The 72,089-nt window shown below is 51.9% G+C and overlaps 1 protein-coding gene across 1 annotated transcript; it reads left to right on the top strand.

Moving 5' to 3' along the window:
- Window positions 1–44,274: 44,274 nt before the first annotated feature.
- Window positions 44,275–70,322, top strand: LOC121274080 (multiple epidermal growth factor-like domains protein 8; the record flags this gene model as incomplete). Its single annotated transcript, XM_041181225.1, has 7 exons — window positions 44,275–44,476; window positions 44,754–44,968; window positions 48,215–48,425; window positions 50,303–50,468; window positions 61,030–61,222; window positions 65,319–65,489; window positions 70,152–70,322. Coding segments are annotated over 7 exons (1,293 nt in total), but the record flags the coding sequence as incomplete, so codon positions are not given.
- Window positions 70,323–72,089: the final 1,767 nt, after the last annotated feature.

Raw genomic sequence — 72,089 nt, 5'->3', positions numbered from 1 at the left:
CCCACTCACATTCCTACACTCACCCACTCACATTAATACTCACACCCACTCACATTCATACTCACCCCCACTCACTCTCCTACTCGCACCCACTGACTTTCCTAATCTCACCCACTCACATTCATACTCTGACCCACTCGCATTCATACTCTCACCCACTCGCATTCATACTCTCACCCACTTGCTTTCATACTCTCACCCACTCACCTTCATACTCTCACCCACTCACATTCATACTCTCACCCACTCACCTTCATACTCTCACCCACTCACATTCATACACACACCCACTCACATTCATACACACACCCAGTCACGTTCACTCTCTCACCCACTCACGTTCACACTCTCACCGAATCACATTCATATTCTCACCAACTCACATTCATATTCTCACCCACCCACATTCATACTCTCTCCCACCCACATTCATACTCTCACCCACTCACATTCATACTCTCACACACTCCCACTCACATTCATACTCACACCCACTCACATTAATACTCACCCAGCCACATTCATACTCTCACCCACCCACATTCATACTCTCACCGACTCACATTCATACTCTCACCCACTCACGTTCACACTCTCACCCACTCACGTTCACACTCTCACCCACCCACGTTCACACACACACCCACTCACGTTCACACACACTCCCACCCACATTCGTACTCTCACCCACCCACATTCGTACTCTCACCCACTCACATTCGTACTCTCACCCACTCACATTCCTACTCTCACCCACTCACATTCCTACACTCACCCACTCACATTCTTACTCTCACCCTCTCACATTCATACTCTCAGGCACTCACATTAATACTCACACCCACTCACATTCATACTCACCCCCACTCACTCTCCTACTCTCACCCACTGACTTTCCTAATCTCACCCACTCACATTCATACTCTGACCCACTCGCATTCATACTCTCACCCACTCGCATTCATACTCTCACCCACTCGCTTTCATACTCTCACCCACTCGCATTCATACTCACATATGCACCCACTCACATTCATACTGTCATACGCACCCACTCACATTCATACTCTCACCCACTCACCTTCATACTCTCACCCACTCACATTCATACACACACCCACTCACATTCATACACACACCCACTCACGTTCACTCTCTCACCCACTCACGTTCACACTCTCACCCACTCACATTAATACTCACCCACCCACATTCATACTCTCACCCACCCACATTCATACTCTCACCCACTCACATTCATACTCTCACCCACTCACGTTCACACTTTCACCCACTCACTTTCACACTCTCACCCACTCACGTTCACACTCTCACCCACTCACGTTCACACTCTCACCCACTCACGTTCACACTCTCACCCACTCATGTTCACACTCTCACCCACTCACGTTCACACTCTCACCCACTCACGTTCACCCTCTCACCCTCTCACGTTCACACTCTCACCCACTCACGTTCACACTCTCACTCACACACGTTCACACTCTCACCCACTCACGTTCACAATCTCACCCTCTCACGTTCACACTCTCACACAATCACATTCATATTCTCACCCACTCAAATTCATACTCTCAGCCACTCACATTCATACTCTCACCTAATCGCATTCATACTCTCACCCACTCACATTCATACTCTCAACCGCTCACATTCATACTCTCACCCATCCACATTCATACTCTCACCCACCCACATTCATACTCTCACCCACCCACATTCATACTCTCACCCACCCACATTCATACTCTCTCCCACCCACATTCATACTCTCAGCCACCCACATTCATACTCTCACCCACCCACATTCATACTCTCACCACTCACATTCATACTCTCAACCGCTCACATTCATACTCTCACCCACCCACATTCATACTCTCACCCACCCACATTCATACTCCCACCCACATTCATACTCTCACCCACCCACAATCATATTCTCACCAACTCACATTCATACTCTCACCCACTCACATTCATACTCTCACCCACTCACATTCATACTCTCACCCACTCACATTCATACTCTCACCCACTCACATTCATATTCACTCCCACTCACATTCATACTCTCACACACACCCACTCACATTCTTTCACTCACACCCACTCACATTCTCTCACACACACCCACTCACATTCTCTCACACACACCCATTCATTTTCTCACACACACCCACTCACATTAATGCACAAAATCACATTCATACTCTCACCCACTCACATTCATACTCTCACACACACCCACTCACATTCATACTCACACCCACTCACATTAATACTCTCACCCACTCACATTCATACACACACCCACTCACGTTCACGCTCTCACCCACTCACGTTCACACTCTCACCCAATCACATTCATATTCTCACCCTCTCACATTCATACTCTCACCCACTCACATTCATACTCTCACCCACTCACATTCATACTCTCACCCACCCACATTCATGCTCTCACCCACCCACATACATACTCTCACCCACTCACATTCATTCTCTCACGCATCACATTCATACTCTCACCCACTCACATTCATACTCTCACCCACTCACATTCAAATTCTCACCCACCCACATTCACACACACACCCACCCACATTCGTACTCTCACCCACCCACATTCGTACTCTCACCCACTCACCTTCGTACTCTCACCCACTCACATTCGTACTCTCACCCACGCACATTCGTACTCTCACCCACTCACATTCGTACACTCACCCTCTCACATTCGCACTCTCACCCACTCACGTTCCTACTTCACCCACTCACATTCCTACTCTCACCCACTCACATTCTTACTCTCACCCACTCACATTCTTACTCTCACCCACTCACGTTCTTACTCTCACCCACTCACATTCATACTCTCACGCACTCACATTCATAATCTCACCCACTCACATTCATACTCTCACCCACTCACCTTCATACTCTCACCCACTCATTCTTACTCTCACCCACTCTCATTCATACTCTCACCCACTCACATTAATACTCACACCCACTGATATTCATACTCACCCCCACTCACTCTCCTAATCTCACCCACTCACTTTCCTACTCTCACCCACTCACTTTCCTACTCTCACCTCCTCACTTTCCTAATCTCACCCACTCACATTCATACTCTGCCCCACTCACATTCATACTCTCACCCACTCACCTTCATACTCTCACCCACTCACATTCATAAACACACCCACTCACATTCATACACACACCCACTCACGTTCACTCTCTCACCCACTCACGTTCACACTCTCACCGAATCACATTCATATTCTCACCAACTCACATTCATACTCTCACCCACCCACATTCATACTCTCTCCCACCCACATTCATACTCTCTCCCACCCACATTCATACTCTCACCCACTCACATTAATACTCACCCACCCACATTCATACTCTCACCCACCCACATTCATACTCTCACCCACTCACATTCATACTCTCACACACTCACGTTCACACTCTCACCCACTCACGTTCACACTCTCACCCACTCACGTTCACACTCTCACCCACTCACGTTCACACTCTCACCCACTCACGTTCACACTCTCACCCACTCACGTTCACACTCTCACCCACTCATGTTCACACTCTCACCCACTCACGTTCACACTCTCACCCACTCACGTTCACACTCTCACCCTCTCACGTTCACACTCTCACCCACTCACGTTCACACTCTCACTCACTCACGTTCACACTCTCACCCACTCACGTTCACAATCTCACCCTCTCACGTTCACACTCTCACACAGTCACATTCATATTCTCACCCACTCAAATTCATACTCTCAGCCACTCACATTCATACTCTCACCTAATCGCATTCATACTCTCACCCGCTCACATTCATACTCTCAACCGCTCACATTCATACTCTCACCCACCCACATTCATACTCTCACCCACCCACATTCATACTCTCACCCACCCACATTCATACTCTCACCCACCCACATTCATACTCTCTCCCACCCACATTCATACTCTCAGCCACCCACATTCATACTCTCACCCACCCACATTCATACTCTCACCACTCACATTCATACTCTCAACCGCTCACATTCATACTCTCACCCACCCACATTCATACTCTCACCCACCCACATTCATACTCTCACCCACCCACATTCATACTCTCACCCACCCACAATCATATTCTCACACACACCCACTCACATTCTTTCACTCACCCCCACTCACATTCTCTCACACACACCCACTCACATTAATGCACACGCTGACATTCATACTAACACCCATTTGCATTCATACTCTCACACACACCCACTCACATTCTCTCACACACACCCATACATTCTCTCACACACACCCACTCACATTAATGCACAAAATCACATTCATACTCTCACACACACCCACTCACATTCATACTCACACCCACTCACATTAATACTCTCACCCACTCACATTCATACACACACCCACTCACGTTCACACTCTCACCCAATCACATTCATATTCTCACCCTCTCACATTCATACTCTCGCCCACTCACATTCATACTCTCACCCACTCACATTCATACTCTCACCCACTCACATTCATACTCTCACCCACCCACATTCATACTCTCGCCCACCCACATTCATACTCTTACCCACCCACATTCATACTCTCACCCATCCACATTCATACTCTCACCCCCCCACATTCATACTCTCACGCACTCACATTCATACTCTCACCCACTCACATTAATACTCTCACCCACTCACATTCATACTCTCACCCACACACGTTCACACACACACCCACTCACATTCATACTCTCACCCACCCACGTTCACACACACACCCACTCACGTTCATACACAAACCCACCCACATTCGTACTCTCACCCACCCACATTCGTACTCTCACCCACCCACATTCGTTCTCTCACCCACTCACATTCGTACTCTCACCCACTCACATTCCTACTCTCACCCACTCACATTCCTACTCTCACCCATTCACATTCCTATACTCTCCCTCTCACATTCATACTCTCAGCCACTCACATTAATACTCACACCCACTCACATTCATACTCACCCCCACTCACTCTCCTACTCTCACCCACTGACTTTCCTAATCTCACCCACTCACATTCATACTCTGACCCACTCGCATTCATACTCTCACCCACTCGCATTCATACTCTCACCCACTCGCTTTCATACTCTCACCCACTCGCATTCATACTCACATACGCACCCACTCACATTCATACTGTCACACGCACCCACTCACATTCATACTCTCACCCACTCACATTCATACTCTCACCCACTCACCTTCATACTCTCACCCACTCACATTCATACAGACACCCACTCACGTTCACACTCTCACCCACTCACGTTCACACTCTCACCGAATCACATTCATATTCTCACCAACTCACATTCATACTCTCACCCACCCACATTCATAATCTCTCCCACCCACATTCATACTCTCTCCTACCCACATTCATACTCTCACCCACCCACATTCATACTCTCACCCACCCACATTCATACTCTCACCCACTCACATTCATATTCACTCCCACTCACATTCATACTCTCACACACACCCACTCACATTCTTTCTCTCACACCCACTCACATTCTCTCACACACACCCACTCACGTTAATGCACACTCTGACATTCATTCTCACACCCTTTTGTATTCATACTCTCACACACTCCCACTCACATTCTCTCACACACACCCATTCTTTCTCTCACACACACCCACACACATTAATGCACAAAATCACATTCATACTCTCACCCACTCACATTCATACTCTCACACACACCCACTCACATTCATACTCACACCCACTCACAGTAATACTCTCACCCACTCACATTAATACTCTTACCCACTCACATTCATACACACACCCACTCACGTTCACACTCTCACCCACTCACGTTCACACTCTCACCCACTCACGTTCACACTCTCACCCAATCACATTCATATTCTCACCCACCCACATTCATACTCTCACCCACCCACATTCATACTCTCACCCACCCACATTCATACTCTCATCCACCCACATTCATACTCTCACCCACCCACATTCATACTCTCACCCACCCACATTCATACTCTCACCCACCCACATTCTTACTCTCACCCACCCACATTCATACTCTCTCACACACCCACTCACATTCTCTCTCACACACTCACTCACATTCTCTCACACACACCCACTCACATTAATGCACACGCTCACATGCATACTCACACCCACCCACATTCATACTCTCACCCACCCACATTCGTTCTCTCACCCACTCACATTCGTACTCTCACCCACTCACATTCCTACTCTCACCCACTCACATTCCTACTCTCACCCACTCACATTCGTACACTCACCCTCTCACATTCTTACTCTCAGCCACTCACATTAATACTCATACCCACTCACGTTCATACTCACCCCCACTCACTCTCCTACTCTCACCCACTGACTTTCCTAATCTCACCCACTCACATTCATACTCTGACCCACTCGCATTCATACTCTCACCCACTCGCATTCATACTCTCACCCACTCGCTTTCATACTCTCACCCACTCGCATTCATACTCACCTACGCACCCACTCACATTCATACTGTCACACGCACCCACTCACATTCATACTCTCACCCACTCACATTCATACTCTCACCCACTCACCTTCATACTCTCACCCACTCACATTCATACAGACACCCACTCACGTTCACACTCTCACCCACTCACGTTCACACTCTCACCGAATCACATTCATATTCTCACCAACTCACATTCATACTCTCACCCACCCACATTCATACTCTCTCCCACTCACATTCATATTCACTCCCACTCACATTCATACCCTCACACACACCCACTCACATTCTTTCTCTCACACCCACTCACATTCTCTCACACACACCCACTCACATTAATGCATACTCTGACATTCATACTCACACCCTTTTGCATTCATACTCTCACACACACCCACTCACATTCTCTCACACACACCCATTCTTTCTCTCACACACACCCACACACATTAATGCACAAAATCACATTCATACTCTCACCCACTCACATTCATACTCTCACACACACCCACTCACATTCATACTCACACCCACTCACATTAATACTCTCACCCACGCACATTAATACTCTTACCCACTCACATTCATACACACACCCACTCACGTTCACACTCTCACCCACTCACGTTCACACTCTCACCCACTCACGTTCACACTCTCACCCAATCACATTCATATTCTCACCCACTCACATTCATACTCTGACCCACTCTCATTCATACTCTCACCTACTCACAGTCATATTCTCACCCACCCACATTCATACTCTCACCCACCCACATTCATACTCTCACCCACCCACATTCATACTCTCACCCACCCACATTCATACTCTCACCCACCCACATTCATACTCTCACCCACCCACATTCATACTCTCACCCACCCAAATTCATACTCTCACCCACCCACATTCATACTCTCACCCACCCACATTCATACTCTCACCCACCCACATTCTTACTCTCACCCACCCACATTCATACTCTCTCACACAACCACTCACATTCTCTCACACACACCCACTCACATTCTCTCACACACACCCACTCACATTAATGCACACGCTCACATGCATACTCACACCCACCCACATTCATACTCTCACCCACCCACATTCATACTCTCACCCACTCACGTTCATACTCTCACCCACTCACGTTCACACACTCACCCACTCACGTTCACACACTCACCCACTCACGTTCACACACTCACCCACTCACGTTCACACTCTCACCCACTCACGTTCACACTCTCACCCACTCACGTTCACACTCTCACTCACTCACGTTCACACTCTCACCCACTCACATTCATACTCTCACCCACTCACGTTCACACTCTCACTCACTCACGTTCATACTCTCACCCACTCACATTCATATTCACTCCCACTCACATTCATACTCTCACACACACCCACTCACATTCTCTCACACACACCCACTCACATTCTCTCACACACACCCACTAACATTAATGCACACGCTCGCATTCATACACTCACACACACCCACTCACATTCTCTCACACACACCCATTCATTCTCTCACACACACCCACTTACATTAATGCACAAAATCACATGCTACTCTCACCCACTCACATTCATACTCTCACACACACCCACTCACATTCATACTCACACCCACTCACATTCATACTCACCCACCCACATTCATACTCTCACCCACTCACATTCATACTCTCACCCACTCACGTTCACACCCTCACCCACTCACGTTCACACTCTCACCCACTCACGTTCCCACTGTCACCCACTCACGTTCACACTCTCACCCACTCACGTTCACACTCTCACCCAATCACGTTCACACTCTCACCCACTCACCTTCACACTCTCACCCACTCACGTTCACACTCTCACCCACTCGCGTTCACACTCTCACCCACTCGCGTTCACACTCTCACTCACTCACGTTCACACTCTCACTCACTCACGTTCACACTCTCACTCACTCACGTTCACACTCTCTCTTTCTCACTTTCACACTCTCACACAATCACATTCATATTCTCACCCACTCAAATTCATACTCTCACCCACTCACATTCATACTCTCACCTACTCACATTCATACTCTCACCCACCCACATTCATACTCTCACCCACCCACATTCATACTCTCACCCATCCACATTCATACTCTCACCCACCCACATTCATACTCTCACCACTCACATTCATACTCTCAACCGCTCACATTCATACTCTCTCCCACCCACATTCATACTCTCACCCACCCACATTCATACTCTCACCCACCCACATTCATACTCTCACCCACCCACATTCATACTCTCACCCACCCACATTCGTACTCTCACCCACTCACCTTCGTACTCTCACCCACTCACATTCGTACTCTCACCCACGCACATTCGTACTCTCACCCACCCACATTCGTACTCTCACCCACTCACCTTCGTACTCTCACCCACTCACATTCGTACTCTCACCCACGCACATTCGTACTCTCACCCACTCACATTCGTACACTCACCCTCTCACATTCGCACTCTCACCCACTCACGTTCCTACTTCACCCACTCACATTCCTACTCTCACCCACTCACATTCTTACTCTCACCCACTCACATTCTTACTCTCACCCACTCACGTTCTTACTCTCACCCACTCACATTCATACTCTCACGCACTCACATTCATAATCTCACCCACTCACATTCATACTCTCACCCACTCACCTTCATACTCTCACCCACTCATTCTTACTCTCACCCACTCTCATTCATACTCTCACCCACTCACATTAATACTCACACCCACTGATATTCATACTCACCCCCACTCACTCTCCTAATCTCACCCACTCACTTTCCTACTCTCACCCACTCACTTTCCTACTCTCACCTCCTCACTTTCCTAATCTCACCCACTCACATTCATACTCTGCCCCACTCACATTCATACTCTCACCCACTCACCTTCATACTCTCACCCACTCACATTCATAAACACACCCACTCACATTCATACACACACCCACTCACGTTCACTCTCTCACCCACTCACGTTCACACTCTCACCGAATCACATTCATATTCTCACCAACTCACATTCATACTCTCACCCACCCACATTCATACTCTCTCCCACCCACATTCATACTCTCTCCCACCCACATTCATACTCTCACCCACTCACATTAATACTCACCCACCCACATTCATACTCTCACCCACCCACATTCATACTCTCACACACTCACGTTCACACTCTCACCCACTCACGTTCACACTCTCACCCACTCACGTTCACACTCTCACCCACTCACGTTCACACTCTCACCCACTCACGTTCACACTCTCACCCACTCACGTTCACACTCTCACCCACTCATGTTCACACTCTCACCCACTCACGTTCACACTCTCACCCACTCACGTTCACACTCTCACCCTCTCACGTTCACACTCTCACCCACTCACGTTCACACTCTCACTCACTCACGTTCACACTCTCACCCACTCACGTTCACAATCTCACCCTCTCACGTTCACACTCTCACACAGTCACATTCATATTCTCACCCACTCAAATTCATACTCTCAGCCACTCACATTCATACTCTCACCTAATCGCATTCATACTCTCACCCGCTCACATTCATACTCTCAACCGCTCACATTCATACTCTCACCCACCCACATTCATACTCTCACCCACCCACATTCATACTCTCACCCACCCACATTCATACTCTCACCCACCCACATTCATAAAATCTCCCACCCACATTCATACTCTCAGCCACCCACATTCATACTCTCACCCACCCACATTCATACTCTCACCACTCACATTCATACTCTCAACCGCTCACATTCATACTCTCACCCACCCACATTCATACTCTCACCCACCCACATTCATACTCTCACCCACCCACATTCATACTCTCACCCACCCACAATCATATTCTCACACACACCCACTCACATTCTTTCACTCACCCCCACTCACATTCTCTCACACACACCCACTCACATTAATGCACACGCTGACATTCATACTAACACCCATTTGCATTCATACTCTCACACACACCCACTCACATTCTCTCACACACACCCATACATTCTCTCACACACACCCACTCACATTAATGCACAAAATCACATTCATACTCTCACACACACCCACTCACATTCATACTCACACCCACTCACATTAATACTCTCACCCACTCACATTCATACACACACCCACTCACGTTCACACTCTCACCCAATCACATTCATATTCTCACCCTCTCACATTCATACTCTCGCCCACTCACATTCATACTCTCACCCACTCACATTCATACTCTCACCCACTCACATTCATACTCTCACCCACCCACATTCATACTCTCGCCCACCCACATTCATACTCTTACCCACCCACATTCATACTCTCACCCATCCACATTCATACTCTCACCCCCCCACATTCATACTCTCACGCACTCACATTCATACTCTCACCCACTCACATTAATACTCTCACCCACTCACATTCATACTCTCACCCACCCACGTTCACACACACACCCACTCACATTCATACTCTCACCCACCCACGTTCACACACACACCCACTCACGTTCATACACAAACCCACCCACATTCGTACTCTCACCCACCCACATTCGTACTCTCACCCACCCACATTCGTTCTCTCACCCACTCACATTCGTACTCTCACCCACTCACATTCCTACTCTCACCCACTCACATTCCTACTCTCACCCACTCACATTCCTATACTCTCCCTCTCACATTCATACTCTCAGCCACTCACATTAATACTCACACCCACTCACATTCATACTCACCCCCACTCACTCTCCTACTCTCACCCACTGACTTTCCTAATCTCACCCACTCACATTCATACTCTGACCCACTCGCATTCATACTCTCACCCACTCGCATTCATACTCTCACCCACTCGCTTTCATACTCTCACCCACTCGCATTCATACTCACATACGCACCCACTCACATTCATACTGTCACACGCACCCACTCACATTCATACTCTCACCCACTCACATTCATACTCTCACCCACTCACCTTCATACTCTCACCCACTCACATTCATACAGACACCCACTCACGTTCACACTCTCACCCACTCACGTTCACACTCTCACCGAATCACATTCATATTCTCACCAACTCACATTCATACTCTCACCCACCCACATTCATAATCTCTCCCACCCACATTCATACTCTCTCCTACCCACATTCATACTCTCACCCACCCACATTCATACTCTCACCCACCCACATTCATACTCTCACCCACTCACATTCATATTCACTCCCACTCACATTCATACTCTCACACACACCCACTCACATTCTTTCTCTCACACCCACTCACATTCTCTCACACACACCCACTCACGTTAATGCACACTCTGACATTCATTCTCACACCCTTTTGTATTCATACTCTCACACACTCCCACTCACATTCTCTCACACACACCCATTCTTTCTCTCACACACACCCACACACATTAATGCACAAAATCACATTCATACTCTCACCCACTCACATTCATACTCTCACACACACCCACTCACATTCATACTCACACCCACTCACAGTAATACTCTCACCCACTCACATTAATACTCTTACCCACTCACATTCATACACACACCCACTCACGTTCACACTCTCACCCACTCACGTTCACACTCTCACCCACTCACGTTCACACTCTCACCCACTCACGTTCACACTCTCACCCAATCACATTCATATTCTCACCCACCCACATTCATACTCTCACCCACCCACATTCATACTCTCACCCACCCACATTCATACTCTCATCCACCCACATTCATACTCTCACCCACCCACATTCATACTCTTACCCACCCACATTCATACTCTCACCCACCCACATTCTTACTCTCACCCACCCACATTCATACTCTCTCACACACCCACTCACATTCTCTCTCACACACTCACTCACATTCTCTCACACACACCCACTCACATTAATGCACACGCTCACATGCATACTCACACCCACCCACATTCATACTCTCACCCACCCACATTCGTTCTCTCACCCACTCACATTCGTACTCTCACCCACTCACATTCCTACTCTCACCCACTCACATTCCTACTCTCACCCACTCACATTCGTACACTCACCCTCTCACATTCTTACTCTCAGCCACTCACATTAATACTCATACCCACTCACGTTCATACTCACCCCCACTCACTCTCCTACTCTCACCCACTGACTTTCCTAATCTCACCCACTCACATTCATACTCTGACCCACTCGCATTCATACTCTCACCCACTCGCATTCATACTCTCACCCACTCGCTTTCATACTCTCACCCACTCGCATTCATACTCACCTACGCACCCACTCACATTCATACTGTCACACGCACCCACTCACATTCATACTCTCACCCACTCACATTCATACTCTCACCCACTCACCTTCATACTCTCACCCACTCACATTCATACAGACACCCACTCACGTTCACACTCTCACCCACTCACGTTCACACTCTCACCGAATCACATTCATATTCTCACCAACTCACATTCATACTCTCACCCACCCACATTCATACTCTCTCCCACTCACATTCATATTCACTCCCACTCACATTCATACCCTCACACACACCCACTCACATTCTTTCTCTCACACCCACTCACATTCTCTCACACACACCCACTCACATTAATGCACACTCTGACATTCATACTCACACCCTTTTGCATTCATACTCTCACACACACCCACTCACATTCTCTCACACACACCCATTCTTTCTCTCACACACACCCACACACATTAATGCACAAAATCACATTCATACTCTCACCCACTCACATTCATACTCTCACACACACCCACTCACATTCATACTCACACCCACTCACATTAATACTCTCACCCACGCACATTAATACTCTTACCCACTCACATTCATACACACACCCACTCACGTTCACACTCTCACCCACTCACGTTCACACTCTCACCCACTCACGTTCACACTCTCACCCAATCACATTCATATTCTCACCCACTCACATTCATACTCTGACCCACTCACATTCATACTCTCACCTACTCACAGTCATATTCTCACCCACCCACATTCATACTCTCACCCACCCACATTCATACTCTCACCCACCCACATTCATACTCTCACCCACCCACATTCATACTCTCACCCACCCACATTCATACTCTCACCCACCCACATTCATACTCTCACCCACCCAAATTCATACTCTCACCCACCCACATTCATACTCTCACCCACCCACATTCATACTCTCACCCACCCACATTCTTACTCTCACCCACCCACATTCATACTCTCTCACACAACCACTCACATTCTCTCACACACACCCACTCACATTCTCTCACACACACCCACTCACATTAATGCACACGCTCACATGCATACTCACACCCACCCACATTCATACTCTCACCCACCCACATTCATACTCTCACCCACTCACGTTCATACTCTCACCCACTCACGTTCACACACTCACCCACTCACGTTCACACACTCACCCACTCACGTTCACACACTCACCCACTCACGTTCACACTCTCACCCACTCACTTTCACACTCTCACCCACTCACGTTCACACTCTCACTCACTCACGTTCATACTCTCACCCACTCACATTCATACTCTCACCCACTCACGTTCACACTCTCACACACTCACGTTCATACTCTCACCCACTCACATTCATATTCACTCCCACTCACATTCATACTCTCACACACACCCACTCACATTCTCTCACACACACCCACTCACATTCTCTCACACACACCCACTAACATTAATGCACACGCTCGCATTCATACACTCACACACACCCACTCACATACTCTCACACACACCCATTCATTCTCTCACACACACCCACTTACATTAATGCACAAAATCACATGCTACTCTCACCCACTCACATTCATACTCTCACACACACCCACTCACATTCATACTCACACCCACTCACATTCATACTCACCCACCCACATTCATACTCTCACCCACCCACATTCATACTCTCACCCACTCACATTCATACTCTCACCCACTCACGTTCACACCCTCACCCACTCACGTTCACACTCTCACCCACTCACGTTCCCACTGTCACCCACTCACGTTCACACTCTCACCCACTCACGTTCACACTCTCACCCAATCACGTTCACACTCTCACCCACTCACCTTCACACTCTCACCCACTCACGTTCACACTCTCACCCACTCGCGTTCACACTCTCACCCACTCGCGTTCACACTCTCACTCACTCACGTTCACACTCTCACTCACTCACGTTCACACTCTCACTCACTCACGTTCACACTCTCTCTTTCTCACATTCACACTCTCACACAATCACATTCATATTCTCACCCACTCAAATTCATACTCTCACCCACTCACATTCATACTCTCACCTACTCACATTCATACTCTCACCCACCCACATTCATACTCTCACCCACCCACATTCATACTCTCACCCATCCACATTCATACTCTCACCCACCCACATTCATACTCTCACCACTCACATTCATACTCTCAACCGCTCACATTCATACTCTCTCCCACCCACATTCATACTCTCACCCACCCACATTCATACTCTCACCCACCCACATTCATACTCTCACCCACCCACATTCATACTCTCACCCACCCACATTCATACTCTCACCCACCCACATTCATACTCTCACCCACCCACATTCATACTCTCACCCACCCACATTCATACTCTCACCCACTCACATTCATGCTCTCACCCACTCACATTCATACTCTCACCCACTCACATTCATACTCTCACACACACCCACTCACATTCTTTCACTCACACCCACTCACATTCTCTCACACACACCCACTCACATTGATGCACACGCTGACATGCATACTAACACCCATTTGCATTCATACTCTCACACACACCCACTCACATTCTCTCACACACACCCATACATTCTCTCACACACACCCACTCACATTAATGCACAAAATCACATTCATACTCTCACACACACCCACTCACATTCATACTCACACCCACTCACATTAATACTCTCACCCAGTCACATTCATACACACACCCACTCACGTTCACACTCTCACCCAATCACATTCATATTCTCACCCTCTCACATTCATACTCTCACCCACTCACATTCATACTCTCACCCACTCACATTCATACTCTCACCCACTCACATTCATACTCTCACCCACCCACATTCATACTCTCGCCCACCCACATTCATACTCTCACCCACCCACATTCATACTCTCACCCACCCACATTCATACTCTCACCCCCCCACATTCATACTCTCACGCACTCACATTCATACTCTCACCCACTCACATTAATACTCTCACCCACTCACATTCATACTCTCACCCACCCACGTTCACACACACACCCACTCACGTTCACACACAAACCCACCCACATTCGTACTCTCACCCACCCACATTCGTTCTCTCACCCACTCACATTCGTACTCTCACCCATTCACATTCCTACTCTCACCCACTCACATTCCTACTCTCACCCACTCACATTCCTACACTCACCCTCTCACATTCATACTCTCAGCCACTCACATTAATACTCACACCCACTCACATTCATACTCACCCCCACTCACTCTCCTACTCTCACCCACTGACTTTCCTAATCTCACCCACTCACATTCATACTCTGACCCACTCGCATTCATACTCTCACCCACTCGCATTCATACTCTCACCCACTCGCTTTCATACTCTCTCCCACTCGCATTCATACTCTCTCCCACTCGCATTCATACTCACATATGCACCCATTCACATTCGTATTGTCACACGCACCCACTCACATTCATACTCTCACCCACTCACATTCATACTCTCACCCACTCACCTTCATGCTCTCACCCACTCACATTCATACAGACACCCACTCACGTTCACACTCTCACCCACTCACGTTCACACTCTCACCGAATCACATTCATATTCTCACCAACTCACATTCATACTCTCACCCACTCACATTCATGCTCTCACCCACTCACATTCATACTCTCACCTACTCACATTCATACTCTCACACACACCCACTCACATTCTTTCACTCACACCCACTCACATTCTCTCACACACACCCACTCACATTAATGCACACGCTGACATTCATACTAACACCCATTTGCATTCATACTCTCACACACACCCACTCACATTCTCTCACACACACCCATACATTCTCTCACACACACCCACTCACATTAATACTCTCACCCACTCACATTCATACACACACCCACTCACGTTCACACTCTCACCCAATCACATTCATATTCTCACCCTCTCACATTCATACTCTCACCCACTCACATTCATACTCTCACCCACTCACATTCATACTCTCACCCACTCACATTCATACTCTCACCCACCCACATTCATACTCTCGCCCACCCACATTCATACTCTTACCCACCCACATTCATACTCTCACCCAGCCACATTCATACTCTCACCCCCCCACATTCATACTCTCACGCACTCACATTCATACTCTCACCCACTCACATTAATACTCTCACCCACTCACATTCATACTCTCACCCACCCACGTTCACACACACACCCACTCACGTTCACACACAAACCCACCCACATTCGTACTCTCACCCACCCACATTCGTTCTCTCACCCACTCACATACGTAGTCTCACCCACTCACATTCCTACTCTCACCCACTCACATTCCTACTCTCACCCACTCACATTCCTATACTCTCCCTCTCACATTCATACTCTCAGCCACTCACATTAATACTCACACCCACTCACATTCATACTCACCCCCACTCACTCTCCTACTCTCACCCACTGACTTTCCTAATCTCACCCACTCACATTCATACTCTGACCCACTCGCATTCATACTCTCACCCACTCGCATTCATACTCTCACCCACTCGCTTTCATACTCTCACCCACTCGCATTCATACTCACATACGCACCCACTCACATTCATACTGTCACACGCCCCCACTCACATTCATACTCTCACCCACTCACATTCATACTCTCAACCACTCACATTCATACTCTCACCCACCCACATTCATACTCTCACCCACCCACATTCATACTCTCGCCCACCCACATTCATACTCTTACCCACCCACATTCATACTCTCACCCACCCACATTCATACTCTCACCCCCCCACATTCATACTCTCACGCACTCACATTCATACTCTCACCCACTCACATTAATACTCTCACCCACTCACATTCATACTCTCACCCACCCACGTTCACACACACACCCACTCACGTTCACACACAAACCCACCCACATTCGTACTCTCACCCACCCACATTTGTTCTCTCACCCACTCACATTCGTACTCTCACCCACTCACATTCCTACTCTCACCCACTCACATTCCTACTCTCACCCACTCACATTCCTATACTCTCCCTCTCACATTCATACTCTCAGCCACTCACATTAATACTCACACCCACTCACATTCATACTCACCCCCACTCACTCTCCTACTCTCACCCACTGACTTTCCTAATCTCACCCACTCACATTCATACTCTGACCCACTCGCATTCATACTCTCACCCACTCGCATTCATACTCTCACCCACTCGCTTTCATACTCTCACCCACTCGCATTCATACTCACATACGCACCCACTCACATTCATACTGTCACACGCCCCCACTCACATTCATACTCTCACCCACTCACCTGCATACTCTCACCCACTCACATTCATACAGACACCCACTCACGTTCACACTCTCACCCACTCACGTTCACACTCTCACCGAATCACATTCATATTCTCACCAACTCACATTCATACTCTCACCCACCCACATTCATACTCTCTCCCACCCACATTCATACTCTCTCCCACCCACATTCATACTCTCTCCTACCCACATTCATACTCTCACCCACCCACATTCATACTCTCACCCACCCACATTCATACTCTCACCCACTCACATTCATATTCACTCCCACTCACATTCATACTCTCACACACACCCACTCACATTCTTTCTCTCACACCCACTCACATTCTCTCACACACACCCACTCACATTAATGCACACTCTGACATTCATACTCACACCCTTTTGCATTCATACTCTCACACACACCCACTCACATTCTCTCACACACACCCATTCTTTCTCTCACACACACCCACACACATTAATGCACACTCTGACATTCATACTCTCACCCACTCACATTCATACTCTCACACACACCCACTCACATTCATACTCACACCCACTCACATTAATACTCTCACCCACTCACATTAATATTCTTACCCACTCACATTCATACACACACCCACTCACGTTCACACTCTCACCCACTCACGTTCACACTCTCACCCACTCACGTTCACACTCTCACCCAATCACATTCATATTCTCACCCACTCACATTTATACTCTCACCCACTCTCATTCATACTCTCACCTACTCACAGTCATATTCTCACCCACCCACATTCATACTCTCACCCACCCACATTCATACTCTCACCCACCCACATTCATACTCTCATCCACCCACATTCATACTCTCACCCACCCACATTCATACTCTCACCCACCCACATTCATACTCTCACCCACCCACATTCATACTCTCACCCACCCACATTCTTACTCTCACCCACCCACATTCATACTCTCTCACACACCCACTCACATTCTCTCTCACACACCCACTCACATTCTCTCACACACACCCACTCACATTAATGCACACGCTCACATGCATACTCACACCCACCCACATTCATACTCTCACCCACCCACATTCATACTCTCACCCACTCACGTTCATACTCTCACCCACTCACGTTCACACACTCACCCACTCACCCACTCACGTTCACACACTCACCCACTCACGTTCACACACTCACCCACTCACGTTCACACTCTCACCCACTCACGTTCACACTCTCACCCACTCACGTTCACACTCTCACCCACTCACGTTCACACTCTCACTCACTCACGTTCACACTCTCACCCACACACGTTCACACTCTCACCCTCTCACGTTCACCCTCTCACCCACTCACGTTCACACTCTCACCCACTCACGTTCACACTCTCACTCACTCACGTTCACACTCTCACTCACTCACGTTCACACTCTCTCTTTCTCACGTTCACACTCTCACACAATCACATTCATATTCTCACCCACTCAAATTCATACTCTCACCCACTCACATTCATACTCTCACCTACTCACATTCATACTCTCACCCACCCACATTCATACTCTCACCCACCCACATTCATACTCTCACCCATCCACATTCATACTCTCACCCACCCACATTCATACTCTCACCACTCACATTCATACTCTCAACCGCTCACATTCATACTCTCTCCCACCCACATTCATACTCTCACCCACCCACATTCATACTCTCACCCACCCACATTCATACTCTCACCCACCCACATTCATACTCTCACCCACCCACATTCATACTCTCACCCACCCACATTCATACTCTCACCCACCCACATTCATACTCTCACCCACCCACATTCATACTCTCACCCACTCACATTCATACTCTCACCCTCTCACATTCATGCTCTCACCCACTCACATTCATACTCTCACCCACTCACATTCATACTCTCACACACACCCACTCACATTCTTTCACTCACACCCACTCACAATCTCTCACACACACCCACTCACATTAATGCACACGCTGACATTCATACTAACACCCATTTGCATTCATACTCTCACACACACCCACTCACATTCTCTCACACACACCCATACATTCTCTCACACACACCCACTCACATTAATGCACAAAATCACATTCATACTCTCACACACACCCACTCACATTCATACTCACACCCACTCACATTAATACTCTCACCCACTCACATTCATACACACACCCACTCACGTTCACACTCTCACCCAATCACATTCATATTCTCACCCTCTCACATTCATACTCTCACCCACTCACATTCATACTCTCACCCACTCACATTCATACTCTCACCCACTCACATTCATACTCTCACCCACCCACATTCATACTCTCGCCCACCCACATTCATACTCTCGCCCACCCACATTCATACTCTTACCCACCCACATTCATACTCTCACCCAGCCACATTCATACTCTCACCCCCCCACATTCATACTCTCACGCACTCACATTCATACTCTCACCCACTCACATTAATACTCTCACCCACTCACATTCATACTCTCACCCACCCACCTTCACACACACACCCACTCACCTTCACACACAAACCCACCCACATTCGTACTCTCACCCACCCACATTCGTTCTCTCACCCACTCACATACGTAGTCTCACCCACTCACATTCCTACTCTCACCCACTCACATTCCTACTCTCACCCACTCACATTCCTATACTCTCCCTCTCACATTCATACTCTCAGCCACTCACATTAATACTCACACCCACTCACATTCATACTCACCCCCACTCACTCTCCTACTCTCACCCACTGACTTTCCTAATCTCACCCACTCACATTCATACTCTGACCCACTCGCATTCATACTCTCACCCACTCGCATTCATACTCTCACCCACTCGCTTTCATACTCTCACCCACTCGCTTTCATACTCTCACCCACTCGCATTCATACTCACATACGCACCCACTCACATTCATACTGTCACACGCCCCCACTCACATTCATACTCTCACCCACTCACATTCATACTCTCAACCACTCACATTCATACTCTCACCCACCCACATTCATACTCTCACCCACCCACATTCATACTCTCGCCCACCCACATTCATACTCTTACCCACCCACATTCATACTCTCACCCACCCACATTCATACTCTCACCCCCCCACATTCATACTCTCACGCACTCACATTCATACTCTCACCCACTCACATTAATACTCTCACCCACTCACATTCATACTCTCACCCACCCACGTTCACACACACACCCACTCACGTTCACACACAAACCCACCCACATTCGTACTCTCACCCACCCACATTTGTTCTCTCACCCACTCACATTCGTACTCTCACCCACTCACATTCATACTCTCACCCACTCACATTCCTACTCTCACCCACTCACATTCCTATACTCTCCCTCTCACATTCATACTCTCAGCCACTCACATTAATACTCACACCCACTCACATTCATACTCACCCCCACTCACTCTCCTACTCTCACCCACTGACTTTCCTAATCTCACCCACTCACATTCATACTCTGACCCACTCGCATTCATACTCTCACCCACTCGCATTCATACTCTCACCCACTCTCATTCATACTCTCACCTACTCACAGTCATATTCTCACCCACCCACATTCATACTCTCACCCACCCACATTCATACTCTCACCCACCCACATTCATACTCTCATCCACCCACATTCATACTCTCACCCACCCACATTCATACTCTCACCCACCCACATTCATACTCTCACCCACCCACATTCATACTCTCACCCACCCACATTCTTACTCTCACCCACCCACATTCATACTCTCTCACACACCCACTCACATTCTCTCTCACACACCCACTCACATTCTCTCACACACACCCACTCACATTAATGCACACGCTCACATGCATACTCACACCCACCCACATTCATACTCTCACCCACCCACATTCATACTCTCACCCACTCACGTTCATACTCTCACCCACTCACGTTCACACACTCACCCACTCACCCACTCACGTTCACACACTCACCCACTCACGTTCACACACTCACCCACTCACGTTCACACTCTCACCCACTCACGTTCACACTCTCACCCACTCACGTTCACACTCTCACCCACTCACGTTCACACTCTCACCCACTCACGTTCACACTCTCACTCACTCACGTTCACACTCTCACCCACTCACGTTCACACTCTCACTCACTCACGTTCACACTCTCACTCACTCACGTTCACACTCTCTCTTTCTCACGTTCACACTCTCACACAATCACATTCATATTCTCACCCACTCAAATTCATACTCTCACCCACTCACTTTCATACTCTCACCTACTCACATTCATACTCTCACCCACCCACATTCATACTCTCACCCACCCACATTCATACTCTCACCCATCCACATTCATACTCTCACCCACCCACATTCATACTCTCACCACTCACATTCATACTCTCAACCGCTCACATTCATACTCTCTCCCACCCACATTCATACTCTCACCCACCCACATTCATACTCTCACCCACCCACATTCATACTCTCACCCACCCACATTCATACTCTCACCCACCCACATTCATACTCTCACCCACCCACATTCATACTCTCACCCACCCACATTCATACTCTCACCCACCCACATTCATACTCTCACCCACTCACATTCATACTCTCACCCTCTCACATTCATGCTCTCACCCACTCACATTCATACTCTCACCCACTCACATTCATACTCTCACACACACCCACTCACATTCTTTCACTCACACCCACTCACATTCTCTCACACACACCCACTCACATTAATGCACACGCTGACATTCATACTAACACCCATTTGCATTCATACTCTCACACACACCCACTCACATTCTCTCACACACACCCATACATTCTCTCACACACACCCACTCACATTAATGCACAAAATCACATTCATACTCTCACACACACCCACTCACATTAATACTCACACCCACTCACATTAATACTCTCACCCACTCACATTCATACACACACCCACTCACGTTCACACTCTCACCCAATCACATTCATATTCTCACCCTCTCACATTCATACTCTCACCCACTCACATTCATACTCTCACCCACTCACATTCATACTCTCACCCACTCACATTCATACTCTCACCCACCCACATTCATACTCTCGCCCACCCACATTCATACTCTTACCCACCCACATTCATACTCTCACCCAGCCACATTCATACTCTCACCCCCCCACATTCATACTCTCACGCACTCACATTCATACTCTCACCCACTCACATTAATACTCTCACCCACTCACATTCATACTCTCACCCACCCACGTTCACACACACACCCACTCACGTTCACACACAAACCCACCCACATTCGTACTCTCACCCACCCACATTCGTTCTCTCACCCACTCACATTCGTACTCTCACCCACTCACATTCCTACTCTCACCCACTCACATTCCTACTCTCACCCACTCACATTCCTACACTCTCCCTCTCACATTCATACTCTCAGGCACTCACATTAATACTCACACCCACTCACATTCATACTCACCCCCACTCACTCTCCTACTCTCACCCACTGACTTTCCTAATCTCACGCACTCACATTCATACTCTGACCCACTCGCATTCATACTCTCACCCACTCGCATTCATACTCTCACCCACTCGCTTTCCTACTCTCTCCCACTCACATTCATACTCACATACGCACCCACTCACATTCGTATTGTCACACGCACCCACTCACATTCATACTCTCACCCACTCACATTCATACTCTCACCCACTCACCTTCATGCTCTCACCCACTCACATTCATACAGACACCCACTCACGTTCACACTCCCACCCACTCACGTTCACACTCTCACCGAATCACATTCATATTCCCACCAACTCACATTCATACTCTCACCCACCCACATTCATACTCTCTCCCACCCACATTCATACTCTCTCCTACCCACATTCATACTCTCACCCACCCACATTCATACTCTCACCCACCCACATTCATACTCTCACCCACTCACATTCATATTCACTCCCACTCACATTCATACTCTCACACACACCCACTCACATTCTTTCTCTCACACCCACTCACATTCTCTCACACACACCCACTCACATTAATGCACACTCTGACATTCATACTCACACCCTTTTGCATTCATACTCTCACACACACCCACTCACATTCTCTCACTCACACCCATTCTTTCTCTCACACACACCCACACACATTAATGCACAAAATCACATTCATACTCTCACCCACTCACATTCATACTCTCACATACACCCACTCACATTCATACTCACACCCACTCACATTAATACTCTCACCCACTCACATTAATACTCTTACCCACTCACATTCATACACACACCCACTCACGTTCACACTCTCACCCACTCACGTTCACACTCTCACCCACTCACGTTCACACTCTCACCCAATCACATTCATATTCTCACCCACTCACATTCATACTCTCACCCACTCTCATTCATACTCTCACCTACTCACAGTCATATTCTCACCCACCCACATTCATACTCTCACCCACCCACATTCATACTCTCACCCACCCACATTCATACTCTCACCCACCCACATTCATACTCTCACCCACCCACATTCATACTCTCACCCACCCACATTCATACTCTCACCCACCCACATTCATACTCTCACCCACCCACATTCTTACTCTCACCCACCCACATTCATACTCTCTCACACACCCACTCACATTCTCTCTCACACACCCACTCACATTCTCTCACACACACCCATTCACATTAATGCAGACGCTCACATGCATACTCACACCCACCCACATTCATACTCTCACCCATCCACATTCATACTCTCACCCACTCACGTTCATACTCGCACCCACTCACGTTCACACACTCACCCACTCACGTTCACACACTCACCCACTCACGTTCACACTCTCACCCACTCACGTTCACACTCTCACCCACTCACGTTCACACTCTCACCCACTCACGTTCACACTCTCACCCACTCACGTTCACCCTCTCACCCTCTCACGTTCACCCTCTCACCCTCTCACGTTCACCCTCTCACCCACTCACGTTCACACTCTCACCCACTCACGTTCACACTCTCACCCACTCACGTTCACACTCTCACCCACTCACGTTCACACTCTCACACAATCACATTCATATTCTCACCCACTCATTCATACTGTCACCCACTCACATTCATACTCTCACCCACTCACATTCATACTCTCAACCGCTCACATTCATACTCTCACCCACTCACATTCATACTCACACCCACTCACATTGATACTCACACCCACTCACATTCATACTCTCAGCCACTCACATTCATACTCTCACCCACTCACATTCATACTCTCACCCACTCACATTCATACTCTCACCCACTCACATTCATACTCTCACCCACTCACATTAATACTCTCACCCACTCACATTCATACTCTCACCCACCCACATTCACACACACTCCCACTCACGTTCACACACACACCCACCCACATTCGTACTCTCACCCACCCACATTCATACCCTTACCCACCCGCATTCATACCCTCACCCACCCACATTCATACCCTCACCCACCCACATTCATACTCTCACCCACCCACATTCATACTCTCACCTACCCACATTCATACTCTCACCCACCCACATTCATACTCCCACCCACCCACATTTTACTCTCACCCACTCACATTCATACTCCCTCCCACCCATATTCATACTCTCACCCACTCACATTCATACTCTCACCCTCTCACATTCATACTCTCACCCACCCACATTCATGCTCTCACCCAACCGCATTCATTCTCTCACCCACTCACATTCATGCTCTCACCCACCAACATTCATACTCTCACCCTTTCACATTCATACTCACTCCCACTCACATTCATACTCACACCCACTCACATTCATACTCACTCCCACTCACATTAATACTCTCACCCACTCAACGTTGACACACACCCACTCACATTCATACTCACACCCACTCACATTCACACACACACCCTCTCATATTCATACTCTCACCCACTCAACGTTGACACACTCACACACTCACTCATACTCACGCACACTCACATTCATACTCACACCCTCTCACTCATACTCTCACCCACTCACATTCATACTCTCACACACACCCACTCACATTCATACTCACACCCATTCACATTCATACTCACACCCACTCACATTCATACTCTCACCCACTCAACGTTGACACACACACCCACTCACTCATACTCACACACACTCAGATTCATACACCGACTCACTCATACTCTCACCCACTCACTCATACTCTCACCCACTCACTCATACTCACACACACTCACATTCATACTCACACCCACTCACATTCATGCTCTCACCCACTCACATTCATACTCTCACCCACTCACATTCATACTCTCACACACACCCACTCACATTCTTTCACTCACACCCACTCACATTCTCTCACACACACCCACTCACATTAATGCACACGCTGACATTCATACTAACACCCATTTGCATTCATACTCTCACACACACCCACTCACATTCTCTCACACACACCCATACATTCTCTCACACACACCCACTCACATTAATGCACAAAATCACATTCATACTCTCACACACGCCCACTCACATTCATACTCACACCCACTCACATTCATACTCTCACACACACCCACTCACGTTCATACTCACACCCACTCACATTAATACTCTCACCCACTCACATTAGTACTCTTACCCACTCACATTCATACACACACCCACTCACGTTCACACTCTCACCCACTCACGTTCACACTCTCACCCACTCACGTTCACACTCTCACCCAATCACATTCATATTCTCACCCACTCACATTCATACTCTCACCCACTCTCATTCATACTCTCACCTACTCACAGTCATATTCTCACCCACCCACATTCATACTCTCACCCACCCACATTCATACTCTCACCCACCCACATTCATACTCTCACCCACCCACATTCATACTCTCACCCACCCACATTCATACTCTCACCCACCCACATTCATACTCTCACCCACCCAAATTCATACTCTCACCCACCCACATTCATACTCTCACCCACCCACATTCATACTCTCACCCACCCACATTCTTACTCTCACCCACCCACATTCATACTCTCTCGCACACCCACTCTCATTCTCTCACACACACCCACTCACATTCTCTCACACACACCCACTCACATTAATGCACACGCTCACATGCATACTCACACCCACCCACATTCATACTCTCACCCACCCACATTCATACTCTCACCCACTCACGTTCATACTCTCACCCACTCATGTTCACACACTCACCCACTCACGGTCACACACTCACCCACTCACGTTCACACTCTCACCCACTCACATTCATACTCTCACCCACTCACATTCATACTCTCACCCACCCACATTCATACTCTCACCCACTCACATTCATATTCACTCCCACTCACATTCATACTCTCACACACACCCACTCACATTCTCTCACGCACACCCACTCACATTCTCTCACACACACCCACTAACATTAATGCACACGCTCGCATTCATACACTCACACACACCCACTCACATTCTCTCACACACACCCATTCATTCTCTCACACACACCCACTTACATTAATGCACAAAATCACATGCTACTCTCACCCACTCACATTCATACTCTCACACACACCCACTCACATTCATACTCACACCCACTCACATTCATACTCACCCACCCACATTCATACTCTCACCCACCCACATTCATACTCTCACCCACTCACATTCATACTCTCACCCACTCACGTTCACACCCTCACCCACTCACGTTCACACTCTCACCCACTCACGTTCCCACTGTCACCCACTCACGTTCACACTCTCACCCACTCACGTTCACACTCTCACCCACTCACGTTCACACTCTCACCCACTCACGTTCACACTCTCACCCACTCACGTTCACACTCTCACCCACTCACGTTCACACTCTCACCCACTCGCGTTCACACTCTCACCCACTCGCGTTCACACTCTCACTCACTCACGTTCACACTCTCACCCACTCACGTTCACACTCTCACCGAATCACATTCATATTCTCACCAACTCACATTCATACTCTCACCCACTCACATTCATGCTCTCACCCACTCACATTCATACTCTCACCCACTCACATTCATACTCTCACATACACCCACTCACATTCTTTCACTCACACCCACTCACATTCTCTCACACACACCCACTCACATTAATGCACACGCTGACATTCATACTAACACCCATTTGCATTCATACTCTCACACACACCCACTCACATTCTCTCACACACACCCATACATTCTCTCACACACACCCACTCACATTAATGCACAAAATCACATTCATACTCTCACACACACCCACTCACATTCATACTCACACCCACTCACATTAATACTCTCACCCACTCACATTCATACACACACCCACTCACGTTCACACTCTCACCCAATCACATTCATATTCTCACCCTCTCACATTCATACTCTCACCCACTCACATTCATACTCTCACCCACTCACATTCATACTCTCACCCACTCACATTCATACTCTCACCCACCCACATTCATACTCTCGCCCACCCACATTCATACTCTTACCCACCCACATTCATACTCTCACCCACCCACATTCATACTCTCACCCCCCCACATTCATACTCTCACGCACTCACATTCATACTCTCACCCACTCACATTAATACTCTCACCCACTCACATTCATACTCTCACCCACCCATGTTCACACACACACCCACTCACGTTCACACACAAACCCACCCACATTCGTACTCTCACCCACCCACATTCGTTCTCTCACCCACTCACATTCCTACACTCACCCACTCACATTAATACTCACACCCACTCACATTCATACTCACCCCCACTCACTCTCCTACTCTCACCCACTGACTTTCTTAATCTCACCCACTCATATTCATACTCTGACCCACTCGCATTCATACTCTCACCCACTCGCATTCATACTCTCACCCACTCGCTTTCATACTCTCACCCACTCGCATTCATACTCACATACGCACCCACTCACATTCATACTGTCACACGCCCCCACTCACATTCATACTCTCACCCACTCACATTCATACTCTCACCCACTCACATTCATACTCTCACCCACTCACCTTCATACTCTCACCCACTCACATTCATACAGACACCCACTCACGTTCACACTCTCACCCACTCACGTTCACACTCTCACCGAATCACATTCATATTCTCACCAACTCACATTCATACTCTCACCCACCCACATTCATACTCTCTCCCACCCACATTCATACTCTCTCCCACTTACATTCATACTCTCTCCTACCCACATTCATACTCTCACCCACCCACATTCATACTCTCACCCACCCACATTCATACTCTCACCCACTCACATTCATATTCACTCCCACTCACATTCATACTCTCACACACACCCACTCACATTCTTTCTCTCACACCCACTCACATTCTCTCACACACACCCACTCACATTAATGCACACTCTGACATTCATACTCACACCCTTTTGCATTCATACTCTCACACACACCCACTCACATTCTCTCACACACACCCATTCTTTCTCTCACACACACCCACACACATTAATGCACAAAATCACATTCATACTCTCACCCACTCACATTCATACTCTCACACACACCCACTCACATTCATACTCACACCCACTCACATTAATACTCTCACCCACTCACATTAATATTCTTACCCACTCACATTCATACACACACCCACTCACGTTCACACTCTCACCCACTCACGTTCACACTCTCACCCACTCACGTTCACACTCTCACCCAATCACATTCATATTCTCACCCACTCACATTCATACTCTCACCCACTCTCATTCATACTCTCACCTACTCACAGTCATATTCTCACCCACCCACATTCATACTCTCACCCACCCACATTCATACTCTCACCCACCCACATTCATACTCTCATCCACCCACATTCATACTCTCACCCACCCACATTCATACTCTCACCCACCCACATTCATACTCTCACCCACCCACATTCATACTCTCACCCACCCACATTCTTACTCTCACCCACCCACATTCATACTCTCTCACACACCCACTCACATTCTCTCTCACACACCCACTCACCTTCTCTCACACACACCCACTCACATTAATGCACACGCTCACATGCATACTCACACCCACCCACATTCATACTCTCACCCACCCACATTCATACTCTCACCCACTCACGTTCATACTCTCACCCACTCACGTTCACACACTCACCCACTCACCCACTCACGTTCACACACTCACCCACTCACGTTCACACACTCACCCACTCACGTTCACACTCTCACCCACTCACGTTCACACTCTCACCCACTCACGTTCACACTCTCACCCACTCACGTTCACACTCTCACCCACTCACGTTCACACTCTCACTCACTCACGTTCACACTCTCACCCACTCACGTTCACACTCTCACCCTCTCACGTTCACCCTCTCACCCACTCACGTTCACACTCTCACCCACTCACGTTCACACTCTCACTCACTCACGTTCACACTCTCACTCACACACGTTCACACTCTCTCTTTCTCACGTTCACACTCTCACACAATCACATTCATATTCTCACCCATTCAAATTCATACTCTCACCCACTCACATTCATACTCTCACCTACTCACATTCATACTCTCACCCACCCACATTCATACTCTCACCCACCCACATTCATACTCTCACCCATCCACATTCATACTCTCACCCACCCACATTCATACTCTCACCACTCACATTCATACTCTCAACCGCTCACATTCATACTCTCTCCCACCCACATTCATACTCTCACCCACCCACATTCATACTCTCACCCACCCACATTCATACTCTCACCCACCCACATTCATACTCTCACCCACCCACATTCATACTCTCACCCACCCACATTCATACTCTCACCCACCCACATTCATACTCTCACCCACCCACATTTCTACTCTCACCCACTCACATTCATACTCTCACCCACTCACATTCATGCTCTCACCCACTCACATTCATACTCTCACCCACTCACATTCATACTCTCACACACACCCACTCACATTCTTTCACTCACACCCACTCACATTCTCTCACACACACCCACTCACATTAATGCACACGCTGACATTCATACTAACACCCATTTGCATTCATACTCTCACACACACCCACTCACATTCTCTCACACACACCCATACATTCTCTCACACACACCCACTCACATTAATGCACAAAATCACATTCATACTCTCACACACACCCACTCACATTCATACTCACACCCACTCACATTAATACTCTCACCCACTCACATGCATACACACACCCACTCACGTTCACACTCTCACCCAATCACATTCATATTCTCACCCTCTCACATTCATACTCTCACCCACTCACATTCATACTCTCACCCACTCACATTCATACTCTCACCCACTCACATTCATACTCTCACCCACCCACATTCATACTCTCGCCCACCCACATTCATACTCTTACCCACCCACATTCATACTCTCACCCACCCACATTCATACTCTCACCCCCCCACATTCATACTCTCACGCACTCACATTCATACTCTCACCCACTCACATTAATACTCTCACCCACTCACATTCATACTCTCACCCACCCACGTTCACACACACACCCACTCACGTTCACACACAAACCCACCCACATTCGTACTCTCACCCACCCACATTCGTTCTCTCACCCACTCACATTCGTACTCTCACCCACTCACATTCCTACTCTCACCCACTCACATTCCTACTCTCACCCACTCACATTCCTACACTCACCCTCTCACATTCATACTCTCAGCCACTCACATTAATACTCACACCCACTCACATTCATACTCACCCCCACTCACTCTCCTACTCTCACCCACTGACTTTCCTAATCTCACCCACTCACATTCATACTCTGACCCACTCGCATTCATACTCTCACCCACTCGCATTCATACTCTCACCCACTCGCTTTCATACTCTCTCCCACTCGCATTCATACTCACATACGCACCCACTCACATTCGTACTGTCACACGCACCCACTCACATTCATACTCTCACCCACTCACATTCATACTCTCACCCACTCACCTTCATGCTCTCACCCACTCACATTCATACAGACACCCACTCACGTTCACACTCTCACCCACTCACGTTCACACTCTCACCGAATCACATTCATATTCTCACCAACTCACATTCATACTCTCACCCACCCACATTCATACTCTCTCCCACCCACATTCATACTCTCTCCTACCCACATTCATACTCTCACCCACCCACATTCATACTCTCACCCACCCACATTCATACTCTCACCCACTCACATTCATATTCACTCCCACTCACATTCATACTCTCACACACACCCACTCACATTCTTTCTCTCACACCCACTCACATTCTCTCACACACACCCACTCACATTAATGCACACTCTGACATTCATACTCACACCCTTTTGCATTCATACTCTCACACACACCCACTCACATTCTCTCACACACACCCATTCTTTCTCTCACACACACCCACACACATTAATGCACAAAATCACATTCATACTCTCACCCACCCACATTCATACTCACACCCACTCACATTAATACTCTCACCCACTCACATTAGTACTCTTACCCACTCACATTCATACACACACCCACTCACGTTCACACTCTCACCCACTCACGTTCACACTCTCACCCACTCACGTTCACACTCTCACCCAATCACATTCATATTCTCACCCACTCACATTCATACTCTCACCCACTCTCATTCATACTCTCACCTACTCACATTCATACTCTCACCCATCCACATTCATACTCTCACCCACCCACATTCATACTCACACCCACTCACATTAATACTCTCACCCACTCACATTAGTACTCTTACCCACTCACATTCATACACACACCCACTCACGTTCACACTCTCACCCACTCACGTTCACACTCTCACCCACTCACGTTCACACTCTCACCCAATCACATTCATATTCTCACCCACTCACATTCATACTCTCACCCACTCTCATTCATACTCTCACCTACTCACAGTCATATTCTCACCCACCCACATTCATACTCTCACCCACCCACATTCATACTCTCACCCACCCACATTCATACTCTCACCCACCCACATTCATACTCTCACCCACCCACATTCATACTCTCACCCACCCACATTCATACTCTCACCCACCCACATTCTTACTCTCACCCACCCACATTCATACTCTCTCACACACCCACTCACATTCTCTCTCACACACCCACTCACATTCTCTCACACACACCCACTCACATTAATGCAGACGCTCACATGCATACTCACACCCACCCACATTCATACTCTCACCCATCCACATTCATACTCTCACCCACTCACGTTCATACTCTCACCCACTCACGTTCACACACTCACCCACTCACGTTCACACACTCACCCACTCACGTTCACACTCTCACCCACTCACGTTCACACTCTCACCCACTCACGTTCACACTCTCACCCACTCACGTTCACACTCTCACTCACTCAAGTTCACACTCTCACCCACTCACGTTCACACACTCACCCTCTCACGTTCACCCTCTCACCCACTCACGTTCACACTCTCACCCACTCACGTTCACACTCTCACCCACTCACGTTCACACTCTCACCCACTCACGTTCACACTCTCACACAATCACATTCATATTCTCACCCACTCATTCATACTGTCACCCACTCACATTCATACTCTCACCCACTCACATTCATACTCTCAACCGCTCACATTCATACTCTCACCCACTCACATTCATACTCACACCCACTCACATTGATACTCACACCCACTCACATTCATACTCTCAGCCACTCACATTCATACTCTCACCCACTCACATTCATACTCTCACCCACTCACATTCATACTCTCACCCACTCACATTCATACTCTCACCCACTCACATTAATACTCTCACCCACTCACATTCATACTCTCACCCACCCACGTTCACACACACTCCCACTCACGTTCACACACACACCCACCCACATTCGTACTCTCACCCACCCACATTCATACCCTTAACCACCCGCATTCATACCCTCACCCACCCACATTCATACCCTCACCCACCCACATTCATACTCTCACCCACCCACATTCATACTCTCACCCACCCACATTCATACTCTCACCCACCCACATTCATACTCCCACCCACCCACATTTTACTCTCACCCACCCACATTCATACTCCCTCCCACCCATATTCATACTCTCACCCACTCACATTCATACTCTCACCCTCTCACATTCATACTCTCACCCACCCACATTCATGCTCTCACCCAACCGCATTCATTCTCTCACCCACTCACATTCATGCTCTCACCCACCAACATTCATACTCTCACCCTTTCACATTCATACTCACACCCACTCACATTCATACTCACACCCACTCACATTCATACTCACTCCCACTCACATTAATACTCTCACCCACTCAACGTTGACACACACCCACTCACATTCATACTCACACCCACTCACATTCACACACACACCCTCTCACATTCATACTCTCACCCACTCAACGTTGACACACTCACACACTCACTCATACTCACGCACACTCACATTCATACTCACACCCTCTCACTCATACTCTCACCCACTCACATTCATACTCTCACACACACCCACTCACATTCATACTCACACCCACTCACATTCATACTCACACCCATTCACATTCATACTCACACCCACTCACATTCATACTCTCACCCACTCAACGTTGACACACACACCCACTCACTCATACTCACACACACTCAGATTCATACACCGACTCACTCATACTCTCACCCACTCACTCATACTCTCACCCACTCACTCATACTCACACACACTCACATTCATACTCACACCCACTCACATTCATGCTCTCACCCACTCACATTCATACTCTCACCCACTCACATTCATACTCTCACACACACCCACTCACATTCTTTCACTCACACCCACTCACATTCTCTCACACACACCCACTCACATTAATGCACACGCTGACATTCATACTAACACCCATTTGCATTCATACTCTCACACACACCCACTCACATTCTCTCACACACACCCATACATTCTCTCACACACACCCACTCACATTAATGCACAAAATCACATTCATACTCTCACACACGCCCACTCACATTCATACTCACACCCACTCACATTAATACTCTCACCCACTCACATTCATACACACACCCACTCACGTTCACACTCACACCCAATCACATTCATATTCTCACCCTCTCACATTCATACTCTCACCCACTCACATTCATACTCTCACCCACTCACATTCATACTCTCACCCACTCACATTCATACTCTCACCCACTCACATTCATAATCTCACCCACCCACATTCATACTCTCGCCCACCCACATTCATACTCTTACCCACCCACATTCATACTCTCACCCACCCACATTCATACTCTCACCCCCCCACATTCATACTCTCACGCACTCACATTCATACTCTCACCCACTCACATTAATACTCTCACCCACTCACATTCATACTCTCACCCACCCACGTTCACACACACACCCACTCATGTTCACACACAAACCCACCCACATTCGTACTCTCACCCTCCCACATTCGTTCTCTCACCCACTCACATTCGTACTCTCACCCACTCACATTCCTACTCTCACCCACTCACATTCCTACTCTCACCCACTCACATTCCTACACTCACCCTCTCACATTCATACTCTCAGCCACTCACATTAATACTCACACCCACTCACATTCATACTCACCCCCACTCACTCTCCTACTCTCACCCACTGACTTTCCTAATCTCACCCACTCACATTCATACTCTCACCCACTCGCATTCATACTCTCACCCACTCGCATTCATACTCTCACCCACTCGCTTTCATACTCTCACCCACTCGCATTCATACTCACATACGCACCCACTCACATTCATACTGTCACACGCACCCACTCACATTCATACTCTCACCCACTCACATTCATACTCTCACCCACTCACCTTCATACTCTCACCCACTCACATTCATACAGACACCCACTCACGTTCACACTCTCACCCACTCACGTTCACACTCTCACCGAATCACATTCATATTCTCACCAACTCACATTCATACTCTCACCCACCCACATTCATACTCTCTCCCACCCACATTCATACTCTCTCCTACCCACATTCATACTCTCACCCACCCACATTCATACTCTCACCCACCCACATTCATACTCTCACCCACTCACATTCATATTCACTCCCACTCACATTCATACTCTCACACACACCCACTCACATTCTTTCTCTCACACCCACTCACATTCTCTCACACACACCCACTCACATTAATGCACACTCTGACATTCATACTCACACCCTTTTGCATTCATACTCTCACACACACCCACTCACATTCTCTCACACACACCCATTCTTTCTCTCACACACACCCACACACATTAATGCACAAAATCACATTCATACTCTCACCCACTCACATTCATACTCTCACACACACCCACTCACATTCATACTCACACCCACTCACATTAATACTCTCACCCACTCACATTAATACTCTTACCCACTCACATTCATACACACACCCACTCACGTTCACACTCTCACCCACTCACGTTCACACTCTCACCCACTCACGTTCACACTCTCACCCAATCACATTCATATTCTCACCCACTCACATTCATACTCTCACCCACTCTCATTCATACTCTCACCTACTCACAGTCATATTCTCACCCACCCACATTCATACTCTCACCCACCCACATTCATACTCTCACCAACCCACATTCATACTCTCACCCACCCACATTCATACTCTCACCCACCCACATTCATACTCTCACCCACCCACATTCATACTCTCACCCACCCACATTCATACTCTCACCCACCCACATTCATACTCTCACCCACCCACATTCATACTCTCACCCACCCACATTCTTACTCTCACCCACCCACATTCATACTCTCTCACACACCCACTCACATTCTCTCTCACACACCCACTCACATTCTCTCACACACACCCACTCACATTAATGCAGACGCTCACATGCATACTCACACCCACCCACATTCATACTCTCACCCACCCACATTCATACTCTCACCCACTCACGTTCATACTCTCACCCACTCACGTTCACACACTCACCCACTCACGTTCACACACTCACCCACTCACGTTCACACTCTCACCCACTCACGTTCACACTCTCACCCACTTACGTTCACACTCTCACCCACTCACGTTCACACTCTCACTCACTCACGTTCACACTCTCACCCACTCACGTTCACACTCTCACCCTCTCACGTTCACCCTCTCACCCACTCACGTTCACACTCTCACCCACTCACGTTCACACTCTCACCCACTCACGTTCACACTCTCACCCACTCACGTTCACACTCTCACCCACTCACGTTCACACTCTCACACAATCACATTCATATTCTCACCCACTCATTCATACTGTCACCCACTCACATTCATACTCTCACCCACTCACATTCATACTCTCAACCGCTCACATTCATACTCTCACCCACTCACATTCATACTCACACCCACTCACATTGATACTCACACCCACTCACATTCATACTCTCAGGCACTCACATTCATACTCTCACCCACTCACATTCATACTCTCACCCACTCACATTCATACTCTCACCCACTCACATTCATACTCTCACCCACTCACATTAATACTCTCACCCACTCACATTCATACTCTCACCCACCCACGTTCACACACACTCCCACTCACGTTCACACACACACCCACCCACATTCGTACTCTCACCCACCCACATTCATACCCTTACCCACCCGCATTCATACCCTCGCCCACCCACATTCATACCCTCACCCACCCACATTCATACTCTCACCCACCCACATTCATACTCTCACCCACCCACATTCATACTCTCACCCACCCACATTCATACTCCCACCCACCCACATTTTACTCTCACCCACCCACATTCATACTCCCTCCCACCCATATTCATACTCTCACCCACTCACATTCATACTCTCACCCTCTCACATTCATACTCTCACCCACCCACATTCATGCTCTCACCCAACCGCATTCATTCTCTCACCCACTCACATTCATGCTCTCACCCACCAACATTCATACTCTCACCCTTTCACATTCATACTCACACCCACTCACATTCATACTCACACCCACTCACATTCATACTCACTCCCACTCACATTAATACTCTCACCCACTCAACGTTGACACACACCCACTCACATTCATACTCACACCCACTCACATTCACACACACACCCTCTCACATTCATACTCTCACCCACTCAACGTTGACACACTCACACACTCACTCATACTCACGCACACTCACATTCATACTCACACCCTCTCACTCATACTCTCACCCACTCACATTCATACTCTCACACACACCCACTCACATTCATACTCACACCCATTCACATTCATACTCACACCCACTCACATTCATACTCTCACCCACTCAACGTTGACACACACACCCACTCACTCATACTCACACACACTCAGATTCATACACCGACTCACTCATACTCTCACCCACTCACTCATACTCTCACCCACTCACTCATACTCACACACACTCACATTCATACTCACACCCACTCACTCATACTCTCACCCACTTACATTCATACTCTCACCCACTCACATTCATACTCTCACCCACTCACATTCATGCACCCACTCACATTCATACTCTCAATCACTCACATTCATACTCTCACACACACCCACTCACATTCATACTCACACCCACTCACATTTTTACTCTCACCCACTCACATTCGTACTCACACCCACTCACATTCATACTCACACCCACTCACATTCATACTCACACCCACTCACATTCATACTCACACCCACTCACATTCATACTCACACCCACTCACATTCATACTCACACCCACTCACATTCATACTCACACCTACTCACGTTCATACTCTCACCCACTCACATTCATACTCACACCCACTCACATTCATACTCTCACCCACTCACATTCATACTCTCACCCACTCACATTCATACTCTCACCCACTCACATTCATAATCTCACCCACCCACATTCATACTCTCGCCCACCCACATTCATACTCTTACCCACCCACATTCATACTCTCACCCACCCACATTCATACTCTCACCCCCCCACATTCATACTCTCACGCACTCACATTCATACTCTCACCCACTCACATTAATACTCTCACCCACTCACATTCATACTCTCACCCACCCACGTTCACACACACACCCACTCATGTTCACACACAAACCCACCCACATTCGTACTCTCACCCTCCCACATTCGTTCTCTCACCCACTCACATTCGTACTCTCACCCACTCACATTCCTACTCTCACCCACTCACATTCCTACTCTCACCCACTCACATTCCTACACTCACCCTCTCACATTCATACTCTCAGCCACTCACATTAATACTCACACCCACTCACATTCATACTCACCCCCACTCACTCTCCTACTCTCACCCACTGACTTTCCTAATCTCACCCACTCACATTCATACTCTCACCCACTCGCATTCATACTCTCACCCACTCGCATTCATACTCTCACCCACTCGCTTTCATACTCTCACCCACTCGCATTCATACTCACATACGCACCCACTCACATTCATACTGTCACACGCACCCACTCACATTCATACTCTCACCCACTCACATTCATACTCTCACCCACTCACCTTCATACTCTCACCCACTCACATTCATACAGACACCCACTCACGTTCACACTCTCACCCACTCACGTTCACACTCTCACCGAATCACATTCATATTCTCACCAACTCACATTCATACTCTCACCCACCCACATTCATACTCTCTCCCACCCACATTCATACTCTCTCCTACCCACATTCATACTCTCACCCACCCACATTCATACTCTCACCCACCCACATTCATACTCTCACCCACTCACATTCATATTCACTCCCACTCACATTCATACTCTCACACACACCCACTCACATTCTTTCTCTCACACCCACTCACATTCTCTCACACACACCCACTCACATTAATGCACACTCTGACATTCATACTCACACCCTTTTGCATTCATACTCTCACACACACCCACTCACATTCTCTCACACACACCCATTCTTTCTCTCACACACACCCACACACATTAATGCACAAAATCACATTCATACTCTCACCCACTCACATTCATACTCTCACACACACCCACTCACATTCATACTCACACCCACTCACATTAATACTCTCACCCACTCACATTAATACTCTTACCCACTCACATTCATACACACACCCACTCACGTTCACACTCTCACCCACTCACGTTCACACTCTCACCCACTCACGTTCACACTCTCACCCAATCACATTCATATTCTCACCCACTCACATTCATACTCTCACCCACTCTCATTCATACTCTCACCTACTCACAGTCATATTCTCACCCACCCACATTCATACTCTCACCCACCCACATTCATACTCTCACCCACCCACATTCATACTCTCACCCACCCACATTCATACTCTCACCCACCCACATTCATACTCTCACCCACCCACATTCATACTCTCACCCACCCACATTCATACTCTCACCCACCCACATTCATACTCTCACCCACCCACATTCATACTCTCACCCACCCACATTCTTACTCTCACCCACCCACATTCATACTCTCTCACACACCCACTCACATTCTCTCTCACACACCCACTCACATTCTCTCACACACACCCACTCACATTAATGCAGACGCTCACATGCATACTCACACCCACCCACATTCATACTCTCACCCACCCACATTCATACTCTCACCCACTCACGTTCATACTCTCACCCACTCACGTTCACACACTCACCCACTCACGTTCACACACTCACCCACTCACGTTCACACTCTCACCCACTCACGTTCACACTCTCACCCACTTACGTTCACACTCTCACCCACTCACGTTCACACTCTCACTCACTCACGTTCACACTCTCACCCACTCACGTTCACACTCTCACCCTCTCACGTTCACCCTCTCACCCACTCACGTTCACACTCTCACCCACTCACGTTCACACTCTCACCCACTCACGTTCACACTCTCACCCACTCACGTTCACACTCTCACCCACTCACGTTCACACTCTCACACAATCACATTCATATTCTCACCCACTCATTCATACTGTCACCCACTCACATTCATACTCTCACCCACTCACATTCATACTCTCAACCGCTCACATTCATACTCTCACCCACTCACATTCATACTCACACCCACTCACATTGATACTCACACCCACTCACATTCATACTCTCAGGCACTCACATTCATACTCTCACCCACTCACATTCATACTCTCACCCACTCACATTCATACTCTCACCCACTCACATTCATACTCTCACCCACTCACATTAATACTCTCACCCACTCACATTCATACTCTCACCCACCCACGTTCACACACACTCCCACTCACGTTCACACACACACCCACCCACATTCGTACTCTCACCCACCCACATTCATACCCTTACCCACCCGCATTCATACCCTCGCCCACCCACATTCATACCCTCACCCACCCACATTCATACTCTCACCCACCCACATTCATACTCTCACCCACCCACATTCATACTCTCACCCACCCACATTCATACTCCCACCCACCCACATTTTACTCTCACCCACCCACATTCATACTCCCTCCCACCCATATTCATACTCTCACCCACTCACATTCATACTCTCACCCTCTCACATTCATACTCTCACCCACCCACATTCATGCTCTCACCCAACCGCATTCATTCTCTCACCCACTCACATTCATGCTCTCACCCACCAACATTCATACTCTCACCCTTTCACATTCATACTCACACCCACTCACATTCATACTCACACCCACTCACATTCATACTCACTCCCACTCACATTAATACTCTCACCCACTCAACGTTGACACACACCCACTCACATTCATACTCACACCCACTCACATTCACACACACACCCTCTCACATTCATACTCTCACCCACTCAACATTGACACACTCACACACTCACTCATACTCACGCACACTCACATTCATACTCACACCCTCTCACTCATACTCTCACCCACTCACATTCATACTCTCACACACACCCACTCACATTCATACTCACACCCATTCACATTCATACTCACACCCACTCACATTCATACTCTCACCCACTCAACGTTGACACACACACCCACTCACTCATACTCACACACACTCAGATTCATACACCGACTCACTCATACTCTCACCCACTCACTCATACTCTCACCCACTCACTCATACTCACACACACTCACATTCATACTCACACCCACTCACTCATACTCTCACCCACTTACATTCATACTCTCACCCACTCACATTCATACTCTCACCCTCTCACATTCATGCACCCACTCACATTCATACTCTCAATCACTCACATTCATACTCTCACACACACCCACTCACATTCATACTCACACCCACTCACATTTTTACTCTCACCCACTCACATTCGTACTCACACCCACTCACATTCATACTCACACCCACTCACATTCATACTCACACCCACTCACATTCATACTCACACCCACTCACATTCATACTCACACCCACTCACATTCATACTCACACCCACTCACATTCATACTCACACCTACTCACGTTCATACTCTCACCCACTCACATTCATACTCACACCCACTCACATTCACACACACACCCACTCACATTCATTCTCTCACCCACTCACATTCACACACACACCCACTCACATTCATTCTCTCACCCACTCAACGTTGACACACACACTCACTCACTCATACTCACACACACTCACATTCATACTCACACCAGTTCACACGCAACCGCTGGCAGGTCTCCCCCTTCCCTTTATGGCCTGCTCACTCTGCACACACCCTTGGCCATGCACATTGACTCGCTCTCCCTGGGGTATGCCCATTCGCTACCCCTTTACATGTGCACTTTCTCTCTCAGCAGCTTCATAAACAGGGAAGTTGTTTGAAGATTGAAGTGTTAGTGTGAATAACTGATGTCTGTGATTCAATCACTATCTTTGTTTGCCCTAGAGGTGTAAATGGTGCACAAACTGCCCCGAGGGAGCCTGTATCAGCACTAACGGCAGCTGTACCAAGGAGAATGACTGCCGCATTAACCAGAGGGAGATCTTCGTGGCCAGTAACTGCTCTGAGATATCATGTGAAGCCTCCGACTGCAGCAAGTGCACTGCTTCTGGGAAGTGTATGTGGACTCGGCAGTTCAAACGTACAGGTAAGGGCTAGTGAGGGAAAGTGCTGCGATTACTCAGCAGGTCTGGCAGCATCCGTTACTCTCTCCACTGATCTGAAACATTAACTCTGTTCACTGCCAGACCAGCTTTTATTTCAGATTGCCAGCATCTCCAGTCTTTTGCTTTTGTTAATGGTCAGTGTCAGTGACATTGGGCAAACCCTGGCACAGGATCCAGGATTGGGGAGGAAGGGACATCTGCCCCCACATTCAGTGTTAGGATAATGACTTATTTCCTGCTCCCACCCTTGTCTCTCAGGCGAGACCCGCCGGATCCTCAGCGTGAGTCCCGCCTACGACTGGACCTGCTTCAGCCACTCTCTGCGCAACGTGTCACCAATGCCCGTGGAATCCTGCCCGCCAGAACCATGCCCAACGCCATGCCATAACCTCACCACCTGCGGTGAGTGTCTGAGCTCGAATGGCTCAGACGGAGGTTGGCAGCAATGTGTCTGGAGTCTGGCTTTGCAGCAGGTAAGAGCGTCGCTCTGAAATATCACATGGTAAATGAGCCAGGGCAGATAAGAGAAATGAGTGTGGGGGAGCAATTGGACCATAGCGATCATAACATATTATGGTTAAAATAAGATTGAGAAAGACATAATAAGACAAAACTAATGTAATATATTGGAATAAATGGTAAATTTGAGAACATGATAATGGAATTATGGTCAAAAATATTGATGAAGAGTTGAGACACCATTGGAAAATATTTAAAATAGTGGTCAATAGTGTTGTACTCCACTAAAGTACTAGTATATTCTCCAGTAATGAAACGCCTTGGATGACAAAAGAGATAATGGCAAAATTGGAATTGAAGAGCAAGGTACAGAGATTTAAAAAAGGATGACAGTAGGAAAGAACAAAGAAAAGTACAGCACAGGAACAGGCCCTTCGGCCCCCCAACTTGCGCCGATCATATTGCCCGTCAACTAAAACATTTTGCACTTCTGGGGTCCATATCCCTATATTCCCATCCTCTTCATGTATTTGTCAAGCTGCCTCTTAAACACCACTATCGTACCTGCTTCCACCACCTCCTCTGGCAGCGAATTCCAGATACTCACTACCCTCTGCGTAAAAAACCTGCCCCGCACATCTCCTCTATAGTTTTCTCCTCTCACCTTAAATCTATGTCCCCTAGTAATTGACTCTTCCACCCTGGGAAAAAGCTTCTGACTATCTACACTGCCCAGGCCACTCATAATTTTGTAACTTCTATCAAGTCGCCCCTCAATCTCCGTCGCTCTAGTGAGAACAATCCAAGTTTCTCCAATCTCTCCTCATAGCTAATAACCTCCAGACCAGGCAGTATCCTGGTAAACCTCCTCTGCACCCTCTCCAATGCCTCCATATCCTTCTGGTAATGTGGTGACCAGAATTGCATGCAATATTCCAAGTGTGGCCTAACCAAGGTTCTATACAGCTGCAGCATGACTTCCCAGCTTTTATACTCAATACCCCTGCCGATGAAGGCAAGCATGCCATATGCCTTCCTGACTACCTTATCCACCTGCATTGCCACTTTCAGTGACCTGTGGATCTGTACACCCAGATCCCTCTGCCTGTTGATGCACTTAAGGGTTCTGCCATTTACTGTATAATTCCTGCCTGTATTAGACCTTCCAAAATGCATTACCTCGCATTTGTCTGGATTAAACTCCATCTGCCATTTCTCCGCCCAAGTCTCCCACCGATCTCTATCTCGTTGTATCCTTTGACAATCCTCTTCACTTTCTGCAACTCCTCCAACCTTAGTGTCGTCTGCAAACTTACTAATTAGCCCAGTTACATTTTCCTCCAAATCATTTATGTATACTACAAACAGCAAAGGTCCCAGCACTGATCCCTGTGGAACTCCATTAGTCACAGCTCTCCATTCAGAAAAGCACCCTTCACTGCTACCCTCTGTCCTCTATGACCAAGCCAATTCTGTATCCATCCTGCCAGCTCACCTCTGATCCCGTGCGACTTTACCTTCTGTACCAGTCTGCCATGAGGGACCTTGTCAAAGGCCTTACTGAAGTCAATGTAGATAACATCCACTGCCCTTCCATTGTCGATCATCTTTGTCACTTCCTCGAAAAACTCAATCAAGTTAGTGAGACATGACCTCCCCTTCACAAAACCATGCTGCCTCTCACTAATATGCCCGTTTGCTTCCAATTGGTAGTAAATCCTGTCACGAAGAATCTTTTTCAATAATTTCCCAACCACTGACATAAGGCTCACCGGCCTGTAATTTCCTGGATTATCCCTGCTACCCTTCTTAAACAATGGAACAGCATTGGCCATTCTCCAGTCCTCTGGGACCTCACCCGTAGCCAGTGAGGATACAAAGATTTCTGTCAAGGCCCCAGCAATCTCCTCCCTTGCATCCCTCAGTACTCTGGGGTAGATCCCATCTGGCCCTGGGGACTTATCCACCTTAATATTCTTCAAGATGCTTAACACCTCTCTTTTGATCTCAATATGATCCAGGCTATCTTCACACTCATCCCTACACAAGTCTTGCCTTTAGTAATTGAAAGACTAAGAGATTAGCAAAGGAGAACAACAGCTTGCATTTATATAGGATCTTTAATGTGCTTCACAGTAGCATGATTTTGACGCTCAGCCACATAAAGAGATAATCCAGCAGATGACCAAAAGCTTGGGGTCAAAGTGGTAGATTTTAAGGAGCACCTTAAAGGAAAAAAGAGAGGAGGAGAGGTTTTGGGAGGGAATTGAAGAACTGAGGCTCCAGGTAGCTCGGGAATACTCAAAGCAAGAATCAGAGGAGAGCAGATACCCTGGGAGGGTCAGTGGGGCTGGAGGAGATGATGTCTCCAGGGACATGAATGTCGAGGGGGGGACCAAGGGTAGATCCTTGAGGGACACTAGAGATAATGGCGCAGGAGCGGCAGGAGGAGCCATTGCAAGTGATTCTCTGGCTATCATTAGACAGATATGAATGGAACCAGGAGAACAGCCAGGGGCAGAGAGAGAAAATGGTTTTATTGGGGACTGGGACATTGGGGGTGGGGGTGTGGTTGAGCAAGTCAGGAGCTGCAGAAATGTTAGGGTGAACAGATGGTCAAAGGCATTGGGATTTGGAACATGCAGTTCTCAGTAAATTTGTTGTAAGATATAGAGGGACGGAAGGTTGGGAATAGGGGATGAGGGGAGCGATACAGGATAGTGAGGAGAGATGGCCTTATCTGTGATTAACACGGTGGAACTAGCCAGGCAGGGTCAGTGGTGCAGCTGTGAATACGGGCTGGGAAGTCCGCTTGGATGAAAAGATTTAGGGAGGACAAGAGAACATGATGAATTGATGTGGAGTCTGAAACCACCAAGGATGGGAAGTCACTTGGTGCAGAAGCTGAGTGAGTATTTATTGGACAGGGGCTCTGAGGGCAAGTCCCCACCTTCCCATCTGTCTCCCTCTCTCCACCCAGTTCCACCCATTCCCCCCCACCCTCTAACACTCTACCCCCTCCTCCAATACACTGTCCCCCGGTCCCTCCCCTCACCCACCATCTAACACTTTCTCCCTCTGAGACTCTCAACACTCCCTCTTCCACCCACTCCCCCTGCCCACACCGAGCCAGCCACAACATTCCTGAAGTCCTCCCAAAAATCTCACCCCTCCCCCAAGCCCATTCCAACACAAGTTCCTCCCCCACCACCCCCCCCCACCTCACGCGCCATCTGATGTTGTCTCTTTCTGTGCCGCAGTGTATGAGCCCGAGTTTCCTGCCAATGCAGTGTGCTGCTGGAATGTGTGGCCGGCTACTGAAGGGGGTGAAAGCCAGCTGTAATCTGTCATGTGCCAGCTACCACCAGTGCTCCCACTGTGTCCGACACTCTCACTGTGGCTGGTGTGCCACCCGCGGACTCAATGGAAATGGAAGATGTATCCAGGGCGGTCTGAATGGGCCTCAGGACGGTACGTACCCTGGGCAGGAGGCAGACTGTGTTCCTTGGGCAGCTGGCGGGGGGACCTGTGCCTCTTTTGTGGGCTTAGGCGGAACAGACACCCGTGTCCTGTGTGGGGACAGGCGGAGGGAGGTCTTCCTCTCGTGTGGGGACAGGTAATTGGGAACCTGTGTCCTGTGTGGAGACAGGCAATTGGGAACCTGTGTCCTGTGTGGGGACAGGTAATTGGGAACCTGTGTCCTGTGTGGGGACAGATAATTGGGAACCTGTGTCCTGTGTGGGGACGGATAATTGGGAACCTGTGTCCTGTGTGGGGACGGGTAATTGGGAACCTGTGTCCTGTGTGGGGACAGGTAATTGGGAACCTGTGTCCTGTGTGGGGACAGGTAATTGGGAACCTGTGTCCTGTGTGGGGACAGGTAATTGGGAACCTGTGTCCTGTGTGGGGACAGGTAATTGGGAATCTGTGTCCTGTGTGGGGACAGGTAATTGGGAACCTGTGTCCTGTGTGGGGACAGGTAATTGGGAACCTGTGTCCTGTGTGGGGACAGGTAATTGGGAACCTGTGTCCTGTGTGGGGACAGGTAATTGGGAACCTGTGTCCTGTGTGGGGACAGGTAATTGGGAACCTGTGTCCTGTGTGGGGACAGGTAATTGGGAACCTGTGTCCTGTGTGGGGACAGGTAATTGGGAACCTGTGTCCTGTGTGGGGACAGGTAATTGGGAACCTGAGTCCTGTGTGGGGACAGGTAATTGGGAACCTGTGTCCTGTGTGGGGACAGGTAATTGGGAACCAGTGTCCTGTGTGATGACAGATCGAGGAAGGCCTCTGTGGGGATAGGCAAGTGCCTGTGTGGGGACAGATGGAGGATCCTGTGTCCTGTGTGAGTACAGGCAGTGAAAGGCCTCTGGGCAGTGGTGGAGGGTGGCCTCTGTCCTTGGTGGAGACAGGCATTGAGGAACATGTGTCTTGAGTGAGGACAGGTAAAGGAAGGTCTGTGTCTTCTGTAGAGACAGGCAGATTGAGGTCTGCATTCTTAGTGCGCACAGGTGGAAGAAGACTGATGTTCAGAGTGAGAACTGGATGTAGGGGACCTGTGTCCTGTGCAGGGACAGGCAGTTGGGAACCTGTGTCCTGTGCGGGGACAGGTAATTGGGAACCTGCGCCCTGTGCGGGGACAGGTAATTGGGAACCTGTGTCCTGTGTGGAGACAGGCAATTGGGAACCTGTGTCCTGTGTGGAGACCGGCAATTGGGAACCTGTGTCCTGTGTGGAGACAGGCAGTTGGGAACCTGTGTCCTGTGTGGGGACAGGTAATTGGGAACCTGTGTCCTGTGTGGGGACAGGTAATTGGGAACCTGTGCCCTCTACATGGATGGGCGGTGGCTGGGAACCTGTGTCCTGTGCAGGGACAGGCGGTTGGGAACCTATGTGGGAACAGGCAACTACAAATTACAAATTCTGGAAATCTGAAAGCAAAATAAACGCAGAAAATAAAAACCAGGTAAGTTGCCTGTATTCTGTGTGGGGGATAGGCAGTTGGGAGCCTGTGTTCTTTGCGGGGTATAGGTGAAGGGAAGCCTGATTCCTGTGTGTGGATAGACAGATGGGAGGCCTGTGTCATGTGTGGACAGGCGGAAGGAGAACAGGTGTCCTGTGCCGGGACAGGCGGTTGGGAGCTTGTGCGTGGATGAGCAGTTGGGAACCTTTATGAGGAGGAGTGGTTGGGAACCTGTGTCCTGTGGGGACAAGCAGAAGAAGAACCAGTGTCCTGTCTGCAGACAGGCGGTGGGAGAATCGGTGTCCTGTGTGGGGAGCAGCCAGTGGAAGGCTCCCAAAATGTTTTCCCTGCAGAACTCCAGTGGTTGTTTGTTTGTGCCCCACAGATGGCAGCCAGAGCTGCCCAGACTCCGATGGAACCTGGGCCTTCATGTCCTGCCCACCAGAGAATGAGTGTCTGAATGGGCACCACAACTGTGATGATACCCAGAACTGTACCGATAAGCTGCAGGGATTCGAGTGTATCTGTAGAAATGGCTACATGCAGGACAGGTGAGTGGTAGAGTGATACAGGCAGGAGGGTGTGAGGGGGGAGCGATACAGGGAGGATGGTGAGTGAGGGGAGAGCGATACAGGGAGGATGAGTGAGGGGAGAGCGATACAGGGAGAAGGGTGAGTGAGGGGAGAGTGATACAGACAGGAGGGTGAGTGAGGGGAGAGTGATACAGGGAGGATGAGTGAGGGGAGAGCGATACAGGGAGGAGGGTGAGTGAGGGGAGAGTGATACAGACAGGAGGGTGTGAGGGGTGAGCGATACAGGGAGGAGGGTGAGTGAGGGGAGAGTGATACAGACAGGAGGGTGTGAGGGGTGAGCGATACACAGGGAAGGGTGTGAGGGGAGAGCGATACAGACAGGAGGGTGTGAGGGGAGAGCGATACAGACAGGAGGGTGTGAGGGGAGAGCGATACAGACAGGAGGGTGTGAGGGGAGAGCGATACAGACAGGAGGGTGTGAGGGGAGAGTGATACAGACAGGAGGGTGTGAGGGGAGAGCGATACAGACAGGAGGGTGTGAGGGGGGAGTGATACCGACAGGAGGGTGTGAGGGGGGAGTGATACAGGGAGGAGGGTGTGAGGGGGGAGTGATACAGACAGGAGGGTGTGAGGGGGGAGTGATACAGAAAGGAGGGTGTGAGGGGGGAGTGATACAGAGAGGAGGGTGTGAGGGGAGAGTGATACAGACAGGAGGGTGTGAGGGGAGAGTGATACAGGCAGGAGGGTGTGAGGGGAGAGTGATACAGACAGGAGGGTGTGAGAGGAGAGCGATACAGGCAGGAGGGTGTGAGGGGAGGGTGATACAGACAGGAGGGTGTGAGGGGAGAGCAATACAGTCAGGAGGGTGAATGAGGGGAGAGTGATACAGACAGGAGGGTGTGAGGGGAGAGCGATACAGGGAGGAGGGTGTGAGGGGAGAGTGATACAGACAGGAGGGTGAATGAGGGGAGAGCGATACAGACAGGACGGTGTGAGGGGAGAGCGATACAGACAGGAGGGTGTGAGAGGAGAGTGATACAGACAGGAGAGTGAATGAGGGGAGAGTGATACAGACAGGAGGGTGTGAGCGGTGAGTGATACAGACTGGAGGGTGAGTGAGCGTTGAGTGCTACAGACAGGAGGGTGTGAGGGGAGAGCGATACAGACAGGAGGGTGTGAGGGGAGAGCGATACAGACAGGAGGGTGTGAGGGGAGAGCGATACAGACAGGAGGGTGTGAGGGGAGAGCGATACAGACAGGAGGGTGTGAGGGGAGAGCGATACAGACAGGAGGGTGTGAGGGGAGAGCGATACAGACAGGAGGGTGTGAGAGGAGAGCGATACAGACAGGAGGGTGTGAGGGGAGAGCGATACAGACAGGAGGGTGTGAGGGGAGAGCGATACAGACAGGAGGGTGTGAGGGGAGAGCGATACAGACAGGAGGGTGTGAGGGGAGAGCGATACAGACAGGAGGGTGTGAGGGGAGAGCGATACAGACAGGAGGGTGTGAGGGGAGAGCGATACAGACAGGAGGGTGTGAGGGGAGAGCGATACAGACAGGAGGGTGTGAGGGGAGAGCGATACAGACAGGAGGGTGTGAGGGGAGAGCGATACAGACAGGAGGGTGTGAGGGGAGAGCGATACAGACAGGAGGGTGTGAGGGGAGAGCGATACAGACAGGAGGGTGTGAGGGGGGAGCGATACAGACAGGAGGGTGTGAGGGGAGAGCGATACAGGCAGGAGGGTGTGAGGGGAGAGCGATACAGACAGGAGGGTGGGAGGGGAGAGCGATACAGACAGGAGGGTGTGAGGGGAGAGCGATACAGACAGGAGGGTGTGAGGGGAGAGCGATACAGACAGGAGGGTGTGAGGCGAGAGCGATACAGACAGGAGGGTGTGAGGGGAGAGCGATACAGGCAGGAGGGTGTGAGGGGAGGGTGATACAGACAGGAGGGTGTGAGGGGAGAGCGATACAGACAGGAGGGTGAATGAGGGGAGAGCGATACAGACAGGAGGGTGTGAGGGGAGAGCGATACAGACAGGAGGGTGTGAGAGGAGAGTGATACAGACAGGAGGGTGAATGAGGGGAGAGTGATACAGAAAGGAGGGTGTGAGGGGAGAGCGATAGAGACAGGGTGTGAGGGGAGAGCGGTAGAGACAGGAGGGTGTGAGGGGAGAGTGATACAGACAGGAGGGTGTGAGGGGGGAGCGATACAGACAGGAGGGTGAGAGGGGAGAGCGATACAGACAGGAGGGTGTGAGGGGAGAGCGATACAGACAGGAGGGTGTGAGGGGAGAGCGATACAGACAGGAGGGTGTGAGGGGGGAGCGATACAGACAGGAGGGTGTGAGGGGGGAGCGATACAGACAGGAGGGTGTGAGGGGAGAGCGATACAGGGAGGAGGGTGTGAGGGGAGAGCGATACAGACAGGAGGGTGTGAGGGGAGAGCGATACAGACAGGAGGGTGTGAGGGGAGAGCGATACAGGGAGAAGGGTGTGAGGGGGGAGCGATACAGGGAGGAGGGTGTGAGGGGGGAGTGATACAGGGAGGAGGGTGTGAGGGGGGAGTGATACAGGGAGGAGGGTGTGAGGGGGGAGTGATACAGGGAGGAGGGTGTGAGGGGGGAGTGATACAGGGAGGAGGGTGTGAGGGGGGAGTGATACAGGGAGGAGGGTGTGAGGGGGGAGTGATACAGACAGGAGGGTGTGAGGGGGGAGTGATACAGGGAGGAGAGTGTGAGGGGGGAGTGATACAGAGAGGAGGGTGTGAGGGGGGAGTGATACAGGGAGGAGGGTGTGAGGGGGGAGTGATACAGACAGGAGGGTGTGAGGGGGGAGTGATACAGGGAGGAGGGTGTGAGGGGGGAGTGATACAGGGAGGAGGGTGTGAGGGGGGAGTGATACAAGGAGGAGGGTGTGAGGGGAGAGTGATACAGGCAGGAGGGTGTGAGGGGAGAGCGATATAGGGAGGAGGGTGTGAGGGGAGAGCGATACAGGGAGAAGGGTGTGAGGGTAGAGCGATACAGGCAGGAGGGTGAGTGAGGGCGGAGCGATAGGGGAGGGTGAGTGAGGGGAGAGCGATACAGATAGGAGGGTGTGAGGGGAGAGTGATACAGGGAGGAGGGTGTGAGGGGAGAGCGATACAGGGAGGAGGGTGAGTGAGGGGGGAGCGATAGGGGAGGGTGAGTGAGGGGAGAGCGATACATGGAGGAGGGTGAGTGAGGGGGACTGATGAAGACAGGAGGCTGAGTGAAGGGAGAGCGATACACGTAGGAGGGTGAGTGAGGGGAGAGAGATACAGGCAGGAGAGTGTGAGGGGAGAGCGATACAGGCAGGAGGGTGAGTGAGGGGAGAGCGATACAGACAGGAGGGGTGAGGGGAGAGCGATACAGACAGGAGCGTGTGAGGGGAGAGCGATACAGACAGGAGCGTGTGAGGGGAGAGCGATACAGACAGGAGCGTGTGAGGGGAGAGCGATACAGGCAGGAGGGTGAGTGAGGGGCGAGCGATACAGGCAGGAGGGTGAGTGAGGGGAGAGCGATACAGGCAGGAGGGTGAGTGAGGGGAGAGCGATACAGGCAGGAGGGTGAGTGAGGGGAGAGCGATACAGGCAGGACGGTGAGTGAGGGGTGAGCGATACAGACAGGAGGGTGTGAGAGGAGAGTGATACAGGCAGGAGGATGAGTTAGGGGTGAGCGATACAGACAGGAGGGTGTGAGAGGAGAGTGATACAGGCAGGAGGATGAGTGAGGGGTGAGCGATACAGGGAGGAGGGTGAGTGAGGGGAGAGCGATACAGGGAGGAGGGTGAGTGAAGGGAGAGCGATACAGGGAGGAGGGTGAGTGAGGGGAGAGCGATACAGGCAGGAGGGTGAGTGAGGGGAGAGCGATACAGGCAGGAGGGTGAGTGAGGGGAGAGCGATACAGGCAGGACGGTGAGTGAGGGGTGAGCGATACAGACAGGAGGGTGTGAGAGGAGAGTGATACAGGCAGGAGGATGAGTGAGGGGTGAGCGATACAGACAGGAGGGTGTGAGAGGAGAGTGATACAGGCAGGAGGATGAGTGAGGGGTGAGCGATACAGGGAGGAGGGTGATTGAGGGGGGAGCGATAGGGGAGGGTGTGAGGGGAGAGTGATACAGGCAGGAGGGTGTGAGGGGAGAGCGAAACAGGGAGGAGGGTGAGTGAGGGGGGAGCGATAGGGGAGGGTGAGTGAGGGGAGAGCGATAAAGGGAGGAGGGTGAGTGAGGGGGACTGATAAAGCCACGAGGCTCAGTGAGGGGAGAGCGATACAGGTAGGAGGGTGAGTGAGGGGAGAGCGATACAGGCAGGAGGGTGAGTGAGGGGAGAGCGATACAGGGAGGAGGGTGAGTGAGGGGAGAGCGATACAGGGAGGAGGGTGAGTGAGGGGAGAGCGATACAGGGAGGAGGGTGAGTGAGGGGAGAGCGATACAGGGAGGAGGGTGAGTGAGGGGAGAGCGATACAGGGAGGAGGGTGAGTGAGGGGAGAGCGATACAGGGAGGAGGGTGAGTGAGGGGAGAGCGATACAGGCAGGAGGGTGAGTGAGGGGAGAGCGATACAGGCAGGAGGGTGATGGGAGAGCGATACAGGCAGGACGGTGAGTGAGGGGTGAGCAATACAGACAGGAGGGTGTGAGAGGAGAGTGACACAGGCAGGAGGATGAGTGAGGGGTGAGCGATACAGGGAGGAGGGTGAGTGAGGGGAGAGCGATACAGGGAGGAGGGTGAGTGAGGGGAGCGCGATACAGGGAGGAGGGTGAGTGAGGGTAGAGCGATAGAGGCAGGAGGGTGAGTGAGGGGAGAGCGATACAGGCAGGAGGGTGAGTGAGGGGAGAGCGATACAGGCAGGAGGGTGAGTGAGGGGAGAGCGATACAGGCAGGACGGTGAGTGAGGGGTGAGCGATACAGACAGGAGGGTGTGAGAGGAGAGCGATACAGGCAGGAGGATGAGTGAGGGGAGAGCGATACAGGTAGGAGGGTGAGTGAGGGGAGTGCGAAACAGGGAGGAGGGTGATTGAGGGGGGAGCGATAGGGGAGGGTGTGAGGGGAGAGTGATACAGGCAGGAGGGTGTGAGGGGAGAGCGAAACAGGGAGGAGGGTGAGTGAGGGGGGAGCGATAGGGGAGGGTGAGTGAGGGGAGAGCGATAAAGGGAGGAGGGTGAGTGAGGGGGACTGATAAAGCCACGAGGCTGAGTGAGGGGAGAGCGATACAGGTAGGAGGGTGAGTGAGGGGAGTGCGATACAGGCAGGAGGATGCGAGGGGAGAGCGATACAGACAGGAGGGTGTGAGGGGAGAGCGATACAGACAGGAGGGTGTGAGGGGAGAGCGATACAGACAGGAGGGTGTGAGGGGAGAGCGATACAGACAGGAGGGTGTGAGGGGAGAGCGATACAGACAGGAGGGTGTGAGGGGAGAGCGATACAAACAGGAGGGTGAGTGAGGGGAGAGCGATACAGACAGGAGGGTGAGTGAGGGGAGAGCGATACAGACAGGAGGGTGAGTGAGGGGAGAGCGATACAGGGAGGAGAGTGAGTGAGGGGAGAGCGATACAGATAGGAGGGTGTGAGAGGAGAGTGATACAGGCAGGAGGATGAGTGAGGGGAGAGTGATACAGGCAGGAGGGTGAGTGATGGGGGAGCGATAGGGGAGGGTGTGAGGGGAGAGTGATACAGGCAGGAGGGTTTGGGTGGAGAGCGATACAGGGAGGAGGGTGAGTGAGGGGGAGCGATAGGGGAGGGTGAGTGAGGGGAGAGCGACACAGGGAGGAGGGTGAGTGATGGGAGAGCGATACAGGGAGGAGGGTGAGTGAGGGGAGAGCGATACAGGCAGGAGGGTGAGTGAGGGGAGAGCGATACAGGCAGGAGGGTGAGTGAGGGGTGAGCGATACAGACAGGAGGGTGTGAGAGGAGAGTGATGCAGGCAGGAGGATGAGTGAGGGGAGAGCGATACAGATAGGAGGGTGTGAGAGGAGAGTGATACAGGCAGGAGGGTGAGTGAGGGGTGAGCGATACAGACAGGAGGGTGTGAGAGGAGAGTGATGCAGGCAGGAGGATGAGTGAGGGGAGAGCGATACAGATAGGAGGGTGTGAGAGGAGAATGATACAGGCAGGAGGGTGAGTGAGGGGGGAGCGATAGGGGAGGGTGTGAGGGGAGAGTGATACAGGCAGGAGGGTGTGAGGGGAGAGTGATACAGGCTGGAGGGTGTGAGGGGAGAGTGATACAGGCAGTAGGGTGTGAGGGGAGAGTGATACAGATAGGAGGGTGTGAGAGTAGAGTGATACAGGCAGGAGGGTGAGAGGGGGGAGCGATAGGGGAGGGTGAGTGAGGGGAGAGCGATACAGGGAGGAGGGTGAGTGAGGGGGACTGATAAAGCCACGAGGCTGAGTGAGGGGAGAGCGATACAGGTAGGAGGGTGAGTGAGGGGAGAACGATACAGGCAGGAGGGTGTGAGGGGAGAGCGATACAGACAGGAGGGTGTGAGGGGAGAGCGATACAGACAGGAGGGTGTGAGGGGAGAGCGATAGAGACAGGAGGGTGTGAGGGGGGAGCGATACAGGCAGGAGGGTGAGTGAGGGGAGAGTGATACAGACAGGAGGGTGAGTGAGGGGAGAGCGATACAGACAGGAGGGTGAGTGAGGGGAGAGCGATACAGGGAGGAGAGTGAGTGAGGGGAGAGCGATACAGATAGGAGGGTGTGAGAGTAGAGTGATACAGGCAGGAGGGTGTGAGGGGGGAGCGATAGGGGAGGGTGTGAGGGGAGAGTGATACTGGCAGGAGGGTTTGAGTGGAGAGCGATACAGGGAGGAGGGTGAGTGAGGGGGAGCGATAGGGGAGGGTGAGTGAGGGGAGAGCGATACAGGGAGGAGGGTGAGTGATGGGAGAGCGATACAGGGAGGAGGGTGAGTGAGGGGAGAGCGATACAGGCAGGAGAGTGAGTGAGGGGAGAGCGATACAGGGAGGAGGGTGAGTGATGGGAGAGCGATAGGGGAGGGTGTGAGGGGAGAGTGATACAGGCAGGAGGGTTTGAGTGGAGAGCGATACAGGGAGGAAGGTGAGTGAGGGGGAGCGATAGGGGAGGGTGAGTGAGGGGAGAGCGATACAGGCAGGAGGGTGAGGGGGGAGCGATAGGGGAGGGTGTGAGGGGAGAGTGATACAGGCAGGAGGGTTTGAGTGGAGAGCGATACAGGGAGGAGGGTGAGTGAGGGGGAGCGATAGGGGAGGGTGAGTGAGGGGAGAGCGATACAGGGAGGAGGGTGAGTGATGGGAGAGCGATACAGGGAGGAGGGTGAGTGAGGGGAGAGCGATACAGGCAGGAGAGTGAGTGAGGGGTGAGCGATACAGACAGGAGGGTGTGAGAGGAGAGTGATGCAGGCAGGAGGATGAGTGAGGGGAGAGTGATACAGGCAGGAGGGTGAGTGAGGGGGGAGCGATAGGGGAGGGTGTGAGGGGAGAGTGATACAGGCAGGAGGGTGTGAGGGGAGAGCGATACAGGGAGGAGGATGAGTGAGGGAGACGCGATAGGGGAGGGTGAGTGATCGGAGAGCGATACAGGGAGGAGGGTGAGTGAGGGGGACTGATAAAGACAGGAGGCTGTGAGGGGAGAGCGATATAGGTAGGAGGGTGTGAGGGGAGAGCGATACAGACAGGAGGGTGTGAGGGGAGAGCGATACAGACAGGAGGGTGTGAGTGGAGAGCGATACAGATAGGAGGGTGTGAGCGGAGAGTGATACAGGGAGGAGGGTGTGAGGGGAGAGCGATACAGGGAGGAGGGTGAGTGAGGGGGGAGCGATAGGGGAGGGTGAGTGAGGGGAGAGCGATACAGGTAGGGGGGTGAGTGAGAGGAGAGCGATACAGGCAGGAGGGTGTGAGGGGAGAGCGATAGGGACAGGAGGGTGTGAGGGGAGAGCGATTCAGACAGGAGGGTGTGACGGGAGAGTGATACAGGGAGGAGGGTGTGTGAGGGGGGAGCGATAGGGGAGGGTGAGTGAGGGGAGAGCGATACAGGTAGGAGGGTGAGTGAGGGGAGAGCGATACAGGCATGCAGGTGTGAGGGGAGAGCGATAGGGACAGGAGGGTGTGAGGGGAGAGCGATTCAGACAGGAGGGTGTGAGGGGAGAGTGATACAGACAGGAGGGTGTGAGGGGAGAGCGATACAGACAGGAGGGTGTGAGGGGAGAGCGATACAGGGAGGAGGGTGTGAGGGGAGAGCGATACAGGGAGGAGGGTGAGTGAGGGGAGAGCGATACAGGCAGGAGGGTGTGAGGGGAGAGCGATACAGGCAGGAGGGTGTGAGAGGAGAGTGATACCGGCAGGAGGATGAGTGAGGGGAGAGTGATACAGGCAGGAGGGCGTGTGAAGTGGGAGTGATACAGACAGGGTGAGGGAGGGGGGAGTGATACAGACAGGAGGGTGTGTGATGGGGGAGTGATATAGGCAGGAGGGTGTGTGAGGGGGGAGTGATACAGGCAGGAGGGTGTGTGAGGGAGGAGTGATACAGGCAGGAGGGTGTGTGAGGGGGGAGTGATACAGGCAGGAGGGTGTGTGAGGGGGGAGTGATACGGGCAGGAGGGCGTGTGAAGGGGGAGTGATACAGACAGAAGGGCGTCTGAAGGTGGAGTGATATAGACAGAAGGGCGTCTGAAGGGGGAGTGATATAGACAGAAGCGCGTCTGAAGGGGGAGTGATATAGACAGAAGGGTGTCTGAATGGGGAGTGATATAGACAGAAGGGCGTCTGAAGGGGCAGTGATATAGACAGAAGGGCGTCTGAAGGGGGAGTGATATAGACAGAAGGGCGTCTGAAGGGGGAGTGATATAGACAGAAGGGCGTCTGAAGGGGGAGTGATATAGACAGAAGGGCGTCTGAAGGGGGAGTGATATAGACAGAAGGGCGTCTGAAGGGGGAGTGATATAGACAGAAGGGCGTCTGAAGGGGGAGTGATACAGACAGAAGGGCGTCTGAAGGGGGAGTGATATAGACAGAAGGGCGTCTGAAGGGGGAGTGATATAGACAGAAGGGCGTCTGAAGGGGGAGTGATATAGACAGAAGGGCGTCTGAAGGGGGAGTGATATAGACAGAAGGGCGTCTGAAGGGGGAGTGATATAGACAGAAGGGCGTCTGAAGGGGGAGTGATATAGACAGAAGGGCGTCTGAAGGGGGAGTGATATAGACAGAAGGGCGTCTGAAGGGGGAGTGATATAGACAGAAGGGCGTCTGAAGGGGGAGTGATATAGACAGAAGGGCGTCTGAAGGGGGAGTGATATAGACAGAAGGGCGAATGAGGGGAGAGATGGGAAGAGAGCAGGTAGAGGTGAGAAGGGAAGGAGATGGGTACGAAGGGGGGGAGGAGGAGAGGGGAGGAGGAATTATGAGTGACTTGGGTGAACAGAGTTGTATCTGGAAGTTTTCTGATGACAGTGATTTCAGTGACAGGGTAGAGAATATACAGGGAGCTGGAATTCACATTCAATCTGAGTTTTACCCACTAAATTACTGAATGTGGAGATCAGAGTCCCTTAGAGACAGGGGTTACTGTGGAGGAACAGAAAGGGGGAGGGCCACATCCTCCTAACAGCAAGAATGATACACCTGTTGTTTTTAACGTGTTTCTGTGTTGCCTCTTCATTTAACTTTTCTACTTCTCTCTCTCTCCCTCCCCCCTTCTCTCTCTCCCTCCCCCCTTCTCTCTCTCCTTTCCCCCCTTCTCTCTCTCCTTCCCCCCCTTCTCTCTCTCCTTTCCCCCCTTCTCTTTCTCCTTTCCCCCCTTCTCTCTCTCCTTTCCCCCCTTCTCTCTCTCCTTCCCCCTTCTCTCTCTCCTTCCCCCCCTTCTCTCTCTCCTTTCCCCCCTTCTCTCTCTCCTTCCCCCTTCTCTCTCTCCCTCCCCCCTTCTCTCTCTCCTTTCCCCCCTTCTCTCTCTCCTTCCCCCCCTTCTCTCTCTCCTTCCCCCCTTCTCTCTCTCCTTCCCCCCTTCTCTCTCTCCTTCCCCCTTCTCTCTCTCCTTCCCCCTTCTCTCTCTCCTTCCCCCCTTCTCTCTCTCCTTCCCCCCTTCTCTCTCTCCTTCCCCCCTTCTCTCTCTCCCTCCCCCCTTCTCTCTCTCCCGCCGCCCCCTTCTCTCTCTCCCCCCGCCCCCTTCTCTCTCCCCCCGCCCCCTTCTCTCTCCCCCCGCCCCCTTCTCTCTCCCCCCGCGCCCTTCTCTCTCCCCCGCCCCCTTCTCTCCCCCCGCCCCCTTCTCTCTCCCCCCGCCCCCTTCTCTCTCCCCCCGCCCCCTTCTCTCTCCCCCCGCCCCCTTCTCTCTCCCCCCGCCCCCTTCTCTTTCCCCCCGCCCCCTTCTCTCTTCCCCCGCCCCCTTCTCTCTCTCCCTTCCCCCCTTCTCTCTCCCTCTATCCCCCCGTCCCTCTCTCTCCCCCTGGTCTCTCTCTCTCCCCCCGTCCCTCTCTCTCCCCGTTTCTCTGCCCCAACTTCCCGTCTCGCTTCCCCCTACCTTCCCTTTCCCATCTCTCTTTCTCTCTCTCTCTCTCCTTCCCCCACTCGCTATTCTTCTCCCCCTCCGGCCTGTGCAGTCTGCTGGGTCTCTGTAAGCCAGTTTGTGAGCAGGGCTGTGTTAATGGAACATGTGTGCAGCCCAACAACTGCCAGTGTCACTTTGGTTACGTGGGCCAGAACTGCTCTGTGGAGTGTCAGTGTAACCAGCACAGCAACTGTGAGAGTGTCAGTGCTCGGGATCGCTGCCTACAGTGTGTCAATAATACCAAGGTAATGGCAAGGGCTGGACCAGGGAAACCCCAATCTCCTCTACAGGAGGGCAGTATGGTGAGATGGGGGAGAGCTGGGTGGGTCGGGGGAGTATGGGGGCAGATGGAGGAGAGCTGGGTGTTTTCGGGGAGTGAAACGTGAGACGGAACAGAGCTGGGTGGGTCAGGGGAATGTTCAGTGAGACTGAGCAGAGCTGGGTGGGTCAGGGGAGTGTTGAGTGAGATGGGGGAGAGCTGGGTGGTTTAGGGGAGCGTTGAGTGAGATGGGGGAGAGCTGGGTAGGTCAGGGGAGTGTTGAGTGAGACGGAGCAGAGCTGGGTGGGTCAGGGGAGTCTTGAGTGAGACAGAGCAGAGCTGGGTGGGTCAGGGGAGTGTTCAGTGAGATGGGGGATAGCTGGGTGGTTTGGGGGAGTGTTGAGTGAGACGGAGCAGAGCTGGGTGGGTCAGGGGAGTGCCCTGTGAGACGGGGGATAGCTAGGTGGTTTAGGGGAGTGTTGAGTGAGACGGGGGAGAGCTGGGTGGTTTAGGGGAGTGTTGAGTGAGACGGAGCAGAGCTGGGTGGTTTGGGGGAGTGTTGAGTGAGATGGGGAGAGCTGGGTGGTTTGGGGGAGTGTTGAGTGAGACGGGGGAGAGCTGGGTGGCTTAGGGGAGTGTTGAGTGAGACGGAGCAGAGCTGGGTGGTTTGGGGGAGTGTTGAATGAGATGGGGGAGAGCTGGGTGGTTTGGGCGAGTGTTGAGTGAGACAGAGCAGAGCTGGGTGGGTCAGGGCAGTGTTGAGTGAGACGGGAGAGAGCTGGGTGGTTTAGGAGAGTGTTGAGTGAGATGGGGGAGAGCTGGGTGGTTTAGGGGAGTGTTGAGTGAGATGGGCAATAGCTGGGTGGTTTAGGGGAGTGTTGAGTGAGTTGGAGGAGAGCTGGGTGTTTTAGGGGAGTGTTGAGTGAGATGAGAGAGCTGGTTGGTTTAGGGGAGTGTTGAGTGAGACGGGGGAGCGCTGCATGGGTCAGGGGAGGTTGAGTGAGACGGGGAGAGCTGGGTATGTCAGGGGAGTGTTGAGTGAGATGGGGGAGAGCTGGATGGGTCAGGGGTGTTGAGTGAGATGGGGGAGAGCCGGGTGGTTTAGGGGAGTGTTGAGTGAGACAGGGGAGCGCTGCATGGGTCAGGGGAGGTTGAATGAGATGGGGAGAGCTGGGTGGTTTAGGGGAGTGTTGAGTGAGATGGGGGAGAGCTGGATGGGTCAGGGGAGTGTTGAGTGAGATGGGGGAGAGCTGGGTATGTCAGGGGAGTGTTGAGTGAGACGAGAGTGCTGGGTATGTCAGGGGAGTGTTGAGTGAGACAGTGGAGCGCTGGGTATGTCAGGGGAGTGTTGAGTGAGACGGGATCGCTGGGTATGTCGGGAGTGTTGAGTGAGACGGGGAGAGCTGGGTATGTCAGGAGTGTTGAGTGAGACGGGATCGCTGGGTATGTCGAGAGTGTTGAGTGAGACGGGAGTGCTGGGTATGTCGGGAGTGTTGAGTGAGACGGGAGTGCTGGGTATGTCGGGAGTGTTGAGTGAGATGGGGGAGAGCTGGGTATGTCAGGGGAGTGTTGAGTGAGATGGGGGAGAGCTGGGTATGTCAGGGGAGTGTTGAGTGAGACGGGATCGCTGGGTATGTCAGGGGAGTGTTGAGTGAGACGGCAACGCTGGGTATGTCGGGAGTGTTGAGTGAGACGGGGGAGAGATGGGTGGCTTAGGGGAGTGTTGAGTGAGACGGGGGAGAGATGGGTGGTTTAGGGGAGTATTGAGTGAGACGGGGGAGAGTTGGGTGGCTTAGGGGAGTGTTGAGATGGGGGAGAGCTGGGTTGGTCAGGGGAGTGTTGAGTGAGACGGGGGAGAGTTGGGTGGCTTAGGGGAGTGTTGAGATGGGGGAGAGCTGGGTTGGTCAGGGGAGTGTTGAGTGAGATGGGGGAGAGTTGGGTGGTTCAGGGGACTGGTAAGTGAGATGGGGGAGAGCTGGGTGGGTCAGGGGAGCATTGAGTGAGATGGGGGAGTAGTGGGAATGTCAGGGGAGTGTTGAGTGAGATGGGGGAGAGCTGGGTGGGTCGGGGGAGCATTGAGTGAGATGGGGGACTGCTGGGTATGTCAGGGGAGTGTTGAGTGAGACGGGGAGAGCTGTGTGGGTCAGAGGAGTGTTGAGTGAGATGGGGGAGAGCTGGGTGGTTTAGGGGAATGTTGAGTGAGATGGGGGAGAGCTGGATGGGTCAGGGGAGTGTTGAGTGAGACAGGGGAGAGCTGGGTATGTCAGAGGAGTGTTGAGTGAGACAGGGAGAGCTGGATGGGTCAGGGGAATGTTGAGTGAGATGGGGGTGAGCTGGGTGGGTCTGGAGAGTTTTGGGTGAGATGGGGGAGAGCTGGGTGGGTCTGGAGAGTTTTGGGGGAGAGCTGGGTGGTTTAGATGAGTGTTGGGTGAGACGGGGTGAGCTGGGTATGTCAGGGGAGTGTTGAGTGAGATAGGGGAGAGCTGGATTGGTCAGGGGAGTGTTGAGTGAGACGGGGGAGAGCTGGGTATGTCAGGGGAGTGTTGAGTGAGATGGGGGAGATCTGGGTGGGTCTGGAGAGTTTTGGGTGAGATGGGGGAGAGCTGGGTGGGTCTGGAGAGTTCTGGGTGAAATGGAGAGCTGGGTATGTCAGGGGAGTGTTGAGTGAGATGGGGGAGCGCGGGGTATGTTGGGAGTGTTGAGTGAGACGGAGAGCTGGGTGGTCACGAGAGTTTTGAGTGAGAGACGGGGTTGGGGGCAGTTGACGGTGTTGGGAGAGATGGGGAAGAGCTGGGTGGGTCAGGAGGGTTTTGGATGAGAGATGGGATTGGGGGCAGTTGACAGGGTGTTGGGAGAGATGGGGAAGAGCTGGGTGGGTCAGGAGGGTTTTGGATGAGAGATGGGATTGGGGGCAGTTGACAGGGTGTTGGGAGAGATGGGGAAGAGCTGGGTGGGTCAGGAGGGTTTTGGATGAGAGATGGGATTGGGGGCAGTTGACAGGGTGTTGGGAGAGATGGGGGAGTGCTGGGTGATCAGGAGAGTTTTGGGTGAGAGACGGGGTTGGGGGTAGTTGACAGGGTGTTGGGAGAGATGGGGAAGAGCTGGGTGGGTCAGGAGGGTTTTGATTGAGAGACGGGATTGGGGGTAGTTGACAAGGTGTTGGGAGAGATGAGGGGAGAGCTGGGTGGTCAGGAGGGTTTTGGGTGAGAGACGGGGTTGGGGGCAGTTGACAGGGTGTTGGGAGAGATGGGGGAGAGCTGGGTGGGTTGGGAGGGTTTTGGATGAGAGACGGAGTTGGGGACAGTTGATGGTGTTGGGAGAGATGAGGGGAGAGCTGGGTGGGTCCGGAGGGTTTTGATTGAGAGACGGGGTTGGGGACAGTTGACAGGGTGTTGGGAGAGATGAGGGGAGAGCTGGGTGGGTCAGGAGAATTTTGGGTGAGAGACGGGGTTGGGGGTAGTTGACAGGTTGTTGGGAGAGATGAGGGGAGAGCTGGGTGGTTCGGGAGGGTTTTGGGTGAGAGACGGGCTTGGGGGTAGTTGACAGGTTGTTGGGAGAGATGAGGGGAGAGCTGGGTGGTTCGGGAGGGTTTTGGGTGAGAGACGGGCTTGGGGGTAGTTGACAGGTTGTTGGGAGAGATGAGGGGAGAGCTGGGTGGTTCGGGAGGGTTTTGGGTGAGAGACGGGCTTGGGGGTAGTTGACAGGTTGTTGGGAGAGATGAGGCGAGAGCTGGGTGGTTCGGGAGGGTTTTGGGTGAGAGATGCGGTTGGGGGTAGTTGACAGTGTGTTGGGAGAGATGAGGGGAGAGCTGGGTGGTCAGGAGGGTTTTGGGTGAGAGATGGGGTTGGGGGTAGTTGACAGGGTGTTGGGAGAGATGAGGGGAGAGCTGGGTGGTTCGGGAGATTTTTGGCGGTAGTTGACAGGGTGTTGGGAGAGATGAGGGGAGAGCTGCGTGGGTCAGGAGGGTTTTGGGTGAGAGACGGGGTTGGGGGTAGTTGACAGGGTGTTGGGAGAGATGAGGGGAGAGCTGGTGAGTTTGACTGAGCCTGTACAGTGAACTCTGTTGCGTTGTGTGTCCTCAGGGTGATCACTGTGAGAAATGCCAGCCTTTGTTTGTGGGTTCAGCAGTGGCTGGTGGATTGTGTAAACCTTGCAGCAGCTACTGCAACAATAACAGCCACATCTGCGTCATGAGGGAGCAGTACGAGAAAGCAAGGGCAGAGCCGGAGAGATATCCACTAGACACACTCAAGGTCAGTACAGTCAAACCTCCAAAAGCACCAACAGCTTTGGAACTGGCACCATATCTACTGTTTCAAAGGTGTTATTTTCAAAGTGGTCCTGGTTGGTATCTGAGAGATTTCTCATGACAATGGGGGAGGGACCTCTTTACCCAGCGTGCACTGAGATAGCGACAGTGCCCAAACCCTGCAACAGTGCCCAGTGCCCTATCCCTGCAGCAGTGCCCAGTGCCCTATCCCTGCAGCAGTGCCCAGTGCCCTATCCCTGCGGCAGTGCCCTATCCCTGCTGCAGTGCCCAGTGCCCTATCCCTGTGACAGTGCCCAGTGCCCTATCCCTGCTGCAGTGCCCAGTGCCCTATCCCTGCTGCAGTGCACAGTGCCCTATCCCTGCGACAGTGCCCAGTGCCCTATCCCTGCGACAGTGCCCAGTGCCCTATCCCTGCGACAGTGCCCAGTGCCCTATCCCTGCGACAGTGCCCAGTGCCCTATCCCTATGTCAGTGCCCAGTGCCCTATCCCTGCGTCGGTGTCCAGTGCTCTATCCCTGCGACAGTGCCCTATCCCCTATCCCTGCGACAGTGCCCAGTGCCCTATCCCTGCAGTGGTGCCCAGTGCCCTATCCCTGCGGCAGTGCCCAGTGCCCTATCCCTGCGTCGGTGCCCAGTGCCCTATCCCTGCGTCGGTGCCCAGTGCCCTATCCCTGTGACAGTGCCCAGTGCCCTATCCCTGCGTCGGTGCCCAGTGCCCTATCCCTGCAACAGTGCCCAGTGCCCTATCCCTGCGACGCTGCCCTATCCTTGCGACGGTGCCCAGTGCCCTATCCCTGCGACAGTGCCCAGTGCCCTATCCCTATGTCAGTGCCCAGTGCCCTATCCCTGCGTCGGTGTCCAGTGCTCTATCCCTGCGACAGTGCCCTATCCCCTATCCCTGCGACAGTGCCCAGTGCCCTATCCCTGCAGCGGTGCCCAGTGCCCTATCCCTGCGGCAGTGCCCAGTGCCCTATCCCTGCGTCGGTGCCCAGTGCCCTATCCCTGCGTCGGTGCCCAGTGCCCTATCCCTGTGACAGTGCCCAGTGCCCTATCCCTGCGACGCTGCCCTATCCTTGCGACGGTGCCCAGTGCCCTATCCCTGCGGCGGTGCCCAGTGCCCTATCCCTGCGACGGTGCCCAGTGCCCTATCCCTGCGGCGGTGCCCAGTGCCCTATCCCTGCGACGGTGCCCAGTATCCTATCCCTGCGACGGTGCCCAGTGCCCTATCCCTGCGACGGTGCCCAGTGCCCTATCCCTGCGACGGTGCCCAGTGCCCTATCCCTGCGGCGGTGCCCTACCCATGCGACAGTTCCCAGTGCCCTATCCCTGCGACGGTTCCCAGTGCCCTATCCCTGCGACAGTGCCCAGTGCCCTATCCCTGCGACAGTGCCCAGTGCCCTATCCCTGCGGCAGTGCCCAGTGCCCTATCCCTGCGGCAGTGCCCAGTGCCCTATCCCTGCGGTGGGGCCCAGTGCCCTATCCCTGCGACAGTGCCCAGTGCCCTCTCTGCAGCAGTGCCCAGTGCCCTATCCCTGCGACAGTACCCAGTGACCTATCTCTGCGGAGGTGCCCAGTGCCCTATCCCTGCGACGGTGCCCAGTGCCCTATCCCTGCGGCAGTGCCCAGTGCCCTATCCCTGCGGCAGTGCCCAGTGCCCTATCCCTGCGGCAGTGCCCAGTGCCCTATCCCTGCGGCAGTGCCCAGTGCCCTATCCCTGCGGCGGTGCCCAGTGCCCTATCCCTGCGGCGGGGCCCAGTGCCCTATCCCTGCAGCAGTGCCCAGTGCCCTATCCCTGCGACAGTACCCAGTGACCTATCTCTGCGGAGGTGCCCAGTGCCCTATCCCTGCGACGGTGCCCAGTGCCCTATCCCTGTGGCAGTGCCCAGTGCCCTATCCCTGCGACAGTGCCCTATCCCTGCAGCAGTGCCCAGTGCCCTATCCCTGCAGCAGTGACCAGTGCCCTATCCCTGCCACGGTGCCCAGCGCCCTATCCTTGCCACGGTGCCCAGTGCCCTATCCCTGCGACGGTGCCCAGCGCCCTATCCCTGTGTCGGTGCCCAGTGCCCTATCCCTGCGACGGTGCCCAGTGCCCTATCCCTGCGACGGTGCCCAGTGCCCTATCCCTGCGGCAGTACCCAGTGCCCTATCCCTGCGACGGTGCCCAGTGCCCTATCCCTGCGGCAGTGCCCAGTGCCCTATCCCTGCGGCAGTGCCCAGTGCCCTATCCCTGCGGCAGTGCCCAGTGCCCTATCCCTGCGGCAGTGCCCAGTGCCCTATCCCTGCGGCAGTGCCCAGTGCCCTATCCCTGCGGCAGTGCCCAGTGCCATATCCCTGTGACAGTGCCAGGCCACCATTCAGGGATTAGGCACCTTCTCTGCTGCCTTTTTTAAACTCGTTCACAGGATGTGGGCTTCGCTGGCTGGGCCAGGCATTTATTGCCCATCTCTAATTGCCCCTTGAGAAGGTGGTGGTGAGCTGCCTTCTTGAGCCGCTGCAGTCCATGTGGTGTAGGTACACCCACAGCGCTGTTAGGGAGGGAGTTCCTGGATTTTGTCCCTGTGGTGTAGGTACACCCACAGCGCTGTTAGGGAGGGAGGTCCAGGATTTTTTCCCTGTGGTGTAGGTACACCCACAGTGCTGTTAGGGAGGGAGTTCCAGGATTTTATCTGTGTGGTGTAGGTACACCCAGAGTGCTGTTAGGGAGGGAGTTCCAGGATTTTATCTGTGTGGTGTAGGTACACCCACAGTGCTGTTAGGGAGGGAGTTCCAGGATTTTGTCCCTGTTCTGTAGATACACCCACTGTGCTGTTAGGGAGGGAGTTCCAGGATTTTGACCCAGCGTCATTGAAGGAACGGCTGATATATTTCCAAGTCAGGATGGTGAGTGACTTGGAGGGGAACTTCCAGGTGCTGGTGTTCCCATGTGCCTGCTGCCCTTGTCCTTCTAGATGGTAGTGGTCGTGGGTTTGGAAGGTGTTGTCGAAGGAGCCTTGGTGAGTTCCTGCAGTACATCTTGTAGATGGTACACACGCTGCTGCTACTGTGCGTCGGTGGTGGAGGGAGTGAATGTTTGTGTATGGGGAGCCAATCAAGCGGGGCTGCTTTGTCCTGAATGGTGTCGAGCTTCTTGAGTGTTGTGGGAGCTGCACTCATCCAGGCAAGTGGGGAGTATTCCATCACACTCCTGACTTGTGCCTTGTAGATGGTGGACAGGCTTTGGGGAGTCAGGAGGTGAGTTACTCTCCGCAGGATTCCCAGCCTCTGAGCTGCTCTTGTAAAGAGGCTGGCATTCTGGCAAACCCACTGCCACTGGACAATGACCCTACAGCTGGGATTAGAGGGCAGAGGTGAAGGGAGCTGCAAGTGCAAACTCCACCGATCCGGACACAGAGCCTGAGATCAGGTGCTATTCAACAGGCAGGGGCTCGTGTTTGAAGAATCTCTGAGTTTCCCAGGGGTCTGCTGTATGTTTGAATAATGTAGGTTAGTTGGGCCTCCCAGTGAGTGATATTGTGCAGAATCCTGCCCCAGGGGTCCTCCACTGGCACTGCCCACTCCAGCCTGCCCCAGGGGTCCTCCACTGGTACTGCCCACTCCAGCCTGCCCCAGGGGTCCTCCACTGGCACTGCCCACTCCAGCCTGCCCCAGGTGTCCTCCACTGGCACTGCCCACTCCAGCCTGCCCCAGGGGTCCTCCACTGGCACTGCCCACTCCAGCCTGCCCCAGGGATCCTCCACTGGCACTGCCCACTCCAGCCTGCCCCAGGGGTCCTCCACTGGCACTGCCCACTGCAGCCTGCCCCAAGGTTCCTCCACTGGCACTGCCCACTCCAGCCTGCCCCAGGGGTCCTCCACTGGCACTGCCCACTCCAGCCTGCCCCAGGGTTCATCCACTGGCACTGACCCCTCAGCTTTCAGCACCTCACTCTCTCCAAACCCACTGGGAGGGGGGCACTGGGTCAGTGCAGCCCAAGACATGGAGGCCCGAGTCCTCCCCAAGCAGGGAGGGCCCATGGTGGTCCAGCTCGTGAGGGCAGGGGGGGGCCTGCTGTGTGTGGGGAGGGTCCAGGGGGGTCTGTCCTGGGTGGGGATGGTCCAGGGGGTCTGTCCCGGGGGGAGACACTGTACCTAAAGCCGGGAGTGTTCCCAGGAGGCTGGGAATGTGTTGGGCTGAGACTGTGCCTGTGCCTTGGGTGATATATAAATACCTTCAGCTTGTGTATGTCCCTGTCACTCCCCGATCCTCTGTGTGTCCCTGTCACTCCCCGATCCTCTGTGTGTCCCTGTCACTCCCCGATCCTCTGTGTGTCCCTGTCACTCCCCGATCCTCTGTGTGTCCCTGTCACTCCCCGATCCTCTGTGTGTCCCTGTCACTCCCCGATCCTCTGTGTGTCCCTGTCACTCCCCGATCCTCTGTGTGTCCCTGTCACTCCCCGATCCTCTGTGTGTCCCTGTCACTCCCCGATCCTCTGTGTGTCCCTGTCACTCCCCGATCCTCTGTGTGTCCCTGTCACTCCCCGATCCTCTGTGTGTCCCTGTCACTCCCCGATCCTCTGTGTGTCCCTGTCACTCCCCGATCCTCTACTTTATCAGCTTCAGTTAACCACCCCACATTAACGCCATTTCCACCCTTTGGCCCTGTGCAGATAACGAACTGGCTGCTGGAGGGGCCATCGTCGCAGGATGCTGTCTGTGTCCAGTGTCAGAACAACAGCTCCGGCGAGCGCTGCGAGACCTGCCTGGATGGTTTCTTCTTGCTGGATGGGAAATGCACCAAGTGAGAGACCAAATACCCTCAAACCCACACCCCAACCACCCAACACCCGAACCCCCCTCACACCCACACCCCAACCACCCTCACACCCACAGCCCAACCACCCTCACACCCACACCCCAACCCCCCTCACACCCACACCCCAACCCCCCTCACACCCACACCCCAACCCCCCTCACACCCACAGCCCAACCACCCTCACACCCACAGCCCAACCACCCTCACACCCAAACACCAACCCCCCTTACACCCACCCCCCAACCACCCTCTCACCCACACCCCAACTCCCCTCACACCCACACCACAACTCCCCTCACACCCACACCCCAACTCCCCTCACACCCACACCCCAACCACCCTCACACCCACCCCCAACCCCCCTCACACCCACACCCCAACCACCCTCACACCCACAGCCCAACCACCCTCACACCCAAACACCAACCCCCCTCACACCCACACCCCAACCCCCCTCACACCCACACCCCAACCCCCCTTACACCCACACCCCAACCACCCTCACACCCACACCCCAACCACCCTCACACCCACACCCCAACCCCCCTCACACCCACACCCCAACCCCCCTTACACCCACACCCCAACCACCCTCACACCCACAGCCCAACCACCCTCACACCCACACCCCAACCACCCTCACACCCACACCCCAACCACCCTCACACCCACACCCCAACCACCCTCACACCCACACCCCAAACCCCCTCACACCCACACCCCAAACCCCCTCACACCCACACCCCAACCCCCCTCACACCCACACCCGAAACCCCCTCACACCCACACCCCAACTCCCCTCACACCCACAACCCAACCCCCCTCACACCCACACCCGAAACCCCCTCACACCCACACCCCAACTCCCCTCACACCCACAACCCAACCCCCCTCACACCCACACACCGAAACCCCCTCACACCCACACCCCAACTCCCCTCACACCCACAACCCAACCCCCCTCACACCCACACCCGAAACCCCCTCACACCCACACCCCAACTCCCTCACACCCACAACCCAACCCCCCTCACACCCACACCCCAACTCCCCTCACACCCACAACCCAACCCCCCTCACACCCACACCCGAAACCCCCTCACACCCACACCCCAACTCCCCTCACACCCACAACCCAACCCCCCTCACACCCACACCCCAACCCCCCTCACACCCACACCCCAACTCCCCTCACACCCACACCCCAACTCCCCTCACACCCACACCCCAACTCCCCTCACACCCACACCCCAACTCCCCTCACACCCACACCCCAACTCCCCTCACACCCACACCCCAACCACCCTCACACCCACACCCCAACCCCCCTCACACCCACAGCCCAACCACCCTCACACCCACACCCCAACCCCCCTCACACCCACACCCCAACCACCCTCACGCCCACACCCCAACCACCCTCACACCCACAGCCCAACCCCCCTCACACCCACCCCCAACCCCCCTCACACCCACACCCCAACCACCCTCACACCCACAGCCCAACCACCCTCACACCCAAACACCAACCCCCCTCACACCCACCCCCCAACCCCCCTCTCACCCACACCCCAACTCCCCTCACACCCACACCCCAACCCCCCTCACACCCACACCCCAACCCCCCTCACACCCACACACCAACCCCCCTCACACCCACACCCCAACCCCCCTCACACCCACCCCCCAACTCCCCTCACACCCACACCCCAACCCCCCTCACACCCACACCCCAACCCCCCTCACACCCACACCCCAACCCCCCTCACACCCACACCCCAACCACCCTCAC

The sequence above is a fragment of the Carcharodon carcharias genome (assembly GCF_017639515.1).
Source record: "Carcharodon carcharias isolate sCarCar2 chromosome 29 unlocalized genomic scaffold, sCarCar2.pri SUPER_29_unloc_28, whole genome shotgun sequence".
In the NCBI taxonomy this organism is placed as follows: Eukaryota; Metazoa; Chordata; class Chondrichthyes; order Lamniformes; family Lamnidae; genus Carcharodon; species Carcharodon carcharias.
Note: the sequence above shows the minus strand (reverse complement) of the source record. Positions and strands in the feature narration are given on the sequence as shown.